The 61,318-nt window shown below is 46.9% G+C and overlaps 1 protein-coding gene across 1 annotated transcript; it reads left to right on the top strand.

The window, feature by feature from the left end:
- The first annotated feature begins 2,233 nt into the window (after positions 1-2,233).
- Positions 2,234-58,989, top strand: LOC138364339 (uncharacterized). The gene is made up of 3 exons (XM_069323946.1): positions 2,234-2,455; positions 27,755-27,879; positions 58,684-58,989. The coding sequence occupies exons 1-3, from the start codon at positions 2,288-2,290 to the stop codon at positions 58,772-58,774; spliced, it is 384 nt and encodes a 127-aa protein (XP_069180047.1). The 5' UTR covers positions 2,234-2,287; the 3' UTR covers positions 58,775-58,989.
- The last annotated feature ends 2,329 nt before the right edge of the window (positions 58,990-61,318 follow it).

The following is a 61,318-nucleotide window of genomic DNA, read 5'->3' as shown; positions in this document are numbered from 1 at the left end:
TCGCACTTAGGCTGTGAGTACTTTCAAGCAAGCACCTTAGACCACTACACCACGACATAGTCAAACCCATTGCAACCTGGGATTCAATTGAATCTTCTGGGGTTCGTGAGGTCTAGCTAGGGTGCCACACATTGACCCCTTACACTCTGGCTTGTAGTCTAGAAATTTTTCCTCCTACACTTCTCTTGAAGTGAAAGGTATTAGGAGAAAACGCCAAGTCAATACGACCATATGGCACTTGGAAGGGGTCAGGATAAGGATTTGGGATGGGATGGGTGGAAAGGAATCTCTTGAAATGCACAAAGAAATTACATTAATGTAACGTATCAATGAGAAAATCAGGAGCGATGAGGAGGATTCGAACCTGTGCTTTGGGTAATCCCAAGCAAAAGCCTTGGGAGTACTCGGAGGAGAAGGGTAGGAGGTAGAATTCCTAGACAACAAGCCAGAATGTAAGGGTGAAATGCTTGAAACCTTGGTTAGACTTAATCGTGCCTTCTCGCCATGCCAGTGGCTGGAGGGGATTGGTGCCCTGAAGCTACATAAACACCCTGTACCCCCCCCCCCCCCCCACCCCCAGAAGTGGCAAGGGGAGTTGGGGGGACAACAATAGCCTCAAGAACCCTAGAGGCGTCAGTTGAATTCCAGGTTGCTTTTGACCATGTCGTTGTGTAGTGGTCTAAGGTACTCACCGAATTGTGCTTGAGGGGGTTGAGCTCTGGCTCTTTGGTCCCACCTCTCAACTGTCAATCAATCGGTGTACAGATTCCTGAGCCTACTGGGTTCTATCATATCTACATTTGAAACTGTGTATGGAGTCAGCTTCCACCACATCACTGCCTAATGCATTCCACCTGTTAACTACTCTGACACTGAAAAAGTTCTTTCTAACGTCCCTGTGGCTCATTTCGGTACTCGGTTTCCACCTGCGTCCCTTTGCTCGCGTACCACCCGTGTTAAACACTTTATCTACCCTGTCAATTCCTGAGAATTTTGTAGGCAGTGATCGTCTCTCCTTACTCTTGTCTTCTAGTGTCGTGTGGTGCATTTCTCGCAGCCTTTCTTCGTAACTCATGCCTCTTAGTTTTGGGATTAGCCTAGTGGCATATCTCTGAACTTTTTCAAGCTTCACCTTGTGCTTGACAAGGTACGGGATCCATGCTGGGGCCGCATACTCCAGGATTGGTCTTACATATGTGGTATACAAGGTTCTGAATGATTCCTTACACAGGTTCCTGAAGGCAGTTCTGATGTTAGCCAGCCTCGGATACGCCGCAGATGTTATTCTTTTTTATGTGGGCTTCAGGAGACAGGGTTGGTGTGATATCAACTCCTAGATCCTTCTCTCTGTCCGTTTCATGAAGGACTTCATCTCCCACTCTGTATCCTGTGTCTGGCCTACTGTTTACACTGCCTAGTTTCATTACCTTACATTTACTCTGGTTGAACTTTAGTAGCCATTTGTTGGACCATTCATGCAGTCTGTCTAGGTCATCTTATAGTCTCATACTATCTTCCTATGTCTTAATACTCATTTTTACATCGTCAGCAAACAATGAGAGGAATGATTCTATACCATCTAGAGGATCATTTACATATATAAGAAACAGTATGGGTTCAAGGACTGAACCCTGCAGGACCCCACTGGTGACGTCTCTCCAATCTGAGACCTCACCCCTTTACACTGATTCGCTGTCTTCTGTTAATTAGGTACTCCCTTATCAATTGAGTACCTTCCCTTTCACTCCTGCCTGCACCTCCAGCTTTCGCACGAGTCTCTGGTGTGGCACTGTGCAAAGGCTTTCTGGCAGACTGCATATTTTTAGTCTGCCTACCCCACCCCACAGGTGTCTGCCTGTGAGTACTCAAAGCATTAGTCTTAATCCTCCTCATGGCTCTTACTGATTTTCTCATTTTATAATATAATTTTTGAAATCAGAGAGACTCCTCTGATTTTTTGAGGGTATACAAGGACATCTGCATAGACCGATGACACTATATGGCTGGGAAGCGTATTCAACACATTTTAAACAAGTACTCGTGTACACGTGTTAATTATCATAATAAAACCTTTGAAATGTTGGGCACACAATAATAGTATGATCTGCAGTCACATAAGCACTCGGCTAGATGTGGCTTTTCACCTCTAATTAATTCCCATGAAACGAGAGATCTTCTAACAAATCCTATATTCCATGCTATGTATAACGTTAGGTGGCTTCTACAGGTGAGTGAGCGAGAGCAAGCGGCGGTGGACGCTTGGCTGGCTTCAGGGAAGCCTTTCCATATGATGCGGGATCACCCAGAACATGGTGCGCCTATCCTGGCTGGGACTTGGGCAGCTCGCTGGGACCAAGACATCATCAACGCCAGTGAACTCATTACCATCAGGGACCTCATGTTCAGAGACGCAGTTGGCACCTTCCGTTATGGAGATGATCAAGCCATTTTATCAGTCAGTATATTATACATTCACTTATAATGTAGTGTGGATTGTTAAGTGCAACACATTAAGCAAATGCAAACAATGCATTTCTAATTAACAAAGTAATTTGTACAATTACAATAATTTTGTAATGTCTGTAAACAAAATATATTATGTTTACTAAAGACTCTGGAGTACCATGTTAAATTTTGCTAAAGGTTGACAGATTAATTCAAGTGCATACTTTTAGTGAGCCAGCCAGAGGCTTAGGGCCCGCACAGGAATATCCCTGCAAAAAAAGTGCATATTTGAGATGTAGAAATTTCCTGATGGAGTCTTCTGAAGGAACACAAACACAATGATGTCTGTTGATGATAAAAAAATATCCCTAATACTGAAAAAGATAAACCTGCGACCCATTCCCACGAGATGCCTTCTTCATCTCTCACAAAATGTCATTTTGACACAGCAGTTATGTTTCTCAAAATATGATAATGAATTTAGTATAAAAAGAATTATAACCGGCAGTTGATCTCGATTTCCTCTAGTCATTCATGGCTCGGTCCTCTTCTTGGAAAAGTTCAACATATACCTTGGAATAAAGCTTTCATTTACCTAGATATGTTGCCATTTTATAATACCAATGTAATAACAATAACAAGATTGGCTATATAATTCTTTATTACTGTGAATTTATCTATTGCAAAATGTATATTTTAATTATCTTAAAAAAACTGCAATACATTCCACTTTTATTTATTAAACTACTTGGCAATATTTAATCGGCTGATAAGTAATCTACTTACTGAAGTGGGCCCCCTTCCCCATCCGGCCTGTTGGCGCCATAAGGGGGCTTGGTGGTCGGCTGCCGGTGTGTGATGCTCCATGGGAAAGTCCTGTCATTTTGTGGCCTTATGCTCCTGCTGCTGTCTTCTCCAATTATGCCGGATCGCTTTTCCTTTTCCTTATGTTTCGTTTTTCACCCCCTTTTCTCTTATCTGCTTGTCGTTTCCTGCCGACTTTTTGCTTGTTTTGGTTATTCCTTTGGACGTCTTCTATTTTGACGCCCGGGTGCTTGGGGAGGCATACTCTTGCACCTGTAGAACCGTAGTACCCAATGTCGAGAGTGAGGGGGAACCTTTTATTGTCAATCCTCCGTTCGTCACTGAACCTGATCTCGCCAGACTGACGGTGGCGTTTGTGGGGGGTATACTCACGACGCACCCCTAGGGGGCCCCAGCATGATCGGCGATAGCTTCTTGTTGGGTGTCCTGCCTCTAATTGTGGCTCCATGGTGGGTATGAGGGCACTTTCGTGAATGAATGGTTTTTCTCTACGTCCTCATGTCTAATTCTGTTCCTCTTCTACCTTCTCCGGCTCGTGGGTGGGCGACCAAGCCCCCGAGTCGGACCGTGTTGGAAGACCGGGTTCTGTAGCCCCAGCTGCATTGGGCCCCGACCTTGCTCCTCCTTTGACCCTCCTGACTTCTCCCCTCGGCTCTCCTCCCTCCTCTGTGGTTGGGTAGAGCCCCAAGCCCCCAGTGGTGACCACCTCGTCCCCTGGCGCGGCTCCTTCTCTAGTTGTAACTACTGCGCCTTTTAACCCCTCTCTCTCTCTCGGGGTTCTCAATGCCGTCCTCGGCACGGCTGCAGTCACTCGATTCTTTCCCGTACTGATGCGTATCAAGCCTTGTTTGGTCTCGCTTCACGGGCCAAATACTTTGATCTCTTCCCTCTTGATTCTGTACCTCCTGCCGATTTCTCCCTTCATAGGCACCTTGTAGATTCCGTAGATGCCTCTGTTACTTTCCATCCCACCCGTCTCGGTACACGTGTTGTTACTACTCCTTCTCAGGATGCAGCTTTCCGCTTGGCCCCCTGGTCCCTCCTTGGTGAAACCCCCTGTTCGGGTCTCCAAGATCCCTCGGTCGAATGAAAGTGTTGGCACTAATCTCATCCCACCCCATGTTGCTACCGGTGTTCGGAATCTCCAGGAATGCCACGAAGATATTCGTCATATCCTCGATGCCCAGGGCCATTCTGACCTCCAGGTAGACTCGTTTACTCGTCCCCTCGTGGTCGTCGCCGTCAACCCCTTCGGGTTGTGAAGATTACCTTTGATGGTAGGACCCTTCCACCCTCTGTCATTCTTGCTGGTGCCAGGTGCTCCGTCCAGGAGTACATTCCCTCTCCTCGGCTATGTAATAAGTGCTGGAGGTTTGGACATGATGCCTCTGGTACTGTATCTCTGTGTCCTTTGTGTGGGGACGAAGCGCACTCGTGTGTTGGGGGTGTGCACTCCAAGTCGGAGTGCACTTCTCCCCAGGCTCACTGCCTCAATTGCGGTGAGGCCCACCCTACCTTCTCTTGTGTTTGTATACTTTACAAGCTTGAGGCAGCCGTCCTAAACTTGAAGCATCGGGAGCGTTTGCCTTTTCCTGAGGCGAGGTGCCAAGTTCGCCGTCTCCCATCTTATGCTAATATCTCTTATGCTCGCGTGTTGCTCTCTTCCTCTCCTCGTCCTTCCCACCTTCCTCAGACTCACAACCGTTTCCGGGCCTTGAACCCTGACATGCCCACTGCCCCCTCCTCTGTTCCTTTGAGTTCTGTTCCGAAGGGTCCCCCTCCTGGTCCTCTGTATGGGGGTTCCCCTTCTTTCTGCCCGGTCTGTCATGTCTCCTGTGTCTTCTTCCTCGTCTCCCTCCGATCCTCCTTCCCATCCTTTTCCTCTGTCTATTGGCTTTCCATGCCACCTGTCAGTGCGGGCTGATGTCCATCGCTCTTCTACCGGCCATCGTGTATGCTCTCGTTCTGCTTCTCTTGTTGAGACGCTAGAATCCGTTGCCCAGTACGTAGTTGCTGGGACATCTGTCTCTTTGAGTTAGAAGTGTAAGCCTGGCTCCTCTCCTTCCTCATCCCCGGCGAGTAAAAAGGCTTCGCTTTCTTCCTCGCCCCCTACCTCTGACACTCTCGCTCCGTCCCCTCCCTTTTCGGTGGTTATGTCCCCCTGTTCCTGCTATGGCAGTTTTTTTGGCCCCCGCTTCCCTCTCGGTTGGTGCCCTTGCTGAGGTGCATTCCCTGGTTTCTGCCCTTCCTGCTTCCGTCCTTGACCCTCGGTTATCCCTCCTCTTCCTCCTCCGGATGCTGCTCGTCCGCCCCTGGTCGGTCCTCTAGCTCCCTTCCCTCCTTCTTTACTCAGTTACTCCATGCCGCCTCCTAACCCTGACTTCACTGACCCTGATCCTGCGCTTCTTTAACGTGCTGTGTTCCCTTTTCATCTTTGTTTCTTCATTGTTCTCTGTTGCTGTCCTTTCTCTTCTCGTCGATGTCTATTCTTCAATGGAACGTTCGTGGTTATTACGCCAATTTCCTTGAACCCCAACTTCTGATTTCGTGGTTTTTGCCCCTTTGTGTCTGTTTCCAGGAGCCGATGCTTGGTGCTCGTCCTGGTTGCTTTCGTGGCTATTCCTTTCTCTCCCCTCCCCCAGCAATAGCCTCCTAACTCTTTGGTTCTCTTAATTTGCTCTGATGTTCCCTTTGTCCCTTTACTTTTTCCTTCGCCTCTCTATTGTTCTGCTGCTCGTATCTTTGTGAGGAAATGGAATACCATTTGTTCCATTTATCTCCCCCAGAGTGTCCTGCTTTCACTTCCCGATCTGAAACACCTACTGGACTCCTAGCAGGAGCCTGTGCTCCTGCTAGGTGATTTCAATTATCATTCCCTTTGGGGTGATGCTCTGACGAACAATCGAGGTCGCCTTCTTGAGCCGTTCATCCTCTATTCTTCCCTGTCTCTTCTGAATTCTGGTGAGACCATGCATTTGAACTCTCACCCTTTCCTGTCTTGATCTTTCTCTTTGCTCGTCTTCTCTTTACTTGGATTTCACGTGGCGGGTTCTTGATGATCTCCATGGCAGTGACCATTTCCCTATCCTTGTTATCTTTTTTTCACCCTCCCTTCTCCTTCCATAGGTGGCAGTTTGCTAAGGCAGACTGGAACCTATTTACCCTCAGTGCTACTCCCTCTCATCTCTCCCTTCTGCCTCTCCCTCGCTCTCTCCTCCTTTTTCATGACACAGTCTTCGACACTGCCCTCCACTCTATTCCTCACTCTTCCTCCCTGGGACCACGGAGATGCATTCCCTAGTGGAATTGCGACTGTGCTCGGGCTGTCCGCTGTAAGAGTGCAGCCTGGAAGAGAGACCGCCGCCGGCAGACAGCCGATTCTTTTCTTTTATTTCGGAAGGCGAGTGCGGTGGCCGGCCTGTAGGGCCATCCGTACAGCTAAACGTGAATGTTGGGTGTCTTCTGTTTCCACCATTACATCCGAAACTCCTCGGCTGCAGACCTGGAAGCGTGTCCGCAAGATAGTGGGCAAGTTCGTTCCCGATGTCTCACCGGTCCTTTACCTCCATGGTACTCTTGTGGCGGACCCGTTGCAGGTCGCTACTGAACTGGGTTTCCACTTTTCTGTTGGCTCTGGTTTTCATCTTCCCCAATCTTTCCTTCTTCGTAAACCTGTCCTTGCATCTTGTCCTTTAGATTTCTGTACTCATCTTTGCGTTCCCTATAAGGGATCCCTTCTCTCTCTGAACTTCGGTCTGCCCTGGCCCTCTGCGGTTCTAAGGCGGCGGGCTCCGATGGCATTCATTATGAGATGCTTCGCCATCTCCCTCCGTGCACGTCTCGGTATTTACTGAGTCTGTATAATCGGATCTAGGAGTCGTCGTCAGTCCCTGAAGACAGGCTTGATGCCGTTGTCCTCCCTGTTTGCAAACCGGGGTCTCTGGGAACATCCCCTAAGGACTTTCGTCCTATTGCCCTCACAAGTTGTGTCTGCAAACTCTTTGAACGCATGGTTAACGTTCGTCTGACGTGGTTCTTAGAACATCATCACCACCTCTCCCCTTCTCAATTTGGTTTCTGCAAGTGCCACAGCACAACAGATGTCCTGGTGAACTTGGAGGTCTATATTCGTACTGCTTTTGCTGCGAAGACCTCCATGGCTGCCGTCCTTTTTGACCTGGAGAAGGCTTACGACACCACTTGGCGATATCATATCCTATCCCAACTTCATTCTTTTGGCCTTCGTGGTCATCTTCCTCTCTTTCTCCGCAGCTTCCTCTCTCGTCGTTCCTTTCGGGTGCGCCTTGGTACCGCTCTCTCTCCCTCTTTTCAGCAGTGCCCCAGGATAGTGTTCTGAGCACTACTCTTTTTCTAGTTGCCCTCAATGGTCTTCTTTCCTCTCTTCCTTCAGGTGTCTTCTCCACTCTGTCGATGGAGAGGAGAAGCCACTCTTTACCCTTTGCTGTCAGGGTGATGATTCGCCTCTCCTTCAGCGCCGGCTTCAACTTGCGATTGATGGTGTCGTCTTGGGCCACCGATCATGGCTTCAAGTTCTCTACTTCTAAGACTTGTGCCATGTCTTTTACTCGGAAACGGGTCGTTCTTCGATCCCTTTTTGTCACTTTATAGTCATCCCCTTGAGTACAAAGATTCCGCAAAGCTTTTGAGGTTATTCCTTGACACTCGTTTGTCTTGGTCTCCCCATATCTCTTGCCTCCGTGTTGAGTGCTCTAAGGCCTTTACCCTCCTTCGGGTATTGTCCCATACTTCTTGGGGAGCGGATAGGCGCGCACTCCTTGCTTTACATTCCTCTCTCGTCCTGTCTAAGCTCGATTATGGTTGCCCTGCTTACTCATCTGCTTCTCCTTCTACTCTTCGCCGTCTTGATGCTTTGCACCATACTGGGTTGCGCCTCGGTTCTGGTGCCTTTCGTTCGACTCCCGTCCTTAGTTTGTATGTTGACACTGGCTTCCTGTCTCTCCAGGACCGCTGTGATCGCTACTGTCTTTGCTATCTTGCGCAGTCCTTACAACATCCTTCCTCTCGCCTCTGTCGTGCTTTAACTTTTACCCCTCCTGCGGCTCCTGTTCCTCTTCACCACCTCCCTCTTTCGGCCTGGTTATCTTGCTTACAGGATTCTCTCGGTTCGTATTTCTAATATTTCTCCTCGTGGTGTTCCTTCTTTGCCCCCATGGAGAGTCCCCTTGTGTAGTTTTGTACATCCTTGACCCGCATCACTAAAGCTTTTACCCCTCCAACAGTTCTAAAACGCCCTTTCCTTGAGCACTTCTTCTCACTCCCGCTCCGTTTCCGTCTTCACCGATGGGTCTAAGTCTGCGGACGGTGTAGGCTACTCTTTTGTTTTTCCTGATTGCACTTATGTGTCGCTTACCTCCAGAGACTAGCATCTTCACAGTGGAGCTTTATGCTATTCTCTATGCTCTTCTCCTGCTTTCTCTTTGTCAATCATCCTATGCAGTTGTTGTTGACTCTTGTTGTGCCCTCATGACTTTCGGGTCCTTTAATCTGGTTCATCCAGTGGTTGTCGAGATCCATCATTGGCTGTTTCTTGTTCACAGTAAATTTAAGTGGGCTGAGTTTTGTTGGGTTCCCAGCCATATTGGTGTCTCTTTAAATGAGCATGCGGATTCTGCCGCCAGGGAAACTGTGCGCTCTTGTCCCATCTCTCATAAAGGTATTCCTTATTCCGACTTTTTCCCAGTTATCCATTCCTCCATCCTTACCCACTGGCAGGCTTGTTGGCCTTCTGTTACTGGAAACAAACTGTGTACTCTTAAGAGTTGTGTGTCTTCGTGGCCGTCTTCCTATTACCGTAACCGGCGATGGGAAACGACTTTGGCGAGGTTGCAAATTGGCCATACTCGCTTAACTCATGGTCACTTGATGGAGCGCTGCCCTGCTCCTTATTGTCCAAATTGCATTGTCTCTCTTACGATCGTGCATGTCCTTCTTGAATGTCCTGAATTCCAGGACGAGCGTGTCTTGCTTTTCGACCGCCCCTCGCGGTCACTTGTCCGCGGGGGGATGGTCCCTGATTATACCTTATCAACCAGGCTGTGACTTATACGCTAGGCTGCGAGCAGCCGCGTCCAACAGCCTGGTTGATCAATCCAGCAACCAGGAGTCCTGGTTGACGACTGGGCCGTGGGGACGCTAAGCCCCGGAAGCACTTCAAGGTAACCTCAAGGCAAGGTCCCTCGATAGTATTTTTGGTGACTCGGATACTTTTGATATCGTTCGCCTTATGTGTTTCTGTTCTCGTATTGGTATCCTTGGTGATATTTAGCGCTCTTTGATTATCCTGCACATTTGATGGTGCTACATAGTTTTGGTGCCTTCTTTTGATAATTACTTACTTACTGAGGTAGGCTTATAAGGCCATGGTAGTAACTGCAGTTGCAATATAACAGGATTAGTGGCACAAAGAAATTTTATCCAAATCCTTAATACCACCCACCTCCCTTATTTGAATAATGTAATATACAGGTGTATATTACAGGTCTGTAATATACAGACTCAGGAGCTCTGAGTCTATTGTAACAAGACTTAGTTGGCATGAGTTTGGTAGTGGGGCTCACATATGTTGTTGAAGTGGGATAATGGTGTCTGTTGGCTCTGTCGCTGTTGTCCGTGTGTCTCACTTCGCTTCACTGTTATTCTTTATATTTCACACACCTATCGTTCTTAAACAGTGTGTAATTCATATAGCTCTTTATTTAGTCAAGGCCACCATACAAAGGTCCATGGATATATAAAACGGCTGAAACTCGGCGTGTACGACTGCTGTGTGCCTTCGTTGTAATGGGGGAGAGTGTACTGACTTAGTCCACCCCTTGCCCATCCAGATGGCATCCCTGACGTGGATGTATGGGGCCTAGTTTCATTTAAACATTGATTTTATACTCCTTGTAAACAAACGTATCTGGTTAGTTATGATTTATTGGTATTAATTTTAGAGTATTACCATGATAATCAAATAACACTTGGTATTACTTTAAGTAAGGAACCTTAAAGATGCCTCCCTAGTTTAAGACCGGTCAGGAATCTGTATATCGTTTGATTGACAGTTGAGAGGCGAGACCAAAGAGCCGAAGCTCAACCCCCACAAGCACAACTAGGCTAATACATCACGAAATGGTGGTCATTTGCTGACTAAACACACTGTTCTGGGAGGGCTTGACTTGGGTCTACAAATAGCAGTGCTTAGTTCATGTGCTCTCTCATAAATGATGTACTATAACACAAACCATGTTATATTATGTTTTTGGTAGAAATTTTCCACATCTTCGGAGACAGGAATTGACGGCTCGGAGTCCATTATTTAGGACTGACACGAGACAAACATTTATTATGTTTACTCCCTGTCGTTTTAAACGTACGAACGCAAATTTTGATTACATATATATGTGCGGCGGCTGTCCTTTGTGGATAGATGCCCCATACTTGGCCAATCTGACCTTGATCCCTCACTGTCCCTCAGAACAATATCACCAGGTTGAACATTCACTTTGTTATATGGGAAATTTGCCCATTTATGGTGCTATTCCATCATGTATTATGGTAGGAAAATGCATTTACCCTTGTATCAACTCGCTATCACCCCACGTATGAGAGATCTCTGACATTCTTATCAGGTAAGGAAGGTACAAGAGTCAGTGGTTCACCGTACATTAAGTGGGCTGGACTTATTAGTACATGTTGAGTAGAGTCATCTGACTTGTATGCCAACGGCCAATTATTTATTCTAGACGCGATTTCTGAGACTACTGTTTAGAGCTGCATGAGAACTATCATCTGTTGATGCAGAGTTTTTATCAGACATCTATCAACTGTACATATCATTCTTTCATAAAAACCTCCGTGCCAAGGCGTTCTTGGTGGGATGAATTTCCATTTGTACTGTCTTTGTTGTGCATTAGACTACACGATGTGAATAGATTTTCCATAAACCTTTATGGAATGTAGCAACCAGTGTAGAATGTAAACAACCAAGTTAGCTCTGTTATCTGAGATCATCACTTTAAGGCATGATCGGAGTGCTGCGAATCTTTGGAAAGCCTGTATAAATGAGCAGTCACATCAGGTGTTACTTTTAAATGAAATCCCCCTCCCCATCAGGCCCGTTGGCGTTGTGAGGGGGCTTGGTGGACGGCTGCCGGAGTGTGATGCTCCGTGGGACAGTCCTCTGTCCTTTTGTGGCCTTACACTCCTGCTGTTGTCTTCTCTAATTGTGCCGGATCGCTTTTCCTTTTCCTTATGTTTCGTTTTCTCCCTCCCCTCTTCTCCTATCTGCTTGTCATTTCCTGCCGACCTTTTGCTTGTTTTGGTTATTCCTTTGGACAACTTCTATTTTGATGCCTGGGTGCTTGAGGAGGCATACTCTTGCACCCATAGAACTGTAGTACCCAATGTCTCGAGCGGGGGAAGCCATTTATTGTCAATCCCCCTTTCGTCGCTGAACCCGATCTTGACGGACTGACGGTTCTTAAGGTGGCGTTTGTGGGGCATATACTCACGACGCACCCCTAGGGGGCCCCGGCATGATCGGCGATAGCTTCCTGTTGGGTGTCCTCCCTCTAATTGTGGCTCCATGGTGGGTATGGGGGCACATTCGTGGATAAATTTCTCTCTTCGTCTGTACGTCGATGAATGTTTCTGTTGTACCCTCTCAGGCTCGTGGGGTGGGAGACCCAAGCCCCTGAGTCGGCCTGTATTGGAAGACCGGGCTCTTTAGCCCCTGCTGCTTTGGGCCCCGACCTTGCTCCTCTTTTGACCATCCTTACTTTTTTCCCCCAGCTCCCCTCCCTCCTCTGTGGTTGGGTCGAGCCTCCAGCCCCCAGTGGTGACCACTTCGTTCCCAGGTGCGGCCAAGTCTCTTGTTGTGACTACTGCGCCTTTTAACCCCTCTCTCTCTGGGGGTTCTCAACGCCGTACGCGCCACGGCCCGCACTCTTGATTCCTTCCTGTACTGATGCGTATCAGGCCTTCTTTGGTCCCGCTTCATGGGCCAAATACTTTGATTTCCTCCCTCTTGATTCTGCACCTCCTAATAATTTCTCCCTCCATCAGCATCTTGTTGATTCCGTGGATGCCTCTGTTACCTTCAATCCCACTCGTCTCGGTACACGTGTTGTTGCTGCTCCTTCTGAGGATGCAGCTTCCCGCTTGGCTGCCTTATCCTGCCTTTGCGAGATTCCTGTTCGGGTCTCAAAGAACGCTCGGTTTGAATGACAGTGTTGCACTATTTTCCTCCCACTCCATGTTGCGACCGGTGTTCGGAATCTGCAGGACTGCCACGATGATATTCGGCAGTCCTTGATGCCCAAGGCCATTCTGTCCACGAGGTAGACTCGTTTACTCGTCCCCCTCGTGGGGGTCGCCGTTAACCCCTTCGGGTTGTGAAGATTACCTTTGATGGTAGGACCCTTCCATCCTCTTTTCATTCTTGCTAGTGCCAGGTGCTCTGTCCAGGAGTACATTCCTTCTCCTAGGCTTTGTGACACGTGCTGGAGGTTTGGGCATTGTGCCCTCCGCTGCTCTCGGACTGTCTCTCTCTGTCCTTTTGTGTCGAGGCTAAGGTCACTTTAAGTCGGATGTGCATTTCTCCCCAGGCTCGCTGCCTCAACTGCGGTGAGGCCCACTGTACCTTCTCCCGTGCCAGTATCAATTACAAGCTTGAGGCAGCCGCCCTCAACTTGACGCACCGGGAGCGTTTATCTTTTCCTGAGGTGAGGCGCCAGGTTCGCCGGCTCCCGCCCTTATGCTAACATCTCTTATGCTCCGTGTTGCGTCCTTCCTCTCCTCGTCCTTCCCACCTTCCTCAGGCCCACAACCGTTTCCGGGCTTTGGACCCCTGTATACGCCCACTGCCCCCTCCTCTGTTCCTTTGAGTTCTGTCTCGAAGGGTCCCCCTCCTGGTCCTCTGTCTGGGGTTCCCCTTCTTTCTGCTCGGTCTGTCATGTCTCCTGTGTCTTCTTCCTCGTCTCCTCCAATCCTCCTTCCCATCCTTCTCCTCCATCTATTGACTCTTCCCGCCGCCTGTCAGTGCGGGCTGATATCCATCGCTCTCCTACCGGCCGTCGTATGTGCTCTCGTTCAGCTTCTCCTGATGAGACACTGGAATCCGTTGCCCAGTACGTAGTTGCTGGGACACCTGTTTCTTTAAGTCAGAAGCGTAAGCCTGGCTCCTCTCCTTCCTCCTCTCCTGCAGGTAAGAAGGCTTTGCTTTCTTCCTCGGCCCTTACTTCTGACTCTATCGCCCCTTCCCCTCCCATTTCGGTGGTTGCGTCCCCTGTTCCTGCTTTGGAGGTTTCTTTGGGCCCCGCTTCCCTCTTGATTGCTGCCCTTGCTGAGGTGCGCTCCCCTCTTTCTACTCCCCATCTTCCTTCTGCTGTCCTTGACTACTCCTCTCGGTTGCCCTCTCCTCTCTCCTCCTCCTCTCCGGACCCCGCCTGTCCACCTCTGTTCTGTTCTCCCCGCTTCCTTCCCTCCGCCTTTGATCAGTTTACCCATGCCCCCTAACCCTGACTTTGCTGACCCTGATCCCGACCTTTATCTTCTTTAACGTGCTATGTTGCTCTTTCGCCTTTGTTTCTTCCTTGTTCTCTGTTGTCCTTTCTCTTCTCGTCGATGTCTATTCTTCAATGGAACGTTCGGGGTTATTATGCCAATTTCCTTGAACTCCCACTTCTGATTTCGTGATTTTCACCCTTGTGTCTGTCTCCAGGAGCCGATGCTTGGTGCTCGTCCTGGTCGCTTTCGTGGCTATTCCTTTCTCTCCCATCCCCCCCCCCCCCCAGCTGTTGCTGGGGCTCCTAACTCTTCTGCTCTCTTGATTCGCTCTGATGTTCCCTTTGTTCCCTTACTTTTTCCTTCGTCTCTCCATTGTTTTGCTGCTCGTATCTTTGTGGGGAAATGGTACACTGTTTGTTCCATTTATCTCCCCCTGAGTGTCCCGCTTTCTCTTCCTGATTCTGAAACACTTGCTGGACTCCTTGCCGGAGCCTGTGCTTACTGCTGGGTGATTTCAATTGTCGTCATTCCCTTTGGGGTGATGTTCTGACGAACACCCGGGGTCACCTTCTTGAGCCGTTTATCCTCTCTTCTTCCTTGTCTCTTTTGAATTCTGGTGAGCCCACGCATTTGGACTCTTGGATTCGCACCTCTTGATCTTTCTCTTTGCTCGTCTTCTATTTACTTAGATTTCATGTGGCAGGTTCTTAATGACCTCCATGGCAGTGACCATTTCCCCATCCTTGTTACCTTTTTCTCTTTTCGCCCTCCTCTCTCCTTCCCTAGGTGACAGTTTGCGAAAGCGGACTGGAACCTCTTTACCCTCAGTGCTACTCTCTAACCTCTCCCTTCTGCCTCTCCCTCGCTCTCTCCTCCTTTTTCATGTCACTGTCTTCGACGCTGCCCTCCGCTCAAATCCTCGCTCTTCCTCTCGGGGTCCACGGAAGTGCGTTCCATGGTGGAATGCAGACTGTGCTCGGGCTGTCCGCTGTAAGCGTGCAGCCTGGAAGAGACACCGCCGTCCGCAGACAGCCGATTCGTTTCTTTTATTTCGGAAGGCGGGTGCGGTGGCCCATAGGGCCATCCGTACGGCTAAACGTGAATGTTGGGCATCTTATGTCTCCACCATTACGTTCGAAACTCCTCTGCCACAGGTCTTGAAGGGTATCCGCAAGATAGCGGGTAAGTTCGTTCCTGATGTTTCACCGGTGCTTTCACCTCCATGGTACTCTTGTGGCGGACCCGTTGCAGGTCGCTACCGAACTGGGTTCCCACTTTTCTTCTGTTAGCTCTGGTCTTCATCTTCCCCAATCTTTCCTTCTTCGTAAACCTGTCCTTGAGTCTCGTCCTTTAGATTTCTGCACTCGTCTTCGACTTCCCTATAACGATCCCTTCTCTCTCTCTGAACTTTGTTCTGCCCTGGCCCTCTGCGGTTCTACAGCGGCGGGCTCCGATGGTATTCATTCTGAGATGCTTCGCCATCTCCCTCCGTGCACGTCTCAGTATTTACTGAGTCTATATAATCGGATCTGGGAGTCGTCGTCAGTCCCTGAGCACTGGCTCGATGCCGTTGTCCTCCCTGTTCACAAACCAGGGTCTCTGGGAACATCCCCTAAGGACTTTCGCCCTATTGCCCTCACAAGTTGTGTCTAAACTCTTTGAACGTATGGTTAACGTTCGTCTGATGTGGTTCCTGGAACACCATCACCTCCTCTTCCCTTCTCAATTTGGTTTCCGCAAGTGCCGCAGCACGACAGATGTCCTGGTGAACTTGGAGGTCTATATTCGTACTGCTTTTGCTGTGAAGACCTCCGTTGTTGCTGTCCTTTTTCACCTGGAAAAGGCTTACGACACCACTTGGCGATATCATATCCTATTCCAGCTTCATTCTTTTGGCCTTCGTGGTCATCTCTATCTTTCTCCGCAGCTTCCTCTCTCGTCGTTCCTTTCGGGTGTGGCTTGGTACCGCTCTCTCTGCCTCTTTTCAGCAATACGAAGGTGTGCCCCAGGATAGTGTTCTGAGCACTACTCTTTTTCTGGTTGCCCTCAATGGTCTTCTTTCCTCTCTTCCTTCAGGTGTCTTCTCCACTCTGTCGATGGAGTGGAGAAGCCACTCTTTACCCTTTGATGTCAGGGTGATGATTCGCCTCTCCTTCAACGCCGGCTTCAACTTGCAATTGATGCCATGTCGTCTTGGGCCACCGATCATTGCTTCAAGTTCTCTACTACTAAGACTTGTGCCATGACTTTTACTCGGAAACGGGTCGTTTTTCGTCCCTCTTTGTCACTTTATGGTCATCCCCTTGAGTACAAAGATTCCGCGAAGCTTTTGAGGTTATTCCTTGACACTTGTTTGTCTTGGTCTCCCCATATCTCATACCTCCGTGTTGAGTGCTCTAAGGCCTTTACCCTCCTTCGGGTATTGGCCCATACTTCTTGGGGAGCGGATAGGCGCACTCTCCTTGCTTTACATTCCTCTCTCGTCCTGTCTAAGCTCGATTATGGTTGCCCTGCTTGCTCGTCTGCTTCTCCTTCTACTCTTCGCCGTCTTGATGCTTTGCACCATACTGGGTTGCGCCTCGGTTCTGGTTCCTTTCGTTCGACTCACGTTCTTAGCTTGTATGTTGACACTGGCTTCCTGTCTCTCCAGGACCGCCGTGATCGCTACTGTCTTTGCTATCTTGCGCGGTCCTTACAACATCCTTCCTCTCGCCTCTGTCGTGCTTTAACTTTTACCCCTCCTGCGGTTCCTGTTCCTCTTCACCACCTCCCTCTTTCTGTCTGGTTATCTCGCTTACAGGATCTCTTTCCATTCGTATTTCTATTGTTTCTCCTCGTGTTGTTCCTTCTTTGCTCCCGTGGAGAGTCCCCCCTTCCGCAGTTTTGTACATCCTTGACCCACATCACTAAAGCTTTTACCCCTCCTATGGTTCTAAAATGCCTTTTCCTTGAGCACTTTTCTTCTCGCTCCCGCTCCGTTTCTGTCTTCACCGATGGGTCTAAGTATGCGGACGGTGTTGGCTACTCTGTTGTTTTTCCTGATCACCCTTATGTGTGTCACTTACCTCCGGAGACTAGCATCTTCACAGCGGAGCTTAATACTATTCTCTATGCTCTTCGTCTCCTGCTTTCTTGTTGTCAGTCTTCCTTTGTAGTTGTTGTTGACTCTCGTAGTGCCATCGTGCTTCTCGGGTCCTTTAATCCGGTTCATCCAATAGCTGTTGAGATCCAGCATTGGCTGTTTCTTGTTCACAGTAAATTTAAGTAGGTTGAGTTTTGTTGGGTTCCCTAGCAATATTGGTGTGTCTTTAAATGAGCGTGCGGATGCTGCCACCAAGGAAGCTGTCCGCTCTTGTCCCATCTCTCGTAAAGGTATTCCATATTCCGACTTTTACCCGGTTATCCATTCCTCCATCCTTACCCGTTGGCAGGCTTGTTGGTCGTCTGTTACTGGTAACAAACTACGTACTCTTAAATGGTATTTCCTCGTGGCCGTCCTCCTACCACCGTAACCGGCGATGGGAAACGGCTCTGACGAGGTTGCATATTGGTCATACTCGCTTAACCTATGGTCACTAGGAGCACCGCCCTGCTTCTTATTGTCCTAATTGCATTGTCTGTCTTACGGTCGTGCATGTCCTTCTTGAATGTCCTGACTTCCAGGACGAGCGTGTGTCTTGCTTTCCGACCGCCCCCCGTGGTCACCTGTCCCTCAATAGAATTCTTGGTGACTCTGATACTTTTGATATCGTTCGCCTTATGCGTTTTTGTTCTCGTATTGGCATCCTTGGTGATATTAAGCGCCCTCTGATTCTTCCGCACATTTGAGGGTGCTATATAGCCTTCCCGTTTTGGTGCCTTCTTTTGATAATTACTTACTTTTAAATGAAATGCTGTAGTAGTTGCATAGGTAAATAAACCGATATTTGCCTTTGTCGGATGTCCATCTTGTGTACCTGTAAGAGAGATAGCCCCTGTGTGATGAACTCCATTTCTTTCGAAGTGACGTAAATGTACAACTCTTTTTATAGAGCAGAGGTGGACCAGGGTAATCTTGCATCGTACAATTGGCTTATCACACAATTCTTCAGGATGCTTTTTAAAGACTGTCATCTCTAAGGATCCCAGTACTGTTGTCTCAGTTGTTTCATGGTATCTAACACTCCTCCATGATTGGTGAAGTGCTGATGTATATCCAGCACAATCAACCTTGTGATCCAATGGTTTTATTGATAAGGATGAATGGTTTCATGGTTTATTTCTTCATAATTCAGTCTATGTCGGAAATTACGACACTATATACCATCAATCAATACAATATGCAGATAATATTGCTACTGAGTTTGTATTAACATAAATTAAACAAATTCTCTTACTTATTCAAAGAAAATTAGAGTTGTGGAATTTTCCCCTGAAAAGAGAGGATATAATTGCCAGGTCGCCAAAATTAAGTTCACCAGCTAATGATTTTGTGAATTAATCTTAAAACACCAGTCTGGAGAACAAAATAGATAAAAGGTATTCTCCATGATTGAATCTAATTAAATCACAAATAAAACCAAAGTATCCCTCCCATTATTGATAAAAGGCAGATAATTTATCCAATCTCTCAACGTTCAACGTACCGCTTGATAGGGGAGGGAGGAAGAGACGCCATTAATTATCAACATAAAGTCTTGCCTGTGAGTACGCTCGCATAAGATGCACAAAAATTTCCTGCTAGTCAGTGTTGCAGGACGCCAAATCTCTCATCAGCATGCCTTCATTAGCTAAAAGGGAAGTGTTCTATATCCGTTTGACTATTATTAATGTACATTTATGGCCATATTTAGTATATTATGTCAAGAGGTTAGAATACATGGCAAGCCACCTGGAATGGGTAAGCTTAAATTAACTAATTGAATTCTCATAATATTGTGCCTCTAATATAGACGTCATATATTGGTTATTGTTTATTACTATATGACTATATGACAAGTGAAATTAAAGGGGAAGAAGACACTACTGGCTTTTGCCAGTATTTTGTACATTTAAGTTTTGTCAGAGGAGATTTGTCTGCCCTTTTTCTGCACTCTATTGCTGTGTCATCAGATGGGTGACAACTGTCTTTACGCCATCATATCCCAGCAAACAATTTTAGGGTACCACAACGTACCTGGAAAGTGTTTGAAAGCAGTGGCAACGTTTGTTTTCATGTATTACGTACGTTATTGTATATGATCGTAAATAGATCGCCACAACTTGCTGCACAATGTTGCCTAAACAAAATTTGAGACTTTGTGGCAACCTTAAATGCTGCATAAGTCATTTTTGTGATTGATGGCATATAGAGAGTGGCGAGGCGGTGGTGGAGAGTGGCGAGGCGGTGGTGGAGAGTGGCGAGGCGGTGGTGAGGCAGTGGTGTAGAATGGTTTGTGGTGGTGAATGAGAGACGGTGGTGGTGGTGGTGAGTGAGAGACGGTGGTGGTACTCGCCTAATTGTACTCGCCTAGTTTGCTTGCTTGGGGGTTGAGCTCTGGCTCTTTGGTTCCACCTCTCAACTGTGAATCAACTGATGTACAGGTTCCTGAGCCTATTGGGCTCTATCATATCTACACTTGAAACTGTCTATGGAGTCAACCTCCACCACCTCACTTCCTAATGCTTTCAATTTGTAAACCACTCTGACATTAAAAAAGTTCTTTCTAGTATCTCTGTGGCTCAACTGGGCACTCAATTTCCACCTGTGTCCCCTAGTGTGTGTACCCCTTGTGTTAAATTGCTTGTCTTTATCAACCCTATCAATTCCTTTGAGAATCTTGAATGTGGGGATCATGGGTCCCCCCTAACTCTTCTGTCTTCCAGCGACGTGAGTTTTAATTCCCGTAGTCTCCCCTCTTAGCTCATACTCGTCGGTACGGTACTAGTCTGGTGGCAAACATTTGAACCTTTTCTTTGAACATTTCAACACTCCCTCTACTACCACTCCCACTACCACCACCCACACTACCACCACCCACACTACCACCACCCACACTACCACCACCCACACTACCACTACTCCCAAAACCACCACCCACACTACCACTATCAACACTACCAACTCCATCTACCACAACTCCTAATACCACCTCCTACAGTACCACCATCCACACAACCACCACCCACACAACCACCACCTACACTACCACCACTCCCACTACCTCCACCCACACTATCACCACCCACACTATCACCACCCACACTATCACCACCCACACTACCACTACCCACACTACTACTATCAACACTACCACCACCACCCACACTACCACTACCCGGATTACCACCACCCACACTACCACCATCTACACTACCATTACCCTCACTACTACTACCCATACTATCACCACCTACACTACCACCACCCACACTATCAATACCCACACTACTACTACTCACACTACCACCACCCAAACTACCACCACCCACACCACTCCCACCCACACTATCAACACTTGTTCTACCACCACCTCATTCCCACCACGCACACAACCACCACTCCCACTACCACCACTCCAACTACCCCCACTCATACTACCCCCCACTCCCACTGCCTCCACCCACACTACCACCAACCACACTACCACCAACCACACTACCACCACCCACTCTACCACTACTCCATCTACCACTAACCACACTACCACCCCCCTCTGCCCCCACTCTCACTACCACAACCCCCACTCCCACTACCCCCACTCCCACTACGACCACCCACATTACCACCACACCCAATACCACCACTCCCACTACCACCAGCAACAATACCACAACACACACTACCACCACCCACACTACCACTACTCCCACTACCACCATCCACACTACCACCACCACTTTGTCTATTCACTTACTCAAATTTGGCTGTGGCCACTTGTCAATATGTGTCCAGGTGTACATAGTCAGCTGGTGTTTGTATAGACAAATAAAAGTCCTCACATTTCTTGATATGCCTGTTTAAAAGCCTTTCGGACTTAATAATTTTCTCTTATTTGTTTCTACAGTAAACATATTTGATGAATAGCTAGCTGTGCTCATGGACTTAAAGAATAATTACCTTAAGACTTAGTGTAACTGTTTGTGTGTGTGTGTCAGCGTGTTTGACTGCGGTGTCTTCGTTGTGGTGGCCCCCTCACTGTCTGGCTCGTTGTCGCCGTGAGGGGGCTTGGTGGGCAGCTGCGAGAGTGTGATGCTCCGTGGGTCAGTCCTCTGTTCTTTTGCAGCCTTATGCTCCTGCTGCTGCCTTTACCAATTTTGCCAGGCCCCTTTTCCATTTACTCATGTTTCTTTTTCTCCCCCCTTTTCTCCTATCAAATTGTAATTTCCTGCCGACCTTTTGCCTGTTTTGATTATTCTTTCGACCTTTTGTTTTTACGCCCGGGTGTTTGAGGAGGCATACACTTGCACCCATAGAACTGTAGTACCCAATGTCTCGAGCGAGGGGACCCTTTTATTGTCAATCCTCCTTTCGTCACTGAACCCGCTCTCGACGGACTGACGGTTCTTAAGGTGGCGTTTGTGGGGCGTATACTCACGACGCACCCCTTAGGGGCCCCGGCAAGATCGATAGCTTCTTGTTAGGTGTCCTGCCTCTAATTGTGGCTCCATGGTTGGTGTGGGGGCACATTCGTGAATAAAGTTTTTCCACGTTTTCATAGCTGATAATGTTTCCCTTGTATTTTCTCAGGTTCGTGGGGTGGGCGACCAAGCCCCGAGTCGGACTGTGTTGGAAGACCAGGCCCTGTAGCCCCTGCTGCATTGGGCCCCGACGACCTGACTACTCCCCTCAGCTCCCCTCTCTCCTCTGCGGTAGGGTCGAGTCCCCAGCCCCAGTGGTGACCACCTCGTCCCCTGGCACGGCTCAGTCTCTCATTGTGACTACTGCGCCTTTTACTCCCATGAACTCCGGGAGTTCTCAACGCCGTTCCCGCCACGGCCGCACTCGCACGATCCCTTCCTGTAATACTACTTACAACGCCTTGTTTGGTCCCGCTACGTGGGCTAAATACTTTGATCTCCACCATCTGGATTCTACTCCTCCTGACGATTTCTCCCTCCATAAACACCTTGTTGATTCAGTAGATGCCTCTGTTACTTTTAACTCCACCAGTTATGGTATGCGTATCGTCGCTGCTCCTTCTCAGGATGCAGCTACTCGCTTAGCCGCTTTGTCCTGCATTGGAGAGACCCCTGTTCGGGCCTCCAAGAATGCTCGGTTAAATGCCAGTGTTGGCACTGTTCTCCTCCCGCACCATATTGCAACTGGTGTTCGGGACCTCAACGATTGCCATGAGGATATTAAACATATCCTCGAAGCCCAAGGCCATTCTGTCCTCCAGGTGGACACGTTTACTCGACCCCCTCGTGGTCATCGCCGTCAGCCCCTTCGAGTTGTAAAAATCACCTTTGATAGTAGGACCTTTCCGCCCTCTATTATTCTTGCTGATGCCAGATGCTCCGTTCAGGAGTACATTCCCTCTCCTAGACTATGCAATAAGTGTTGGAAGTTCGGGCACGGTGTCCTCAAATGCACCAGTACTGTGTATCTGTGCCCCTTGTGTGGGGACGATAGTCATTCTAAGTCCGAGTGCACTTCTCCCCAGGCTCGCTGCCTCAATTGCGGTGAAGCCCACCCTACCTTCTCACGCTCGTGTAAGCACTACAAACTCGAGGAAGCCGTCCTCAACTTGAAGCACCGTGATCATCTCTCTTTTCCTGAAGCGAGACGCCAAGTTCGTCGTCTCACCCCTTACGCGGGCGTCTCCTATGATCGCGTGTTGCGTTCTACCTCTCCTCGTCCTTCCCGTCTTCCTTAGTCTCACAACCGTTTCCAGGCCTTAAACCCGACCACACCCACCACCTCCTCCCCTATTCCGTTGCCTCCTGTCCCAGATGGTCTCCCTCCCGGTTCTCCATCTGGGATTTCCCCCCTTCCTACCCAGTCCGCCATATCTCCCTTGTCTTCTTCCCCATCTCCCCCCACTCTTTCTTCCCGACCCTCCCCCCAGTCTCTTGACCTTCCACGCCACCTGTCTGTCCAGGCTGATATCCATCATCCTGCCAGCAATCTTCGTGTTGTTCGCTCTCGTTCCTCTTCTCCTGCTGAGACCATTGAGTCTGTCGCCCGGTACGTTGTTACTGGAACGCCTGTCTCTTTGAGCCAGAAACGTAAGCCTGGCTCCTCTCCTCCTTCCTCTCCGGCGGGTAAGAAGGTTTCTCTTTCTTCCTCGCCCCCTCCCTCTGACTCTGTCACTACATCCCCTCCCATTTCAGTAGTCGAACCCCCTGTCTCTGATATGGAGGTTTCTTCCGCCCCCGATTCCCTCTCTGTTGCTGCCCTTCCTGAGGTGCACTCCCTGATTTCTGCCCCCCCCCCCCCTCCTCCAACTGTCTTTGCCTGCCCCTCTCAGTTGTCTCCTCCTCCTCCGGACCCCATCAGTCCGCCTCTGGTCTGTTCTCTCGCTCCCTTCCCTCTCTCCTTACTAAGTTTATCCATGCCCCCTAACCCTGATTTTGCCGACCCTGCTCCTGAGATCCTTTAATAAACTGTGTTCCACTTTCCCTTAATTTCTTTCTTGTTCTCTGTTACTGTCCTTTCTCTTTAATAATGTATATTCTTCAGTGGAATATTCGTGGATTTTATGCCAACTTCCATGAACTCCAACTTCTAATTACACAGTTTACACCACTTTGTGTTTGTCTTCAGGAACCTATGCTTGGTGCTCGTCCTGGTCACGTTCGTGGTTATTCCTTTCCTTCTCCCCCCTCCCCCCAGCTCTTGCTGGGGCCCATAACTCTACTGCTCTCTTAATTCGTTCTGATATTCCCTTCGTCCCCCTACTTCTTCCGTCCCCTATCCATTGTTCTGCTGCCCGTGTTTTTGTGGGTAAATGGTATACAGTCTGTTTCATTTATCTCCCTCCAAATGTCCCTCTTTCCCTTCCTGATCTTAAGCACCTCTGGACTCCTTGCCAGAGCCGGTGCTCTTTTGGGTGATTTCAACTGTCGACATTCCCTCTGGGATGATGTTCTGACAAACACCCGAGGCCATCTTCTTGAACCGTTCATCCTCGCTTCATCTCTATCTCTTTTGAATTCTGGTGAGCCCACTCATGTGGACTCTCGAACTCGCACCCTTTCCTGTCTTGATCTTTCTCTCTGCTCGTCGTCCCTCTACTTAGATTTCACGCAGCAGGTTCTTGATGACCTCCATAACAGTGATCATTTCCCTATCCTTGTTTCCTTTTTCTCTTTCCACCCTCCCCTTTAATTCCCTAGGTGGCAGTTTGCCAAGGCTGACTGGTGCCTATTCACACTCCGCGCTACTCTCTCTGACCTCTCCTCTCTGCCTCTTCCTCGCGCCCTCCTCCTTTTTTATGACACTGTCTTCAACGCTGCCCTCAGCTCTATCCCTCGCTCTTCCTCCCGGGGCACACGGAAGTGTGTTCCCTGGTTGAATGCGGACTGTGTTCGGGCTGTCCGCTGTAAGCGTGCAGCCTGGAAAAAACACCGCCGGATCAGACGATCCGGAATCAAAAGAATCAGCCGGCAGACGGCTGATTCTTTTATTCTGTTTCGGAAGGCAAGTGAGGTGGCCCGTAGGACCATCCGTACTGCTAAACATGAGAGTTGGAAATCATATGTTTCCACCATTACGTCCGATACTCCTCTACCACAGAACTGGAAGAAGATCCGCAAGATTGCGGGCAAGTTCGTTCCAGATGTCTAGCCAGTTCTCTACCTCTGTGGGACTCTTGTGGCGGATGGATCCAGTGAAGGTCGCGGCCGAACTGGGTTCCCACTTTTCTTCTGTTAGCTCTGGTTCTCATCTTCCTCAATCCTTCCTTCTTCGTAAGCCTGTTCTTGAATCTTATCCTTTAGATTTCCACACTCTTCTCCGCCTTCCCCGTAACGATCCTTTCTCTCTTTCTGAACTTCAGTCTGCCCTGGCCCTCTGCGGATCTACAGCAGCGGGCTCGGATGACGTTCATTATGAGATGCTTCGCCATCTCCCTCCGTGCACGTTTCAGTATTTACTGAATCTGTATAACCAGGTATGGGAGTCGTCGTCCGTCCCTGAGGACTGGCTCGATGCTGTTGTACTCCCTATTCGGAAACCAGGGTCTCTCGGTACGTCCCCTAGGGACTTCTGCCCTATTGCTCTCACGAGTTGTGTTTGCAAGGTGTTTGAGCATATGGTAAATGTCCGTCTGATGTGGTTCTTGGAACACCATCACCACCTCTCTCCTTCTTAATTTGGTTTTCGCAAGTGCCGCAGCACGACTGATGTCCTGGTGAGCTTTGGAGGTCTATATTCGTACTGCTTTTGCTGCGAAGACCTCCGTTGTTGCTGTCCTTTTTGACCTGGAAAAGGCTTATGACACGACTTGGAGATACCATATTCTGTCCCAACTTCGTTCTTTTGGCCTTCGTGGTAATCTCCCTCTCTTTCTTCAAAGCTTTCTCTCTCGTCGTACCTTTCGAGTCAGGCTTGGTGCCACTCTCTCTGCCTCTTTTCGGCAGTATGAAGGTGTGCCCCAAGGTAGTGTTCTGAGTACTACTCTTTTTCTGGTTGCCCTCATTGGTCTCCTTTCCTCCCTTCCTTCTGGCATCTTCTCCGCTCTTTATGTTGATGATCTTACTCTTTGCTGTCGAGGTGATGATTCGCCTCTCCTTCAACGGCGGTTTCAACTTGCGATTGATGCCGTGTCATCTTGGGCCACCAATCATGGCTTCAAGTTCTCTACTACTAAGACTTGTGCCATGACTTTTACTCGGAAGCGGGTCGTTCTTCGTCCCTCTTTGTCAATTTATGGTCATCCCCTTGAGTACAAAGATTCCACGAAGCTTTTGGGGTTATTCTTTGACACTCGTTTGTCTTGGTCGCCCCATGTCTCTTACCTCCGTGTTGAATGCTCTAAGGCCCTTAACCTACTCAAGGTTTTGTCCCATACTTCTTGGGGAGCGGATAGGCGCACTCTCCTCTATTTGCATTCCTCTCTTGTCCTGTCTAAGTTCGATTATGGTTGTCCTGCATACTCTTCTGCTTCTCCTTCTACTCTTCGCCGTCTTGATCCTTTGCACCATACTGGGTTGCGCCTCGGCTCTGGTGCTTTTCGTTCAACTCCTACTCTCAGCTTGTACGCTGACACTGGCTTTCTGTCTCTCCACTATCGCCGTGATCGCTACAGTCTTCGCTATCTTGCGCGATACCTACTGCATCCTCACTCTCGCCTCTATCGTGCTTTGACTTTTGCCCCTCCTGTAGTTCCTGTTCCTCTTCACCACCTTCCTCTTTCTGTCCGTTTGTCTCGCTTACAAGATTCTCTTTCGGTTCGTTTTACTAATGTTTCTCCTCGTATTGTTCCCTCCTTGCCCCCGTGGAGGCTCCCCCTTCCCAAATTTTGTACTTCCCTGACCCGCATCACTAAAGCTTTTACCCTTCCTACAGTTCTGAAACGCCTCTTCCTTGAGCACTTTTCTTCTCACTCCCACTCCGTTCCCATCTTCACCGACGGGTCAAAGTCTGCTGATGGTGTGGGCTACTGTTGTTTTTCCTGACCACACTTATATGTGTCGCCTTCCTCCGGAGGCTAGCATCTTCACAGCAGAACTCTGTGCTATTCTCTATGCTCTTCGTCTCCTGCTTTCCCGGGGGCAATCCTCCTTCGTGGTAGTAGTTGACACTCGCAGTGCCCTCATGGTTTTAGGGTCCTTTAATCCAGTCCACCCTGTGGTCATCGAGATTCAACATTGGCTGTTTCTTATCTCCAGTAAATTTAAGTCGGTTGCGTTTTGCTGGGTTCCCAGCCATGTTGGCGTCTCTTTAAATGAGCGTGTGGATACTGCCGCTAAGGACGCTATCCGCGCTTGTCCCATCTCCCATAAAGGTGTTCCTTATTCTGACTTTTACCCAGTTATTCATGCCTCCATCCTTGCCCGATGGCAGAGTTGTTGGTCTTCTGTTCTTGATAACAAACTGCGTACTCTTTAGAGTTGTGTGTCCCAGTGGCCTTCCTCCTGCCACCGTAGGGAAACGATGGGAAACGGCTCTGGCTAGGTTACGTATTGGCTATACCTGTTTAACTCACGGTCACTTAATGGAGCGCCGCCCTGCTCCTTATTGTCCGAATTGCATTGTCCCTCTTACGGTCATACATATCCTTGTTGAATGTTCTGACTTCCAGGACGAGAGTGTGTCTTGTTTTCCGACTGTCATCCGCGGTCGCTTGTTCCTCGATAGAATTCTTGGCGACTCGGATACTTTTGATATCGTTCGCCTGATGCGTTTTTGTTCTCGTATTGGCATCCTTGGTGATATTTAGCGCCCTGTGATTATCCCGCACATTTGATGGTGTTACATAGCCTTCCCGGTTTGGTGCCTTCTATTGATAATTACTTCGTTGTGGTGGTATAGTTGTGTAGAGTTTACTGAAGCAGTCCGCCCCTCACCCACCCAGATGGCTTCGCTGATGCGGATTAATAGTGCCCAGTTTGATTTCAACATAGATTTTATACTCCTGTTTAACAAACTTATCTGGTTAAACAGTTATTTATGGTTTATATGTATTTATTTTAGAGTATTTCCATAATAATTGAATGACCCTTGGTATTACTTTAAGTGTTTTGGTAAGGAACCCTAAAGAGCCTCCCTTGTTTAACACATCTCAAAATGCTTGTCATTTCCTGACTAACTCTCTGTTTTGGGAGGGCTTGGCTTGTCTAAAAATATCTATACCTGGTCCATGTGCTCTATCATAGACCACGTACTATAACTCGGACATTATACTATATCTTTGGTGGCCATTATCTACATTAATTATGTACATTCTTGACCTCTTAGAGAAGACTGTGGCCAGTGATGAAGGGTCAGGTGCTGGGCGACGACAGTTACACCTGTACATAATTATGTCCGTTGTTTACCCCTCAGAGAAGACTGTGGCCGGTGATGAAGGGTCAGGTGCTGGGCCACGACAGTTACACCTGCACAGCTTTCCCAGGAAGTGTTCCATGGCCCACGCAGCGGGTGGACGGGTTCTTCGTGGGGTCTCCCAGGTGTGTTAGTGTGTGTATACTCGCCTATTTCTTCTTTTGCTCTTGGACTCCGCCTTTCCAACAGATGGTTGTTCAATGGCGTGACTAGCTATATAGTTCCTATCATATATATATACATTCAAAATCACCAATGGACTTTATATCTATAATTTGCTCATTTAGTTCTTTCCATTTCCCTGCTACTCCAGTGCTAAAATCTAATATCTCAGTCGCTCATCTGTTTCTCAAGCTTCCATCTTGTGCTGCTGCTATTTACAGTGAACATCTTTTCTGCCCTGTCAGAAACTTCAAGTATTTTGTCTGTTGTGAAGTACTATGTCAGAGGTTTTGGCAGTCCATATATATGTATGCCCGCTGCTTAACCTTTTCAGCTTTATCTTAATTTCGTTACTTTATTATCGAGGTCCAGTTAGGTCTCAAGGCATGATATTCCTAATTTAAAGTCACGTTAGTGATTGTCTATACCTAATACTATCAACCTATTTAACTAATCTTACCCTTATCATTTTCTGAGTACTTTGCTGGAGAATGTTTGTCAGTGACACTCATCTATAGTTAAGTACCTCGACCACATCTCTCTTGTTGTATATTGGCACCACAATTGTCATTTCCCGCAGATTGTAAAACTCCCTTCACAACTAAATCACTTGAGATGAGAGTTATAGGTACTTTATAACTCCAGTATACCTACTATCTTTCAGTATCCTACTGAGAGATAGTAGGACAAGAGGACACGAGTGGATGCTGGAATCACAAGTCGGTTAAAGAAATGTAAGGAAATACTCGTACCCTGTAGGGGTGGTCAACAAGTGGAATGCACTGTGAGAAGAAGTTTTGGAAGCCTTCTCTATCCTGAACTTTATGGAAAGTTTCGACATAGACAGTGATTGTTAGAATAGTAAAGCTTTATCGCAACGGGTACAACAAGGCTCGTAGGCGGGACACGAAGAGCTAAACCTCACTTCCTTGTTGTCACTCATAGACAAGTAATGTGGAGGAATCTTCAATGTACCTCCAGGTACACTGGATAGGGAGCTTGAATGTACCTCCAGGTACACTGGATAGGGAGCATGAATGTACCTCCAGGTACACTGGATAGGGAGCTTGAATGTACCTCAAGGTACACTGGATAGGGAGCTTGAATGTACCTCCAGGTACACTGGATAGGGAGCTTGAATGTACCTCCAGGTACACTGGATAGGGAGCTTGAATGTTCCTCCAGGTACACTGGATAGGGAGCTTGAATGTACCTCCAGGTACACTGGATAGGGAGCTTGAATGTACCTCCAGGTACACTGGATAGGGAGCTTGAATGTACCTCTAGGTACACTGGATAGGGAGCTTGAATGTACCTCAAGGTACACTGGATAGGGAGCTTGAATGTACCTCCAGGTACACTGGATAGGGAGCTTGAATGTTCCTCCAAGTACACTGGATAGGGAGCTTGAATGTACCTCAAGGTACACTGGATAGGGAGCTTGAATGTACCTCAAGGTACACTGGATAGGGAGCTTGAATGTACCTCCAGGTACACTGGATAGGGAGCTTGAATGTACCTCAAGGTACACTGGATAGGGAGCTTGAATGTACCTCCAGGTACACTGGATAGGGAGCTTGAATGTACCTCCAGGTACACTGGATAGGGAGCTTGAATGTACCTCCAGGTACACTGGATAGGGAGCTTGAATGTACCTCAAGGTACACTGGATAGGGAGCTTGAATGTACCTCCAGGTACACTGGATAGGGAGCATTTAAGTACAGCTCCTAATAAAAACGCTACTCCTTTATCTGTTTTGCAGATTTATATTTTGTTTAGGTTTAACTGTTTAAGCAGAAGTGTGCATACTATAAGAACTATTTAAACCAAAGGAAACAAGAAAATTATATACTTATTTCTTACCTACTTAGAAATAGTAATATTTCTCATTTTACTCTTTCTTGAACATGTCTTTTACCTGATATGATGCGGCACATTTCCAAGAAAATATTTTTCAAAAGTCACTATATTGGTATAAATGAAAAGATCGGGGAAATTTTTTATAAACCTTTTAGATATGTTATTAAATATTTCTTACTGGATAAGGTTGCCGGCAGTGCCCGGGTTTCTCTCTCTCCCTCTATCTCATTTTCCTTACTGTCTCACTTCCCTTCTCCCTTTCTCCAATTCTCCATTCCCCTTCCTGCATCTCATTCTTCTTTCCTATTCTCTTTCCTTCCTTATTTCAGTCTCCCTACCATTCTTTCTATCGGATTCTCCCTCACTCCCTACCTCGCCCCCCCCCAATCTCCCTTGTGTTCTCTCGCGCATGAAGATTGTTCTCTCCCACAATCGGCAACACGAGATCTAGTAACATTGAATCTGTACTGCATCAACATTATTGATGTTGAGTCAACATTGAATAAAAGTGACCGACGTTGAATCAAGGTTATCGGCGTTACACAAACGTTGAATCAATTTAATTGACGTTACATTAAAGTAATCGACGTTACATGAACGTCATCGTCATTGATTCAATATAAAGAACAGCATTAAAATGTTTATTCACTCTACGGATAATAAACCCACCTTTTCATACTTTATACAGACTGCTGTATTATAACTGATACTCACATAGTTGTACTTGCCTAGTTGTGCTTGCGATTGTTCTACTCTGGATCTTTGGTCCCGCCTCTCAACTGTCAATCAACAAGTGTACAGATTCTTCAGCCTTCTGGGCTCTATCATATATTCATTTGAAACAGTGTATTGGGCCAGCCTCCAGCACATCACTACCTAATGCATTCCATCTAGTATACTCTGACACTGAAAGTTTTTTTCTAACGTCACTGTGGCCCATCTTGGTACTAAGTTTCCACCTGTATCCCCTTATTCACGTACCTCCCGCGTACTGGTGTATTGTAGTCTAGTCTCCAAGCTTACTGCTGCGAGATGGCTGGTCTACAGTCGTTCAGTCTCTGTTCACTGCTGGCTGGTACAATGACCTCTAATCTTTCCGCTGACTGATAAGTGGTAAAGAGTCCTCTCATCGCTCATTGATGGCTAGTGCACTATTCTTCCTGCTGATTGATGGCTGGTGCACTATTCTTCCTGCTGATTGATGGCTGGTGCACTATTCTTCCTGCTGATTGATGGCTGGTGCACTATTCTTCCTGCTGATTGATGGCTGGTGCACTATTCTTCCTGCTGATTGATGGCTGGTGCACTATTCTTCCTGCTGATTGATGGCTGGTGCACTATTCTTCCTGCTGATTGATGGCTGGTGCACTATTCTTCCTGCTGATTGATGGCTGGTGCACTATTCTTCCTGCTGATTGATGGCTGGTGCACTATTCTTCCTGCTGATTGATAGCTGGTGCACTATTCTCCCTGCTGATTGATGGCTGGTGCACTATTCTTCCTGCTGATTGATAGCTGGTGCACTATTCTCCCTGCTGATTGATGGCTGGTGCACTATTCTCCCTGCTGATTGATGGCTGGTGCACTATTCTCTCCGCTCACTGATGGCTGGTGCACTATTCTCTCCGCTCACTGATGGCTGGTGCACTATTCTCTCCGCTCACTGATGGCTGGTGTACTATTCTCTCCGCTCACTGATGGCTGGTGCACTATTCTCTCAGCTCACTGATGGCTGGTGCACTATTCTATCTGCTCACTGATGGCTGGTGCACTATTCTCTCCGTTCACTGATGGCTGGTGCACTATTTTCTCCGCTCACTGATGGCTGGTGCACTATTCTATCCGCTCACTGATGGCTGGTGCACTATTCTATCCGCTCACTGATGGCTGGTGCACTATTCTATCCGCTCACTGATGGCTGGTGCACTATTCTCTCCGCTCACTGATGGCTGGTGCACTATTCTCTCTGCTCACTGATGGCTGGTGCACTATTCTATCCGCTCACTGATGGCTGGTGCACCATTCTCTCCGCTCACTGATGGCTGGTGCACTAATTTCTCCGCTCACTGATGGCTGGTGCACTATTCTCTCTGCTCACTGATGGCTGGTGCACTATTCTCTCCGCTCACTGATGGCTGGTGCACTATTCTCTCTGCTCACTGATGGCTGGTGCACTATTCTCTCCGCTCACTGATGGCTGGTGCACTATTCTCTCAGCTCACTGATGGCTGGTGCACTATTCTCTCTGCTCACTGATGGCTGGTGCACTATTCTATCCGCTCACTGATGGCTGGTGCACTATTCTCTCCGTTCACTGATGGCTGGTGCACTATTTTCTCCGCTCACTGATGGCTGGTGCATTATTCTCTCTGCTCACTGATGGCTGGTGCACTATTCTCTCCGCTCACTGATGGCTGGTGCATTATTCTCTCCGCTTACTGATGGCTGGTGCACTATTCTCTCCGCTCACTGATGGCTGGTGCACTATTCTCTCCGCTCACTGATGGCTGGTGCACTATTCTCTCCGCTCACTGATGGCTGGTGCACTATTCTCCCTGCTCACTGATGGCTGGTGCACTATTCTCCCTGCTCACTGATGGCTGGTGCACTATTCTCCCTGCTCACTGATGGCTGGTGCACTATTCTCCCTGCTCACTGATGGCTGGTGCTCTATTCTCCCTGCTCACTGATGGCTGGTGCACTAGTCTTCCTGCTCACTGATGGCTGGTGCACTATTCTCCCTGCTCACTGATGGCTGGTGCACTATTCTCCCTGCTCACTGATGGCTGGTGCACTATTCTCCCTGCTCACTGATGGCTGGTGCACTAGTCTTCCTGCTCACTGATGGCTGGTGCACTATTCTCTCCGCTCACTGATGGCTGGTGCACTATTCTCTCCGCTCACTGATGGCTGGTGCACTATTCTCTCTGCTCACTGATGGCTAGTGCACTATTCTCTCCGCTCACTGATGGCTGGTGCACTATTCTCTCCGCTCACTGATGGCTGGTGCACTATTCTTCCTGCTCACTGATGGCTGGTGCACTATTCTTCCTGCTCACTGATGGCTGGTGCACTATTCTCCCTGCTCACTGATGGCTGGTGCACTATTCTCCCTGCTCACTGATGGCTGGTGCACTATTCTCCCTGCTCACTGATGGCTGGTGCACTATTCTCCCTGCTCACTGATGGCTGGTGCACTATTCTCCCTGCTCACTGATGGCTGGTGCACTATTCTCCCTGCTCACTGATGGCTGGTGCGCTATTCTCACTGATGGCTGGTGCACTATTCTCCCTGCTCACTGATGGCTGGTGCACTATTCTCTCTGCTCACTGATGGCTGGTGCACTATTCTCTCTGCTCACTGATGGCTGGTGCACTATTCTCCCTGCTCACTGATGGCTGGTGCACTATTCTCCCTGCTCACTGATGGCTGGTGCACTATTCTCTCTGCTCACTGATGGCTGGTGCACTATTCTCTCCGCTCACTGATGGCTGGTGCACTATTCTCTCCGCTCACTGATGGCTGGTGCACTATTCTCTCCGCTCACTGATGGCTGGTGCACTATTCTCCCTGCTCACTGATGGCTGGTGCACTATTCTTCCCGCTCACTGATGGCTGGTGCACTAATCTTCCTGCTCACTGATGGCTGGTGCACTATTCTCCCTGCTCACTGATGGCTAGTGCACTATTCTCTCCGCTCACTGATGGCTGGTGCACTATTCTCCCTGCTCACTGATGGCTGGTGCACTATTCTCTCCGCTCACTGATGGCTGGTGCACTATTCTCCCTGCTCACTGATGGCTGGTGCACTATTCTTCCTGCTCACTGATGGCTGGTGCACTATTCTTCCTGCTCACTGATGGCTGGTGCACTATTCTCCCTGCTCACTGATGGCTGGTGCGCTATTCTCACTGATGGCTGGTGCACTATTCTCCCTGCTTACTGATGGCTGGTGCACTATTCTCCCTGCTCACTGATGGCTGGTGCACTATTCTCCCTGCTCACTGATGGCTGGTGCACTATTCTCCCTGCTCATTGCTGACTGTTGGAAATATCCAACAATTATTTCTCATCCCTAATGCAATAGAATGTATTTCCTGCATTTGCCTTCATAATATTTTAATACTCATTTACTAATCTTTAGTACAATGGGATGTATTTTCTGTACTAAGCGTCATTATTAACTAACACTACTAATCAGTAGTTTAGTATCACAGAATTCATTGCATTAGGATGTGGAACATCATGTAATTTCTCCTAGAATTGTCGCAGTGTTACGTCAGCCTCCCACAGAGAATAAATTTGCACACATATGTGTTGATCTAATAGATGTCCAACCATTTACTTTCTTTTATTATGGATAATTATTTATTAGTAGGTTTTCTTTATTTAGTATACAACTGTTTACTGGAATTGCTTTATCCAGCTAGATAGCTGTTCTAGTAAATAATATTATAATCTAAAATAATTTTCACCTCCAAAGATTTTCGTTTTATTTGTTTAGTGTACAGTAACTGACTAGCACAACGAGAATCTCTATTATCACATAATGCATTTATATATGACGTAAATATTCGTCATAAACACTTTCTTCCCTATTTAGAATTTAATGAATAAATATAATTTATGCTCTGGCCCCCTAGTAGGAGCTATCACTCATGCGCGTTCCCCAGAGGGAAGGAGGACATTCTCGCCGTTGACTCCTGGTTCAACCTTGAAACCGAGCGGACGTCTGGACACCTCCTCCGCCTGGGTGCCGCCTGATCACTTCTTGTTTTCGCGTTTTGGCTTTGCTACTGCTATTTGGCATCCCTTTTTAGCGGTCCAATTGTACGACGCCTGGCGCACATATTGCCTTGGGTCACAGGATTGTTGATAGATTTTTTTTTTTTGACGTGTTCTGGCTGGTTCTCTCGGCGGGGTGACGGTGTTCCGGGGCCGGCTTCGCCGAGAGGTGCCGGTGGTTGGTGGGTCTTGGTGGGCTCCGGGTGTGCCCTCAAGCGTGGTGGGCAGCCGACTTCTGCTCTGCCGGAGGACACTGGATGACTTTTTGCGTTTTAGTTGGGGCCGAGTTTTGGTTTTGCTACCTGGTGTTCTCTGTGTGGAGCGGGGCCGGTGCTTGTCACCCTGAGGGACTCCTGGGACTCTCCAATCATCTGCCTGTCTGTGCGTTTCTTTGCCGTATGGCATATTAGTTTCTAGTGATTGGCGTCACTCGTTTTGCGATTTGGCTTGGCGTTTCACCTTTCCAGGCTTCGCGATTCACCCTTAACGGGTACGCCGGGGTGCATCCGATCCCACGATCGTCGTCGCCCCTAAATCAACAACAACAACAACACACTCGCCATATTAGATTCCCTGGCAGCAAGGTGTTCCGAAGAGGTCCTTTTAATTCTCACAATCCTGCAAGAATCCGTACATCATTGGGCTTCAGATTGAGGACACAGCTTACCATAATCACGGACACCAGTTTCGGCAGGCATTTACCACTTAGTATTATTTAATGAGCTCTTAAATATGTAACTAATGTAGGTACCCGGTTCCTACATTACCCTTCAAATATTTAGATCTTGCATTTATGCGTATAAATACTAGTTTGAAGTGGAAATTATGGAAGTCAATTATTGCAGCATGGTGCAACACAACTGAGGAGGCGTGAGACTGTCATATACTCACTGTTCCAAAGATCACTATCTCAGGGCTGATTCCAGTGTGGTAGAGATTGGACTTCACCTACGTTCCTCTGTCACAGCTGAGAATATTATCAGTATTAACTGTACATAGTACCCTTTATTTATTGAGAGTCAAGGCATTTCCAATTATTTGCATATTAATCATATACATGATTTAATCATTAATATGCAGTAGTATTTTACATTACATTTTACTAATCATTATAATCTATGTGTATGCATATTATCATTATCATGTCTATAATTTATTATACACATGCATTATGTAGACTAACCTCATAGAAGACCTACCCCCAAAATGTGTCATGGGAAGAGGTTCAAGAATGTATAGAATTTTACGGTTCATTGCATAAGAAAAGAATAATAGAATTTCTTGCATTTAATCATAGAGATCCATAAGTCACTGGTTCTCTCATTTAACATCGTATTCTGGTCATTCAAGCTTTCTTAGAATTATATATATTTTTTTGCATTCATAGAATTATACATTTTATTAGCATCTAATCTAGAACCAGATTTCCCCACACTGACTGATGCACTATTCTCCCTTCTCACTGCTGACTAGTGGCTGGTGCACTATTCTCTCTGCTCACTGTTGACCGATAACTGGTGCACTATTCTCCCTTCTCATTGCTGACTGGTGCACTATTCTCCCTGCTCACTGCTGACTAATGGCTGGTGCACTATTCTCTCTGTTCACTGCTGACTAATGGCTGGTGCACTATTCTCTCTGCTCACTGCTGACTAATGGCTGGTGCACTATTCTCCCTGCTCACTGCTGACTAATGGCTGGTGCGCTATTCTTCCCCTGCTCACTGCTGACTGGTGGTTTGTACACTATTCTTCCTGCTGTCTACTGACGGATGTCTAGCGCACTATTTTCCCTTCTCGCTGCTGACTGCTTGCTGGTGCACAATTCTTCCTGCTAACTGGTGTTTGTTCACTATTCCTCCTTTCTGACTGGTTGCTGTTGCACTATTCCTCCTTTCTGACTGGTTGCTGTTGCACTATTCTTTCTGCTGACTGATGGCTGGTGCACTTTTTTCCTGCATACTGCTGACTGGGGGGCTGGTACACTATTCTCACTGCTCTCTCCTGACTGATGGCTGTGAACTGTTCTTCCTGCTCACTGCTGACTGGGGGCTGGTTATTATAGATTGTGTGTTGGTGGTGTTGTTGTCGTTGATCCTTCTCTACGGACAACCCAACCCACAACTCGGTAGAGTGCTTATACCTCTCTAGGAGATCACACTAGGCACTTCTGGCCCTTGGAGAGGGGCTCAACGTCACACATTTAGGGGATGCGGCTCCAACACTTAACCTCGTTGTCACGTGTACACACCCACTCGAGCCGCTGTGACTCCCCACTCTCTCCTTATGTGATATGATCTCCTCAATCCCCTTTAACTTACTAATCTTCCATCCTACCCTGTCCACGGCAGTGGTTCTTGGTTCTCTCTCTCTCTCTTTCTTTACTATTTCCTGGGAAGCCTCACTAGGACAAGGTCAAACACCAGCAAATTGGAATACATTTACTGGACAAAGCACATACACAATACATACACACACATAATAATAATGAATCCTATACTCTATACTATTACAATCAGGTTGCACTCCAACACCATCAGAACTCTTATCATCAGCTTATCAAGTGGTATCCTATCTCCTGGTTCACCACCTGATACTATCAACCTCCTCAAGTTGATCAAGTCTACATACCCTGTTGCACCATCAGCAAGAGAATATATATATCTATAAATGTGTACAAAGAAAATCACCATGTGAATGCAATAACATACATCAGAATAAATGTTCCTTGATACACAACAATGATCAATCGATCACTCTATCAGTCCTAGAACACATACATCTGTAGGTAATCCAGCCTACGACTGTAACTATAAATTTCAGTATAAAACACTCCTTGACATAAGAATGCAAACAATCACTCACCTCTCACTGCGTCTTGCACGCTAATGCCCCCTCCCCGCTCAGCTCGTTGTCGCCGTGTGGGGGCTTAGTGGGCGGCTGTCGGAGTGTGATGCTCCTTGGGACAGTCCTGTCCTTTTCTAGCCTTGTGCTCCTGCTGCCGTCCTCTCCAATTCTGCTGGGCATCTTTTCCTTTTCCTTTTGTTTCGTTTTTCTCCCCCCTCTTCTCCTATCTGCTTGCCGTTTCCTGTCGACCTTTTGCTCGTTCTGGTTCTTCCCTTGGACTTCTTCTGTTTTGACGCCCGGGTGCTTGAGGAGGCATACTCTTGCACCCGTAGAACTGCAGTACCCGACGTCGAGAGCGAGGGGAACCTTTTATTGTCAATCCCCCTTTCGTCACTGAACCCGATCTCGACGGATTGTCGGTTTCTTAAGGTGGCGTTTGTGGGGCGTATACTCACGACGCACCCCTAGGAGGCCCCGGCAAGATCGGCGATAGCTGGTTAGGTGTCCTGCCTCTAATTGTGGCTCCATGGTGGGTGTGGGGGCACGTTCGTGAATGAATTCTTCTTTTCGTAATGATGATAACCCCTGTTTCGGCTGCTTCTGGTTTACCTTCTCAGGCTCGTGGGGTGGGCGACCAAGCCCCCGAGTCGGTCCGTATTGGAAGACCGGGCTCTGTAGCCTCCGCTGCATTGGGCCCCGACCTTGCTCCTCCTTTGGCCTCTCTGACTCCTTCCCCTGGCACCCCTCCCTCCTCTGTGGTTGGGTCGAGCCCCAAGCCCCCAGTGGTGACTACCTCGTCCCCTGGCGCGGCTCCTTCTCTAGTTGTAACTACTGCGCCTTTTAACCCCTCTCTCTCTGGGGGTTCTCACCGTCGTCCTCGTCACGGCCGCTCTCGCTCGATTCCTTCTAGTTCTGCTACCTATCAAGCCTTGTTTGGTCCCGCTTCGTGGGCCAAATATTTTGATCTCCCTCTTGATTCTGCGCCTCCTGACGATTTCTCCCTCCATCGACATCTCGTTGATTCCGTGGATGCCTCCATTACTTTCAACCCCACTCGTCTCGGTACACATGTCGTTGCTGCTGCTCCTCAGGATGCTGCTTCCCGCTTGGCTGCCTTATCCTGCCTTGGCGAGACCCCTGTTCGGGTCTCGAAAAACGCTCAGTTGAATGCCAGTGTTGGCACTATTTTGCTCCCGCCCCAGGTTGCGACCGGTGTTCGGGACCTGCGCGACTGCCACGACGATATTCGACATATCCTTGCTGCCCAGGGCCATTCTATTCTCCAGGTGGACACGTTTACTCGTCCCCCTCGTGGTAGTCGCCGTCAACCCCTCCGGGTTGTGAAGATTTCCTTTGATGGTAGGACCCTTCCACCCTCTGTCATTCTTGCTGGTGCCAGGTGCTCTGTCCAGGAGTACATTCCTTCTCCTCGGCTCTGCAACAAGTGCTGGAGGTTTGGGCATGGTGCCCTCCGCTGCTCCGGGACTGTCTCTCTCTGTCCTTTGTGTGGTGGCGAAGGTCACTCTAAGTCGGAGTGCACTTCTCCCCAGGCTCGTTGCCTCAACTGCGGTGAGGCCCATCCTGCCTTCTCCCATGCGTGTGTCCATTACAAGCTTGAGGCAGCCGTCCTCAACTTGAAGCACCGGGAGCGTTTATCTTTTCCTGAGGCGAGGCGCCAGGTTCGCCGGCTCCCGCCTTATGCTAATATCTCTTATGCTCGCGTGTTGCGCTCTTCCTCTCCTCGTCCTTCCCGCCTTCCTCAGACTCACAACCGTTTCCGGGCCTTGGACCCTGATGCGCCCACTGCCCCCTCCTCTGTTCTTTTGGGTTCTCTCCCGAAGGATCCTCCTCCTGGTCCTCTGTCTGGGGTTCCCCTTCCTTCTACCCGGTCTGTCGTGTCTCCTGTGTCTTCTTCCTCGTCTCCCTCCGTTCCTCCTTCCCATCCTTCCCCTCCGTCTCTTGACTCTCCCCGCCGCCTGTCGGTGAGGGCTGATGTCCATCGCTCTCCAAACGACCGTCATGTGTGCTCTCGTTCAGCTTCTCCTGTTGAGACGCTAGAATCCGTTGCCCAGTACGTGGTTGCTGGAACACCTGTCTCTTTACGTCAGAAGCGTAAACCTGGCTCCTCTCCTTCCTCCTCCCCGGCGGGTAAGAAGGTTTCGCTTTCTTCCTCGGCCCCTACTTCTGCCTCTCTCGCTCCTTCCTCTCCCATTTCGGTGGTTGCGCCCCCTGTTCCTGCTATAGAGGTTTCTTTAGCCCCCGCTTCCCTCTCAGTTGCTGCCCTTGCTGAGGTACGTTCCCCTCTTTCTACCCCTCCTCTTCCTGCTGGTGTCCTTGCCTGCTCCTCTCCGTTGTCTCCTCTTCCTCCGGACCCCGCCCGCCCACCTCTGATCTGTTCTCCCGTTTCCTTCCCTCCGTCTTTGCTCAGTTTACCCATGCCCCCTAACCCTGACTTTGCTGACCCTGATCCCGACCCTGATATTCTTTAACGTGCTCTGTTGCTCTTTCGCCTTTGTTTCTTCCTTGTTCTCTGTTTTTGTCCTTTCTCTTCTCGTCGTTGTCCATTCTTCAATGGAACGTTCGAGGTTATTACGCTCATTTCCTCGAACTCCAACTTCTGATTTCGCGGTTTTCGCCCCTTTGTGTCTGTCTCCAGGAGCCGATGCTTGCCCTGGAAACACAAACCGAAACTGTCTCTATTTTCCGCTTGTTACAACTTGTAATAAAGTTATTACATCTTGGCTTAACGTGTTTATGACGTATTAGAACGTTGTTACAACTTGCTATATTGGTTGTTATAACTGGTTAGGAAGGGTTAAAACTTGTTCGAACGTTGTACCAACGTCGTAGTTTCGATGTGTGTTTGGTGGGTGGTGCTCGTCCTGGTCGTTTTCGAGGCTATTCCTTTCTCCCCCCCCCCCCAGCTGTTGCTGGGGCTTCTAATTCTTCTGCTCTTTTGATTCGTGCTGATGTTCCCTTTGTTCCTTTAATTTTTCCTTCACCTCTCCATTGTTCTGCTGCTCGTGTCTTTGTGGGGAAATGGTACACAGTTTGTTCCATTTATCTCCCCCCGAGTATCCCGCTCTCTCTTCCTGATTTGCAACACCTAGACTCCTTGCCAGAGCCTGTGCTCCTGCTGGGTGACTTCAATTGTCGTCATTCTCTTTGGGGTGACGTTCTGACGAATACCCGGGGCCGCCTCCTTGAGCCGTTTTTCCTCTCTTCTTCCCTGTCTCTTTTGAATTCTGGTGAGCCCACTCATTTGGACTCTCGGACTCACACCCTTTCTTGTCTTGATCTTTCTCTCTGCTCTTCTTCTCTTTACTTAGATTTCTTGTGGCAGGTTCTTGATGACCTCCATGGAAGTGATCATTTCCCCATCCTTGTTTCCTTTTTCTCTTTTCGCCCTTCCCTCTCTTTCCCTAGGTGGCAGTTTGCTAAGGCAGACTGGACCCTATTTACCCTCAGTGCTGCTCTCTCTGAACTCTCCCTTCTCTCGCGCTCTCCTCCTTTTTCATGACACTGTCTTCAACGCTGCCCTCCGCTCTATTCCTCGCTCTTCCTCTCGGGGTCCACGGAAGTGCGTTCCCTGGTGGAATGCGGACTGTGCTCGGGCTGTCCGCTGTAAGCGTGCAGCCTCGAAGAGGCACCGCCGTAGGCAGACGACCGATTCTTTTCTTTTCTTTCGGAAAGCGAGTGTGGTGGCCCGTAGGGCCATCCGTACGGCTAAACGTGAATGTTGGGCATCTTATGTTTCAACAATTACGTCCGAAACCCCTCTGGCCCAGATCTGGAAGCGTATCCGCAAGATAGCGGGTAAGTTCGTTCCCGATGTTTCACCGGTCGTTCACCTCTATGATACTCTTGTGGCGGACCCGTTACAGATCGCTTCCGAACTGGGTTCCCACTTTTCTTCTGTTAGCTCTGGTCTTCATCTTCCCCAATCTTTTCTTCTTCGTAAACCTGTCCTTGAGTCTCGTCCTTTAGATTTCTGCACTCATCTTCAGCTTCCCTATAATGATCCCTTCTCTCTCTCTGAACTTCGTTCTGCCCTGGCCCTCTGCGGTTCTACGGTGGCGGGCTTCGATGGTATTCATTATGAGATGCTTCGCCATCTCCCTTCGAGCACGTCTCAGTATTTACTGAGTCTGTATAATCGGATCTGGGAGTCGTCGTCAGTCCCTGAGGACTGGCTCGATGCCGTTGTCCTCCCTGTTCGCAAACCGGGGTCTCTGGGTACTTCCCCTAAGGACTTTCGCCCTATTGCTCTCACAAGTTGTGTCTGCAAACTCTTTGAACGTATGGTTAACGTTCGTCTGATGTGGTTCCTGGAACACCATCACCTCCTCTCCCCTTCTCAATTTGGTTTCCGCAAGTGCCGCAGCACGACAGATGTCCTGGTGAACTTGGAGGTCTATATTCGTACTGCTTTTGCTGCGAAGACCTCCGTTGTTGCCGTCCTTTTTGACCTGGAAAAGGCTTACGACACCATTTGGAGATAACATATTTTATCTCAACTTCATTCTTTTGGCCTTCGTGGTCATCTCCCTCTCTTTCTCCGCAGCTTCCTCTCCCGTCGTTCCTTTCGGGTGCGCCTTGGTACCGTGCTCTCTGCCTCTTTTCAGCAATACGAAGGTGTGCCCCAAGGTAGTGTTCTGAGCACTACTCTTTTTCTGGTTGCCCTCAATGGTCTTCTTTCCTCTCTTCCTTCTGGTGTCTTCTCCGCTCTCTATGTCGATGATCTTACCCTTTGTTGTCAGGGTGATGATTCGCCTTTCCTTCAACGCCGGCTTCAACTTGCAATTGATGCCGTGTCGTCTTGGGCCACAGATCATGGCTTCAAGTTCTCTATTTCTAAGACTTGTGCCATGACTTTTACGCGGAAACGGGTTGTTCTTCGTCCCTCTTTGTCACTTTATGGTCATCCCCTTGAATACAAAGATTCCGCGAAGCTTTTGGGGTTATTCCTTGACACTCGTTTGTCTTGGTCTCCCCATATCTCTTACCTCCGTGTTGAGTGCTCTAAGGCCCTTACCCTCCTTCGGGTCTTGTCCCATACTTCTTGGGGGGCAGATAGGCGCACTCTCCTTGCTTTACATTCCTCTCTCGTCCTGTCTAAGCTCGATTATGGTTGCCCTGCTTACTCATCTGCTTCTCCTTCTACTCTTCGCCGTCTTGATGCTTTGCACCATACTGGGTTGCGCCTCAGTTCTGGTGCCTTTCGTTCGACTCCCATCCTTAGCTTGTATGTTGACACTGGCTTCCTGTCTCTCCAGGACCGCTGTGATCGCTACTGTCTTCGCTATCTTGCGCGGTCCTTGCAACATCCTTCCTCTCGCCTCTGTCGTGCTTTAACTTTTACCCCTCCTGCGGTTCCTGTTCCTCTTCACCACCTCCCTCTTTCTGTCCGGTTATCTCGCCTACAGTATTCTCTTTCCGTTCGTATTTCTGATGTTTCTCCTCGTGTTGTTCCTTCTTTGCCCCCGTGGAGGGTCCCTCTTCCGCGGTTTTGTACATCCTTGACCCGTATCACTAAAGCTTTTACCCCTCCTACGGTTCTAAACGCCATTTCCTCGAGCACTTTTCTTCTCACTCCCGCTCCGTTTCTGTCTTCACCGATGGGTCTATGTCAGCGGACGGTGTTGGCTACTCTGTTGTTTTTCCTGATCGCACTTATATGTGTCGCTTGCCTCCGGAGACTAGCATCTTTACAACGGAACTTTATGCTATTCTCTATGCTCTTCGTCTCCTGCTTTCTCGTTGTCAGTCTTCCTTTGTAGTTGTTGTTGACTCTCGTAGTGCCCTCATGGCTCTCGGGTCCTTTAATCCGGTTCATCCAGTAGTTGTCGAGATCCAGCATTGGTTGTTTCTCGTTCACAATAAATTTAAGTCGGTTGAGTTTTGTTGGGTTCCCAGCCATATTGGTGTGTCTTTAAATGAGCGTGCGGATGCTGCCGCCAAGGAAGCTGTCTGCTCTTGTCCCATCTCTCGTAAAGGCATTCCATATTCCGACTTTTACCCGGTTATCCATTCCTCAGTCCTTACCCGTTGGCAGGCTTCTTGGTTGTCTGTTACTGGTAACAAGCTACGTACTCTTAAATGTTGTGTTTCCTCGTGGCCGTCCTCCTTCCACCGTAACCGGCGGTGGGAAACAGCTCTGGCGAGGTTGCGTATTGGCCATACTCGCTTAACCCATGGTCACTTGATGGAGCGCCGCCCTGCTCCTTATTGTCCTAGTTGCATTGTCCCTCTTACGGTCGTGCATGTCCTTCTTGAATGTCCTGACTTCCAGGACGAGCGTGTGTCTTGCTTTCCGACCGCCCCTCGCGGTCAACTGTCCCTCGATAGAATTCTTGGTGACTCGGATACTTTTGATATCGTTCGCCTAATGCGTTTTTGTTCTCGTATTGGCATCCTTGGTGATATTTAGCGCCCTCTGATTATTTTGCGTATTTGATGGTGCTACATAGCCTTCCCGGTTTGATGCCTTCTTTTGATAATTACTTACTTACTTGCACGCTAATGACAACCAAACACTATCAACTCCCTACAAGTAATCCACCAGAACTTCCCTTCCATCTCTGGAAGTTCACTACCCTGATATCTTCAGGTTCCTCTGGGCTTAACTACCAAGATCCTCTGCAGCTCCTCCAGGCTGCTACCATGAAGTTTCTTTGAGCAACTACGGTGGCCCACCCTTCTGCTAGGGTCCTCCATAGCTCTCCTGGCTGCTACACCAGGAAGTTCCCTCGAGCAACTATGGTGCTTCACCACCTCTACAGAAGCACGTGACACTCGTCTTCACTGCTTCTCCTCACAGCTCGAGGTCCTCTCCTCCACTACCTTGGAGTCTCATCAACTACTACTCCCTCTGTGCTGGCTTCGAAGTTCTCAGCAACTTCTTCCCCAAAGACAAACCTGCAACCCATCGACACCAATAAAAATGTTTCCCCTTTAACACATAAACAAAAATAATCACACAATATGTTTGCCTTAAACCTCTATCTGTCCTCTACATACGGTGAGAGTGGACTCCCCCATTGGGCGGGTCCATGCTCCACCTCGCCTGGCAGGGCCTCACGCTGGGAGGGTCCTCCGCCGTCAGGAGCCGGGCTCCCTCAGTTGCCTGCCAGCGCTCAGAGGAGACGGATGTCACTCCGTGTTCCTCCCTCTCCACTCTCTTATTTCAGGCCTTCTGCCTTATTAAAACATGTCTAACTTATCAATAAACATTGCTACTGTCGCTGGGCACACGACCAACTACAAGCAATCACTATGAACTGGCGTATATCGTGCTTACCACAGATTTTCTGGTCGAGGGCGCTCCTCCCTCTGACGAAGCCTGGTCAGGGCGCTGCCACGCAGCCCACGAAAATGTCTCTGGGCGGTTTAATACTCTCCTCGTCGACCAGGACTTGAGACCACACATCCCCAGCTCAATTCCACAGCTGGTACGTCTGCACACTTCTCTTCTCTTCGAGATCTATCACTAGGGGTTCCCTTCTGATGGGAGCTCAACGGAGCGCGGCTTTCCCCCTGCGATGTCTGGCCTCAAGTGAGGTCAAAGCCCTCCAGAAACGAGCCTCATGCCTCCAGCAAAATGTCCATATCTCCTAGCCAGTCATTTATCTGTTTTCTTCTTCATTGCCCATAATCTCAAATTGTTATTTATATCCAAGCAACTATTTTACATATGTGTTATCACCTCAATATTTGCTACACCTTCTAATCAGGTCAGGCTTGATGAATAACTCTCAAGGGGGAGGCTTGTTTCTCCTGCAGGCTGAGATCATAACACTGGTGCACTATTGTTCATGCTGACTGCTGACTGGGGGCTAGTTCACTATTCTTCCAGCTCACTAATGGCCCATGCAATATTCTTCCAGCTGACTGTTAGCTCGTAAACTTTTCTCCTGGCTGACTGATGCCTGGTGCTCCCTTTTGACTGCTGAAGGTAGTTCATTAGCTGTCTTGCATATCTGGTAGGTCTCCCGTCTTCAAGGACTTACTATTTTGCTTAGCACACGATTAGAATAGCAAGAAAAGTTGTTCTGCACATTCTTTCAGTACCCATGGTGAGATTCCGTCCGGGTCAACATCGTTTTTTTCGACCAGATACAACAGATGCCTCTTAACCTCATCTCTGGTAATTTCGAACCCTTCCAAGGCCGCCAATTTTTTTTCACCTCTCCTACTTCAGACTTCACCTCGTTCTTTTGTGAAGACCTCCTGAAATCTCTTGTTGAGTTCTTCACACTCCTTGTCATTCTGTGAACCTGTCCGGACCCTGTGTATATAGGTATATGTACTTTTAACTGTGTCTGTGCGATGGTGTGTGTATGCTTAACTCTGACTGCATGTTGGTGTGTATGTACTGTGTCTGTGTGTAGGTGTGTGTATGTACGTTAAACTGTGCCTGTGTTTAGGATTGTGCATGTACGTTTAACTGTCTGTGTACTCACCTGTTTTCCTCGCCTATTTGTGCCTGCAGGATCGAGTTCTACCTCTTGGACCCCACGTTTCAAGACATCGTTTAATGCACTGACTCCTGGCATATTTCCCTATCATACCAGCTTTTAAAGTTATGAATTGAGTTAGCCTCTACAACCTGCTCCTCTAGGGCATTCCATTTACTCATTACCCTTACGCTAAAAGAGAATTTCTAACATCTCTATGACATCTAAGTCTCAAGCCTTGTCCATCCCCCCGAAGTATGTATACGTCTGAATCATGCCCCCCCCCTGTCCCTCCTCCTTTCTAACGAGGTCAGGTATAGTTTCGTCAGTTGTCTTCGTACCTCATCCCTCGCAGCCCAAGGACGAGTCTCGTTTCAAACTTCTGCACCTTTTCGAGCTTCCTTATGTGTTTTTAAGATGGGAGCTTTACGATGGGGCGGCATAATCTAAGACTGGCCTCACATAAACGGTATATAGTGATCTAAATTCCTCCTTATTCAAGTTTTTGAAGGATGTTTTGACTTTTACCTGATCAGAGTATGCGTCTGACTTAATTCTATTTATGAGCCTCTGGAGTTAGGTTTGGTGTTATGTCCACTCCCAGTGTGAGGGAATGGGTTGGCACCAGCTAAACTTTCTACTAGTGTATGTGCCCGTGACTTGCCGTGCACTATTCACCTGAATAGCCATGCACCTGGACTAGATTTGGCAACCCGTTCCCGAAACATCCCGTGTTTAGGCTCGCTGGAGAGCCTAGGTCATCAGCATTCCAAATATGTTACCATGGCCATTGTAGCGCATTTGTGAAAGCAGTTACAGCGAGTAGAAGCTTTTTAATGTGAAAAGTGGAGGAGACAGCAGAGAGAGCGAGGAGTGGTGTGAGGTAGGCAGCCAACTGCCACCCACTCTGTCCCCATAGCAACTTAGGCGGCCATCTTGGAGGCCTCCTTGCAGGCCATGGAAGCTAGGCTGTGATTGGCCCAGAGAGATAGTTCAAAGGATGCCTTTCTGTGATTGGCTCGTTTGAGGAGGACCGGTAAAAGCCTGTTGGAAATAACCAACAGTTTCATACATCTCTTGTATTTTTATGCAACTTTTGTATTAACAACAAATAGTTATTAAAATCACTAACTTGTAGATTTAATCATCATCATGATTTATATTAAACATATTGCCAGATCCTTCCTAGTCAGAGTGACGACGCGAGGAACGACAGACAGAAACATGAATTCTGAAAACAGAATCCACATTTAGTTGGATTGATAACAGAGTCCAGTTAATCATTTCTTTTACTAAAAATAGTTACTTACTAATAAGTTTAATTTCGTAGCATACTATTGCTTACTGGAACTCTACTATTTAGTTGATATCAAACATTCTAGAGGAAATTATTTTAATGTAAATGATTTCACTTTAATTTCCTCGATTCGCTGGGTGACTTTAATAAACCCAATTTATGTTACGCGAAATTATATTTTAACACAGAAGAATAATTTGTGACATCAATACTCGTCACCATCTCTTCTTTCCTTAGTTAATTCCAATATATGTATCCATTTACGCTCGAGATGTCTATCGAGAGCCGCGCATGCGCAATCGGGAAGAGGAGTACGACGCGAGAACATGACCAGCCATCACACGACTGGACTCAGACGCCATTGGCAGCGTCAGGAGAGCTACGTTCAGATCGTGCTTATTTCGCTATAACGACCAGTAGAGCGGTGCCACGTGATTTGGCACATTACAGCCGTGTCCCAGAGCTAGTATATCTGCAATTCCATAGTCAACGCCTTTCAGACAGCAGCTAGAGGACGAAAGATTTCTCAGTTCTCTACATCAACGGACACGTGGCTCGGCAACTATTATTACCTGTTTGTTACCATGTGGCCACAGTTAACATTTAGGCTAGTTGTTATGCCGTACATAAAATAACAAAATCCCCTCCGGGTCCACGTCAACCGAGGTGCTAGGCTTCCCCACCTTCATGTGCAACAATTTGCTCGATGCAACACGTCGTCGGTGGAGCGTGGCAACTGATTACACCTCTCTAGTTTTTCAGCTAAGCTGTCCATTTTTATCTGTAGTTATAGTAGTGATCTCCTAAGGAGATCAATTACACTAACCCTTTGATTTACCATATACTAGTCAATATTACAGTAGTATATTGAGGTACATTTACCTCTAATGAATATTATATAATCAACCTTATTTACTTTCATAATTCATTTACTCTGGTGAAGAACCAGCGCCAGAATAATGCTAGGGATGCATTAATCTTTTAGCATGTAACACCCCAATTTTGTGCAAGTTAATTTGACTCCTTTTACATAAGAAATACAGTTTCACTAGGATCCATAGGACACTAGTTTTTGGTATCAGTTTAATCCATTGTTTCATTTTGTTTTCCACTTTTTCTCAAAAAGTGGTGGTCCTTTACAGCTATCGAATTATTTTATTTTAATTACAACATATTGGAGCCAGATTTTCCCACACAAAATTTGGGTCCTTCGAACCTAGATAGATAGCTGAGAATTAAGCTATCCTACACGATAACATAATTAACCATTTACTAACACTAATTATCATGTGTTATTATTCTTAGGCAATTTACCAGTATATTTCATTATTTACGGCTGTCAGCAGACTGCCCATATTACAGCCTAAAACTCATTAATTATTATCAACATTTCTATTAATACTTTATAAATAAAGTAGCCTTAGTGGGACATAGCCAATTGCCCACAACCCTTAGAACTATACCTCACACCGAGGTGAGAATTTTTAGGTCACCTGGAGCAACTGCTCACAATTTTTATAACAATCCGATATTAACAGCTGCGTTATAATGGCCTCACCATTTAACCATAATCTAGGTGGTAATGATATCCATCCCACTCGTCAACCAGCCGAAATAATTAACCATTTAAAAACTATTATCAGTTCCTTTAAACAAATCAGCTACTCTGTGGTATTCACATTGGTGGAACCTCGCCAATTGAGAAGTGATAACCGTTGGGGAGCGAGTCCCGAATATTATCAGCGTTCTGCTAAATACATAAACTTTCGGCTGAGAAAAAGAGTGATATTGGAAGCCACTTATATTCATTTCACAGACAGACCATATCAACAGGGCTTGACCTCAGACGGTGTACATCTGTCGGGAGAGACATCTATGTCTCTCTATGTACATCTATGTAGATAGATGTACATAGATGTACATACATCTATGGAGAGTACATCTATGGTCAACAAATTACTCAATACTATTAATTATCACAAACGGTTGTGGCTAGTGTCACGGGGGGTGGGCCGGGGCTCTGCTAGCACTCGGCTGCTAGGGGCTCAAAAGGCCGAATACTCAGCCCCTCCGACTCCCGGGATTCACCGGAGTCTCCTTGGTCACACAGGAGAGGACCAACATTGCCCACCTCCGCAGGTCTTTGCTTCCACCACAAAAGGGGGGGGGGTGCCACTGATTCACCCTGGAAGCCCTTCAGTCAAACACGGGGAAACTGCTGTCAACAGCTCCGGCCTAGACTCGTGGAGGAGTGAAGGAAGACTCAGGCTTACCTTATAACCATAACCTCCCTGAGTCTTGCCTGCCAGACAAAAAGGTTGCAGGAACTCCTTTCCCGCCTGTCTTCTCTATCTTCTTCTTAACTAGGTCGCCAGCTGGGTTATTATATCTGCACCCCAGCAATGCAGTTCAGTGGGTGTATTATATATTGTTTGTAGCCAGAAGATTGCTACTCCCATAGATCTGCTACTAGACTGTCGGCCCAGGGTACTCTCCCAGGAAGGTCTGTGTGGCTTTACCTCTCTCTAGCCACTACGTTACTAGTTGCCACCATTCAGGCACTGAAACTGATCGGATGGCTAAGGGGTACACTTTTATATAGGTCCGTGCTGTCTTTACCACTCTCCAGGCAATAAGAACTTCTATAGAGAACGTAGTGTTCCCTAGGTGGTACTATGATAACCTTCGTGTATGCTCATAGAGATATATTATAATGGAGGCACACTTAAACACAATGATAAACGTGTGAATTTACTGATGCAAATTACATGATCACACATACAATCACAAGTAATACATGAATATGAAAATAAGGATAATAAGTCTGGAGATCGTCAGCCTCTTCTTCCACGACCTCCAACACTCCTTCAACTGGGCAGAAATACAGGAGTCCCACACTCTCACAGGAGGGCCTCTTCACCACGTCGGCGCCTCTTCTTCACTGTCCTGCCATCCATACACACTGTCCCCTCTGACAGTCCTGGACACAAGCTGCCTTGCAGCCTATTCTACTACTAAAGTATTAATGTCCTATTGCCACATACATAAGTAAATATTGTGGCCTAACTAGCCTACTCACACAAGGGGTAATGGGAGGGAAAATGATCTACCTTACATTCCTGGCTCACGACGCCTGTCCCTCGATGGTGTGAGGTTCCCACGCTTCCTGAGTCGATCCTTGACGATCCAGGAACGTTCCACAGGTCCTCAGGTGTCGTGGAGCCTTTGCGTCGTCGCCGTTCCAATCCCTGAGATTCAGCTACCCCAATCCTGGTTCATCGATGGGCACTGAGCTAATCACTATTTTCCCACACTCGCCCCTTCCACAAGGTGTTGCTCCTTGTCCTAGGCACGGTGTCGTCCTTCCAAAACCCTCAGTGGATGTGACCCGGTCACAGCTAGGCTTGCCCGCCACACCTTTCCAGGCCCTCAACGTCCAGCGTCGCCGCCCAGCGTCGTCGCCGAATATTTTCCAGGTTTGGCACTCTTTTGTTCAATAAACTTGGTTCCTTTTTGCTTCCCAGAAGCGCGGGGTCTCCAATACGTAAGATGGGTTGCGATAGCCAGCGCTAATCCACTAAGAAAGGCTTGTAGAGCCTCAAATCCTTGAGAGCTGACCGAGGTGCGTCCTCTCGCCTTCACGGTCAGGTCAACTGTGACGTTGGTGCCGCCCGGGGCACTCGGTGACGTCATGGCGGGCCCTGATTGGTCGCCCGCGACCTAAGTCGGCCAATCCGCGATCGGCTAGTGTCCCTTCCAAAACGTCATATCTGCAGTAGGGGATACTCTTTCATTTTATATCAGGGCGCCAATTTCCCCTTACTTACAACTTATAATGTAACTTTCTCCCTTCACTGGCAGCCGGTCTGGTCACCACATATATCAATAGACTCCCTGTACCTCAGAGAATCCGTAGGGAGAGGTGATATGACTCTTAAAGCAGGCAAACGAAAGAGATAGGAGAGGGCACCGTAACACTAGCAAGTCAAACTTAGTGTTATATATTTATAATTTTTCACTTGTATTTCTAAGCACAAACATATATAGCAAAACAACAACAAAATCCCAAAAACATAGCACCATATATCCATATTACTGCACCATTGCATATATGCCAACCTCTGATGAGGTAGGATATTTAGACTGAAATTGTACTAATGTTTGTACAATTGCAGCCTAAACCATTTAGTCATTCCTAAGTAGGAATTATTTAGCGAGTACTGTACTAGACAGTGCTGGTGTACATACACATTATTTAGATTGTGCTGACCCTAATTTAGGGTGGAATCCAAAACCTTTATTGTGTATTTAACATATTATTTCATGTACCCTTTTTTGAGTACTGCTGAATGTTCACTGTTGGATCGAATGGTGATAATTGAGGAGCTAACCGGACGAAATTCCAATAGTGACATTCAAATACTACTCAAAATATTAGCTATCCATTGTTAGGTAGGTAAATTAACCTCTAATCGGGGTAATATAGTCTATTCAAATACATTAGGCTATTATATTGATATTGAGCTCCATTGAATGAACCAATATCCCAGTTACATCAGTAACAACTATTTACTATCAGACTAGCCCTTACCCAGCAAGATGGAAGCGGTTGACAAAATGAAAAAGACCCTTATCGGTCTGATAGGTAGATGACCCGACAGATTACCAAGTGTCAAAATTTGTCACAAACAGTCACCTGTTGACTACATTGAATTAGGGGACTTGCTTCTGGTTGCCAAAAGTAAATTCGAGCATATTCAGCAACATATGAATCTGTACTTGACCGAACTTTACAAAACCTCAATAAGTGAAACTGAACATGAGGACATTGTAAATAATTTAGCCCAGTACGAAGATGATGTACACGTTAAACTTCAACCCTTCAAAAAGCAGATTGCTAAAAACAAATAAACAACAGCCTTTATTGCACATCCAGATCCGGATGTCAAATTACCTCAGATCAGTATACCCACATTCTCTGGTAACGAGAATGAGAGCTGGGATGGTTTCTGAAGTAAATTCGTGGATGCAGTAACTCTAAAACTAACATCCCTAAAACAACCAAGTTCACTTATTTACAAGGCTTGTTACGAAATGAAGCCTTGAAGGTAATCTCTAACATAACACTGACCATGATGGTTACGACCTAGCTGTTCAATTGCTTAAGAGCAACTACGATAACAAGGAAAGAACTATTACTATCTTAGTGCAAAAATTGCTGGATTTACCAACTGCTAATAATTCTAGATTCTCTCAAAACTTTCAGACTAGAGCTAGAATCTCTACTCAAGGCCTTAAGCCTTAAAGTCCAAATTCATACTGCTGAATGGATGACAAAGGCAGTTGTAAGACGCAAATTACGGAGAGAAACTTTAGATAAATTGTGTACTATGTACAATAAAAGCTCTCTACCATGAATGAGATTACAGAAGGTTTACATACCCTAGTCGAAAGACAAAGAGCCAACCAAGATGGCAAGAGTGTTACAAACTTCTCTACTAACTCTCATCATAAACCCCAACGTACTGCAACTGCTGTAGTAAACCCCAATTTCAATAAATCATCTCCGAAATGGAAATCTGGAAATGTAGGTGCATACACAGTGAATCCTCTAAACCCTATAGTGAGCACCACTCCTTCGACTTCTCCTACAGTGAAGAAGTGTTTCTTCTGCAATAATGAACATTTTACTTATAAGTGTAGTACTTATACAGACCATAACACCTGAATTCATCGTTTGCAAGAGTTACACAGATGCACAAGGTGCACTTGTCCTTGAGTCTAGCCCTAGCTTCGGTAGGGGAAGGACGTGGTGAATCGGCGCTCCGGCTGTTGGTGGTGTTTACCAATTTGGCCGGTTGAGGGCGGGTGTGTCTCTGCCTGCCTGTGCTGACGTGGAGTTAACGATGGGGGTCCCCCTCCCCCCTGTACTGCGGGCTCAGTCTGTGGGCCTCGAATTTTCCGGCCGGGCTGGGTACCCAGAGATAGCGCGGGTGTGTGAGGTGCTTCATGTCCCTGTGATCGACATTTATGGTGACGGCTCGTCGAGCGATATTGAAATTTACCGAGGAATTGGCATATCGCGAGTTTCTCCGTCGTTACGAGGGGCGGACATTTCCCCTGCCGGATGGTGCGGGCACTGTGTCACTATCTGATCGGAGTGGTGCCCTCACGTACGTCAGTGTGCATGGGGCTCCGTTGGAGTTTCCAGAGAGTCTGCTACGGCGGTACTTCGGCCGGTATGGCGCAGTGATTAGTGTGCGGGTGAACGTGGTGTCTTCCAGTCCACTTAAGGGTGTGAGGACCAACATTCGCACCCTGGGCATGAGGCTCCGGGAAGATATTCCGTCCTCTGTGCGGCTTATGGGCTACAACGTTCGGGTATTTTACGCCCGCCAGCCTCGGACGTGTTATCGTTGTGGCCTCTTGGGCCATCAGGCTGCTGACTGTTCTGCGCCTGCCGTTGCACCCGTGAACCTCTTCAGTGAGGTGGATTTTCCGCCGCTTCCTGTGGAGGAGGATTCAGTGGATGTGGCCGTCTCTTCAGCCCCGGATGTGCCCCCTGTGTCGCCAGTTGCGCCGCCTGGTGCGCCCCCTGTTGTTGTCGCCTCTCCTAAAGAGGTGGTGGCGTCGCAGGGTGATCGTCCTGCGCCGACTTGTGTCCCTGGGGTTCTTCAGACTGCCTGCTGCTCGATTCCCCCGTCTTCCAGTTCGTCCTCTGCTGCGTCTGACCCTGTCCCTGCACCCTCGCCGTCTGTTCCGGCTGTGCTGGGTGTTGGGGTGGATCCGGCGCTTCCTCCTGTGCCTGGCCTGGTGCCCCATGTGGTTGAGAATGCTGCCGTTCTGCGACGTGCATCGGTTCGCTCTGCTTTTGTTGCGCGTGTCTCGGAGTCTGCCTCCGGGTCGGATGATGTGCGGCCCGAGCCTAAGCGTTCTCGGCGTTCGTCTTCAGCATGGACAGATGTTGGCGACTTCGTCGCTTGTGAATCTGCCAGCGACGGAGGGGTGGCTCCGGTTATGTTGTGTACTACGGTGACGGCGGAGGTGCATTTGCCTGAGGATGCCCATGCCAGTGTTTCGGCCTCCACTGCAGATATGGTGACTGAGGTTCCTGCTTCGGGTGCGTCGCCTGCATCGGATGGCTCCAGTTCTTCATGGGGGGTGGTTCCCCCTGCCGAGGTTCGTGGTGAGTGGGGTGGCCTGGTGATGGTGTTGAAAAAGACTGCTCGTTCTGGGGGTTCTGTAACCCCTTCCTCGGTCCCCGTTTCATCGGCTGCGGTCTCGACGCCTCTTCCGTCTCCGGCCGTCTCTTCAGTGTCTCCTGCGGTCTCGGTGGAGTTGCCATCTCGTCGATTGTCCCCTGCTCCTGTGCGTACGGCGACGCGGCCGTCTCGGCAGCCCTCGTACACTTCAGCGGTGTCGTCTGCTACCTCGAAGGACGAGGGTTGCGCTCCCCAGCCTCGTTATGCGACTTGCGTCAGTTAGCTTAAGGAGTGGCCGTTTCCACCTGATCTGGTGGTTCCCGAGTTTATGAAGGGCCCGCGGCGGCAGGGGGATTGTCCCCCTACCGACAGGGAATATATGATTTGGGAGGCCTACAAGCGACGGTATCCCTGAGCTGCGGAGACGTATGGTCTTGTCTCTGAGGAATGTGTTCCTCACTCGTGAGTCCTTTGTGTGTTGTGGGTTGTTTCCATTAGTGTGCATGGGTGTGGGGTGCGGGTCGGGTGTGTGTGAGTGGGTGGGGCGGGTTTGTTTCCCGGTTCCTGCGTGCTCCGGTTTGTGGTTATGGGTTTTTTGTGTGGCTTGTGTGTATGTGTCCGGTTCCTGTGCGGTCCGGGGTTTGGTTTGTGTGTGTCATGTGCTTATGTTATGCTTTGTGGTTTTATGGTTGTATGATGCTGTTTGTGCGCTTGTTTGTGTGGTGTTGAGTGCCCTTCAGGCTGTTGGCGTGACCCCGTCTGGGTTTATGCTTTTTGTCGAGTTTTGCTGTTGAGCTTTTCCTTTTGTTTATTGTATAATTATGTTGTTGTATTGTTAGTTATTTATTATTTACTTTTTTGTTTTTATGTTGGTGCCTCTCCGTGTGTGTTTGCGGTGCTGGTAGCCTTGTTCTGTTTGTTTCAGGTTTTGGTGTGTTATTTCTGTTTTGTATTCTGCTGTGTTTCACTTAATTATTGTATTCTGTGTGTAATTATTGTTGTTTTGTGATCGGCCCTTCCGGCCGGCGTTATTGTGTTTAGTACTTTTGTTCCTTAGTTTTGCCCGTTTGTGCTTTGTCTTTTTGTTCTGTTTTATTATGTAACTGTTTCCTTTTATTGTACTTATAAGCATGTTTGCATGTAAAAATAAAAAAAATATATAAAAAAAAAAGGTGCACTTGTCCTCATGACCCCAATAGCTGTACTGTCTCCTTACGTATGTGCAACAATTGCCATAAGGGTAGACACCATTACTCCTTGTGTGGTCAATCAAGATTAACCAATCCTCATAAGAAAATTACAAAATTTACTTCTGTACAGTATAGCAAGGTGCATCAAGACATAAGTGTACTTGCGACAGAGTCGAATAACACAACTACATTACCAACAGCTCAATTAAAATTAATTACCAAGGGATCTAGGATTTCCACTCGTGGTCTCTTTGACCAAGGTTCACAGAAAACCTTTATTTCTCAACAGTTAGTTGATCAGTTGAAACTGAAGCCTATTGCTCGAGTGAATTTGAATATCTGGATTCCTAACCAATAGTGGACCTCGTGACTACCAGGTTGTTTAAGTCTTAGTACGTTTAGGAGGCTGCACCAGCCCAATTCAAGCCATAGTCGTTGACAAGATCCCTTCAGATTTACATGTTACAGGTCTTGCTCAGTCAAATTTCTGAAACTCAGCGGTATTAGGCTAGCGGATCATAAAATAAATACAGACTGTCTCAACGATGTAGGTATTCTTATTGGAGCTGACTATTATTATAGATTTATTACTGGATGCACCAGGCAACGAGGTGTAAACTTGTTACTGTCAGCTGGGGGTAAACTACTCGGAGGACCGGTGTTGATCTAACATCATTCTAAATCTACTAGTAATCAACCAACTAATTCAATAGTGCCGTGACTAGGCCTAGAGCAGTCACCACTACATGTCAGAGACGATTATAGAAAAAGAACAGCCTCGTAATTCTTAATTAGTGGAGACTGTGGAGTGTTGCCATATTATTATCTATATAAATAAAAATGGAAATGTTCGTTAGTTCAAAATCGCTAATCTCCGAAAGTTCTTAACCGATTGCTTTGAAATTTTCACACAACGTTCCATTCGCATCCGGCCAGATTTTTATATACATACTATATAGATGTCACGTCTGTAACGGTAAAAGAAACATGCTTTTTCTGAAAAACTGTGTTTTTTCATGCGAGAAAAATCTTCAAAACCTCTTTACCGATTGCTTTGAAATTTTGACACAACGTTGCATTCGAATAGGCACGTCTTTTTCTATATCTACTATATACATGCCTCGCCTGTGACAGGAAAACACGTTTTTTTGTGTGTGTGTTTTTTAAACGGCGCCATCTGATGGACGTAAGGGCTACAAACGCTGTAATCTCCGAAAGTTCTTCACTAATTGCTTTGAAATTTTGACGCAACGTTGTACTCGAATAGGCGCGTCTTTTTGTATACTTACTATATAGATGCCTCCCTTGTGACAGGTAAAAACATGCGTTTTTGAAAAACAACAGCGCCATCTGTTGCACATAATGGCAACATGCACGTTATACCAGATATGTCACGAATTCCATTTCAATGTTTCTGATTGAATTATTTTGTGTGACATTGTGTTGGAATTGAGGTGTGTTCTTTACCAGACCGTTCATTTCGTGGGGTATAAGTTTAGATGCCACACCTGTGACAGGTAAAACTATGCTTTTTCTTGAAAAAAGTGCCATCTGTTGCATAAAAGAGCAACACACATGCTATATTAGATTTGTTACAATTCTGTTTCAATGTTTATGCATAATCGCTAATCTCCGAAAGTTCTTCACCGAGTGCTTTGAAATTTTCACACAATGTTTCATTCGCATCCGGCCAGGTTTTTATATACATACTGTATAGATGTTACGTCTGTGACGGTAAAAAAAAAAAACATACTTTTTTCTGAAAAACTGTTTTTCATGTGAGGGAAATCTTCAAAACCTCTTTACCGATTGCTTTGAAATTTTGACACAACTTTACATTCGAATAGGCGAGTTTTTTTATATACCTACTATATACATGCCTCATCTGTGACAGGAAAAAAAACATGCCGTTTTTTAAAAACAGCGACATCTGTTGGATGTAAGAGCAACACATGCCGTAATCTCTGAAAGTTCTTCACCGATGGCTTTGAAATTTTGACACAATGTTGCATTCAAATAGGCGCATATTTTTATATATATACTTTATAGATACCACACCTGTGACAGGTAAAAACATGCGTTTTTGAAAAACAGCGCCATCTGTTGCACATAATAGCAACATGCACGCAATACTAAATATGTAATGAATTCCATTTCAATGTTTCCAATTGCATTGATAAATTTTATTTTCATAAATTTCAATTTATTTAATTTTTTATTGAATTATTTTGTGTGACATTGTGTTGGAATTGAGCTGTGTTGTTTACCATATTGATAATTTCGTAAGTATAAGTATAGATGCCACACCTGTGACTGGTAAAACTATGCTTTTCTTGAAAAACAACGCCATCTGTTGCATATAAGAGCGACACATATGCTATACTAAATGTTACAATTCCATTATAATGTTTCTGATTGCATTGATAAATTGAATTTTCATAGATTTTTATTGATTTTCATTTTGATTTAATTATGTTGTGTGAATTGCATTGGAATTAAGCTGTGTTGTTTACCATACCGTTCATTTCGTGAGTACAGTTTATTTTTTATTTTTTTCATATTTTGATTTCATTTTTTAACTGTTTTTATTATATTTCAGTGATGGGAACATCAGATCACTTGATGTTCCCAATTTTCTGATGGAAACATCAGACCATTTGGGAAGGCATCGGACGAGGGAGTGGGGAATAGCGAGGATGACGAGGAGACGGAAGTGAGAGATAGTGGGGAGGACGAGGGAACAAGAGAGGGGGACATTGGAGTGGGGAATGGTTGGGAGGCCGAGGAGACGGGTGAAGGGGGAATGGTGGGGAGGACTGGGGGACAGGGAAGGTTGCTGTGGCTCAGCAATGCACATGGGTTGCTGACCCACAGCAATGCGTGGCCGGGTACTGCTAGTTGACTAATATGAGGAGTGCTGCTATTTGATAAAATAAGTGAGACATATTCGACCTGTTAATTTGTATCTTCATTTTAGTAAACCGTGATTTTAGTACTTTTTCCAATTCACATTATGCACGTTATACTCTCGAAGTTTTCTGTATTCTAATGTTCATATGTAATTTCAATTTGAAGTCCATTTTCTAAATGACAGTAAACTTATTTTGTATTTCTAATTTTCTTCTGCAGATATAGAAAGGAGAACAGGAATCAGAGAGTATCCGTTCCCTGTCCAGTTCAATGCCGTCCCCAACAACACCAGGATTGGTTGTTTTGTTGATTGTACCATAAAGTCTTCATACACAGCAATGCCAGGATTGGTTGAACTCTTGATTGTTGCATAACGTTAATGCCTTAAGAAAATGACCATATCCACAAGGGCCGTGTCGAGGATTCGAACCTGAGTCGGAGAGCATCCCAGACGCTGTCTTAATCGATGCATCACGCAATTGTGATTTCTGTGTATCTTATGCAACTCTATAAAAAGTCGCAATATTGAGTGTCTCAACACATGAATCAACACTAAATATTATGACCTCCTATATATCACACCATCAGCAACACCCAAGAAATTAACAACGTTAAACGTTAGTACAACCTAGGCAAGAAAACTGAGCTTTAACAAACTACAATCTATATAAATAAAAATGGAAATGTTCGTTTGTTCAAAATCGCTAATCTCCGAAAGTTCTTCATGGATTGCCTTAAAATTTTTCGCACAATGTTCCATTCGCATCCAGGCGAGTTTTTATATACATATTGCAAAGATGACACATCTTTGACGGGAAAAAACATGTTTTTTTTTAACTCTGTTTTTTATGTTTTTCATGTGAGGGAAATCTTCGAAACCTCTTTACCGATTGCTTTGAAATTTTTACACAACGTTGCATTCGAATTGGCGAGTGTTTTTATTTACCTACTGTATTTATGGCTCACCTGTGACAGGAAAAAACATGTTTTTTTTTAAATAGCGCCATCTGTAGTAAGTCAGAGCAACACATGCTGTAATCTAAGAAAGTTCTTCACCGATTGCTTTGAAATTTTGACACAACATTCTATTCGAATATGTGTGTGTTTTTATATATATACTATTTAGATAACATATCTGTGACAGGAAAAAACATGCTTTTTTTGAAAAACAGCACCATCTGTTGCACGTAAGAGCAACACACACGCTATACAAAATATGTTACGATTCCATTTCAATGTTTCCGATTTCATTGATAAATTGAATTTTCATAGATTTTGATTTATTTTCATTTTGATTTAATTATTTTGTGACATTGCATTGGAATTGAGCTGTGTTATTTACCATACCGCATATTTATGGGTATAGTTTATTTGTTTCTGTTTTAATTTTTTTCATTTCGTTTTTTTAAGTTTTTCTCATTTTTCAGTGCAATTGGTGCTGAAGTTGAGCTGAGTCGATTGATCTGTATGAATTGAAATATTTCGTTAATATTATTTGTTTTTGTTTTGAAAACAAGAAACTAGACAACACGTTTATTTCACAGCTGCAAATGTGCAACAAAAAGCTATGAATCCACCAACTACAACGTTAACTGCTTTGTTCATGCTATGTCAAAATGACGCGTTTGCAAAAACACTGCTGTATTCGGAAGTTCCTACGTGTTACACATGGAATTCTATTAGAAAATAACCTGAACGGCGCAAACAAGGAGAACGAGTCGACGAACAACCTGGCATATTCAAATAAACAACAATAGGTGGACTGTACACCGTGGATCCCAATCAGGATGAATGCTTCTTCCATCGCATGCTGTTTGTAAATGTGCCCGGTCCAACATCTTTCCAGCAATTGAGATTTGTCAACGGTGTTACACATGCCACTTTCCATAGTGCATGTCAAGCTCTGAATTTATTGGAGAACGACCGATGCCGGGATGCATGCATTAATATGTGTGCAACACGTCACATACAAATCAAATTCGTGCATTGTTTGCAATCATATTCACCGCCGCTCTCCTTCATCTCCAACAGAGTTTCGGGAGAAATATAAATCGCACATGGCTGAAAATATTATCCGTCGAATATGCAAGGAATATTCAAATATGAATATGGATTTCACAGCAAAAATCTACAATGAAGCGTGGGTAACGATTGATGATTTGTGCTTAGAAATCGCGAACAAAACCCTAAATCAAATGGAAGTGGCATTACCGAATCGATCTGCTGCTGCTTCGTTCGATGTAGAATTGCGTCGTGAACAAAATTACAATACGGGTGATCTGTTGTGTGTGTAATCAAATATTCCTAATCTAACGCTTGAGCGAAAAGGCATTTACAATCAAATAATTCAAACCGTCAATAACGGGCTTAGATAAATCATCTTCTTAGATGTGCCAGGAGGAACTGGTAAAACCTGCCTAATTAGATTGATTCTAGCAGCAATTCAATCCCAAAATGGCAAAACCTTAGCTTTTGCATCGTCCGGAATAGCTGCGACATTGCTACCAGGTGGAAGAACTGCAACTTCGGCTTTGAAATTTCCATTGAACATGCAATTCATTGAAACTTCCACGTGCAAAATTTCCAAAGCATACTGAATGGGAAAAGTATTGCAGAAATGTAAACTTATTGTTTGGGATGAATGCACACTGGCCCACGAAAAATAGTTCGAGGCTCTTGATCGATCATTGCCAGATTTGCGTGGAAACATTAGACCATTTGGAAACGCATTTATATTGCTTGCAAGAGATTTCATGCAAACATTACCTGTAATTCCTCGATCGACACCAGCGGACGAAATAAATGCTTGCCTGAAATACTCTACTTTATAGTGCCACGTAAAGATGTTAAAATT

The sequence above is a fragment of the Procambarus clarkii genome, chromosome 2, assembly GCF_040958095.1.
Source record: "Procambarus clarkii isolate CNS0578487 chromosome 2, FALCON_Pclarkii_2.0, whole genome shotgun sequence".
In the NCBI taxonomy this organism is placed as follows: Eukaryota; Metazoa; Arthropoda; class Malacostraca; order Decapoda; family Cambaridae; genus Procambarus; species Procambarus clarkii.
Note: the sequence above shows the minus strand (reverse complement) of the source record. Positions and strands in the feature narration are given on the sequence as shown.

Coding starts and splice junctions, on each gene's coding strand:
- LOC138364339 (XM_069323946.1), top strand. CDS start 2,288: ATGATGCGGGATCACCCAGAACATGGTGCGCCTATCCTGGCTGGGACT. Junction 2,456..27,754: donor ATGATCAAGCCATTTTATCA/GTCAGTATATTA, acceptor TTTACCCCTCAG/AGAAGACTGTGGCCGGTGAT. Junction 27,880..58,683: donor TTCTTCGTGGGGTCTCCCAG/GTGTGTTAGTGT, acceptor TTTCTTCTGCAG/ATATAGAAAGGAGAACAGGA.